The 72,089-nt window shown below is 37.9% G+C and overlaps 4 protein-coding genes and 1 pseudogene across 5 annotated transcripts; 4 read left to right on the top strand and 1 right to left on the bottom strand.

The window, feature by feature from the left end:
- The first annotated feature begins 14,049 nt into the window (after positions 1-14,049).
- On the top strand, positions 14,050-18,228 carry LOC114825459 (uncharacterized). Its single transcript, XM_070823209.1, has 5 exons — positions 14,050-15,009; positions 15,253-15,615; positions 15,748-16,030; positions 16,131-16,619; positions 16,841-18,228. The coding sequence occupies exons 1-5, from the start codon at positions 14,050-14,052 to the stop codon at positions 18,226-18,228; spliced, it is 3,483 nt and encodes a 1,160-aa protein (XP_070679310.1).
- A 1,861-nt stretch (positions 18,229-20,089) lies between these two features.
- Positions 20,090-22,643, top strand: LOC103424381 (myb-related protein 308-like). The gene is made up of 3 exons (XM_008362464.4): positions 20,090-20,394; positions 20,539-20,668; positions 21,564-22,643. Exons 1-3 carry the CDS (start codon positions 20,262-20,264, stop codon positions 22,357-22,359), a joined length of 1,059 nt encoding a protein of 352 aa, XP_008360686.2. The 5' UTR covers positions 20,090-20,261; the 3' UTR covers positions 22,360-22,643.
- Positions 22,644-37,751: 15,108 nt separating this feature from the next.
- Positions 37,752-39,844, top strand: LOC103417533 (small ribosomal subunit protein eS10z). The gene is made up of 5 exons (XM_008355711.4): positions 37,752-37,902; positions 38,032-38,080; positions 38,267-38,543; positions 39,029-39,161; positions 39,532-39,844. Exons 1-5 carry the CDS (start codon positions 37,900-37,902, stop codon positions 39,610-39,612), a joined length of 543 nt encoding a protein of 180 aa, XP_008353933.2. The 5' UTR covers positions 37,752-37,899; the 3' UTR covers positions 39,613-39,844.
- A 2,829-nt stretch (positions 39,845-42,673) lies between these two features.
- On the top strand, positions 42,674-46,928 carry LOC114825669 (mitogen-activated protein kinase 4). 2 transcript variants are annotated; one of them, XM_029104704.2, is made up of 6 exons: positions 42,674-43,215; positions 44,115-44,244; positions 44,618-44,755; positions 45,374-45,706; positions 46,131-46,314; positions 46,398-46,928. In XM_029104704.2, the coding sequence occupies exons 1-6, from the start codon at positions 43,040-43,042 to the stop codon at positions 46,568-46,570; spliced, it is 1,134 nt and encodes a 377-aa protein (XP_028960537.1). In that variant the 5' UTR covers positions 42,674-43,039; the 3' UTR covers positions 46,571-46,928. The 2 variants fall into 2 exon arrangements, with proteins under 2 accessions (XP_028960537.1, XP_070679632.1); XM_070823531.1 differs by lacking the exon at positions 42,674-43,215 and adding an exon at positions 43,557-43,688.
- Positions 46,929-47,446: 518 nt separating this feature from the next.
- Positions 47,447-61,117, bottom strand: LOC114825458 (probable polygalacturonase; annotated as a pseudogene).
- Positions 61,118-72,089: the final 10,972 nt, after the last annotated feature.

Genomic DNA, 72,089 nt, shown 5'->3' with positions numbered 1-72,089 from the left:
GGAGCAGGGAACCGGACCACTCAACGAAAGCCTAGCGAATACCCAGTTCCGGATCACTCAACGAAATCGAACATAAGACCAAGAAACATATCAATGGCTCGAAGAACAAAACATAAACCAAGTGCTCAATTTACAAAGGCTCAATGAAATGAAACAAAGCACAAGTATTAACTTTAGAACGGATAAACAAAATGAGAAATGAAACAATGAAACAAGATATGAAACAAGCTCTGAAGTAACAAACCCTCTAGCAATGGGTTAATGGTCCACTACTAGCCCTCACATTTCATCACATTATACCGATCATGCAAATCAAACCACATCTCAAATATGCACGTCAATCACATTTCATAAATATCATCAGTACACAAGTCAAATCACGTTTAATAACCATAAGTCAATGGTTAATTATATAAAAATCACATTTATAAAACCAATTCATATTCACAAATGATATCAATGTAAGAAATCAAGTCACTCTTTAACCAATGTAGGCCCGCTAGACTTCACTTAGTCTCCCGTTGTACTAATTTTAGTATTTAGAACGTTTCGAGACATGTTGATCAAAAGTCAACTCTCAGTCAACGGTGAGCTTTACAACCCAAAACAAATTGACCTGGAATGTCCGCCCATGAATTTCTGATCCGTAACTTCCCAAAAGTCTCATTAATCTTCTAGAACAATATCCTAAAATCTCATCACGATCCAACGGTCGGACCTTCGTCAATTTCTAGAATTAGGTGGCTGTCAACAATTAGTTTTATAAACTTAGAAATTCAATTCGGGAAGATACCATAAGTCAGATTCCCGATTCATCAGTTTCTAATGTCCTCAAATATTATGTTCTATAACGCATTAAAGTTTGGTGACAATCCAACGGTCGGATCATCAATTCGTATCATGATTAATTGATGTATCATAATGAAACTAGGTTCAAATAATCAAATCACATCATACGAATATCAAATATGAAATCAAGGCATCTAATTGGACTTGGAAAGACATCGTCAGTCCATTGGCCACGCTCCACCGCGGGTGGCAGTTTCTGACGAATGGAACCCAATTTTTCGACTAACTCTAAAAATTACCAAATTTTACAAGTAAGTATAGTTTCCGGCCACGCTCCACCTCGGGTGGCGGTTTCCTGGGCTGAAGTTCAATTTTGCCGGGAGGCACCTGAAATCGGCCTCGCACTGTCGAAAACCCTAGAAATGGGTGTTCTTGATTCAACGCCTCAACTGATGTTTGGGCTTTGTTCCTGGGGTTGAAGGGAGTCTATTGGTGGTAGGGATCGATGGTAATCGTTGCCGAAATCACCAAAAAAGGGAGAAAACTGCCAAGACAACTGTGGGTTTGTGGCTTCGATTTGTAAAATTGGATAAGAAATTTAGAAATCTAACACTACATGGACGTTGGGCTCGCCGAGAGCTTTCCATAGACATCAAAATCACCTCCAACAGACATCGGACGGAGGAGATAGAACTGGGTTGGCCGGTTTCCTTCTTCTCCCTTCCCTCATTTCCCTCCTTGCTTTCTTTTCTCATTTCTCCTTCCTTTCTCTCCTTTTCTTCCTCTCTCCCACTGCCATCTGGCAGATTCTAGTCTCTTCTTTCTTTCTTTCTTTCTTTTTTCTCTTTTTTTTTAATACTAATTATGAAAAACCAAACTTTGTAAATAAATAATTAAAATTCTAATATTAAAAAAAAGATAGTTAATAAAACCTAATAGATACAAATTATGTAAATTAAATAATGAAATTCCGAGGACGGGATTTCACAAAATCTATGCTATATTTCCCTTGCAATTTATGTTAGTATAGTATCTTGTATCCAGTGCAGGACAATGCATTCAACATCTTTTTCATTTTGTGTTGATTTCTCTACGTCCTTAGGTGGAACATTTACTTGTATAGGACAATGCATTCAATTTAGGACCATTTGCAATATATTTTAATGGGTTTTTTTTAAAAATTTTTTTTTATCACAAATGGTTCTTGAAATTGACCATCACCATCAAAATGGTCCTTGAAATTGAAAATCAATCAATGTTGCCCCTGAAAATAGGTGTTGCAAATCAATGTGGTTCTTCCGTCACATTTCTGTTAAAAAATCTATTAAGTGATGATGTGGCACATAAATGGGCCCCATAAATCATTTTTTCTCACAAATAGTCCTTGAAATTGACCTAATACATCAAAATGGTTCCTAAAATTGACCCGCGACGTCAAAATGGTTCCTGAAATTGAAAATTGATCAATGTAGCCCCACAAGTAAGTGTCTCAAATTAGTCATTCCGTCATAATTCTGTCAAAAATTCTGTAATGTACTAATGTGACACATAAATGGGTCACACAAGTCTAATTAAATTTTAAAAATTACAAATAGGCTTAATAATTTAATGGTTTATAAAAAAATTGTCAACCCAAAAACTCAGTCTTGCAATCACCTCTGATCCCAGTCCACATTTCTATACCTCATTTGCTCTCTATTCTCTAAAAAATAATCTCAATCCACCATCTTTACACACTTCGACATTCTTTACCGAATTGAACCTAGATCAAGATTACCTTTGGTGATGGCTTGGTCCATTGACAACGACTTTTGGGCTATCACCATTAACATTTACGCGATCAACATCCTCACAACCTTAATCTTGGAGAGCTTGTTCGACACTTCCCTGGTGATCTAGTGATGCAAAGAACAATGAGGTCTGCCTTGAGATAATAAGGTTATAACCGATGTGCGTCCATTGTTGGTTGAAAACTATTTCCACACCCCTTCTTAGGCCTTAGTTAAGCGTTGTGCCTTTGAGAATTTGTGGAATGGATCTCTCTTTGGGGTAGGCCATACTATAAGAAAAAAAAAAATTCATTGTGTGAAAAGGTATTTAGACAACTTTTTAAATTAATTATTAAACCCACATTAGCACATAACAATTTTTTTATAGAATTATGGCGGGAGGATCATATTTATTTGCGACACCTATTTTCAAGGACTACATTGATTGATTTTCAAATTCAGGGACCATATTGATGGTGTGGGTCAATTTCAAGGACCATTTGCGATAAAAACTCGTAAATCTTGTGGAGCCCATTTATATGTCACATCAGCCCTTAACGGATTTTTTAACAGAATTGTGATGAAAGGACAACATTATTTGCGATACCTATTTTTAGGGACTACATTGATTGATATTTAATATCAAGGACCATCTTGATGGTGAGGGTCAATTTATGGGACCATTTGTGATAAAAATCCTATTTTAATATATTTGAATGATTACTTAAATAAAAGTCAACAGGAATCCCAAAAGAAATCAAATATGGACTCTAACAAACAACCAATCAAAAAACTATAAGACCATGATTTTCTAGGGTCAGAGTAAGGTTGGTCTGAATACATTTACCTCAAAAATCCGATCATGGACTCACCAGCTCTAGGCAAAGCTGTATCAGACAGAATAACGATGCCACCATCACTCTACTCCAGGGCACTAGGCAAAGTCTTAGTAATTCCGTTGGATGACCATGCTTGTTCCACAAGACACTTATCTGATCCGGTTATGGACACAACTAGATACTATAGGCCTTGGAGTTCCTATAATCTAGGAATTGGCGTGCGCCGTAAGTAATCATAACTTATAAAATGATGCAATATCTACTTATAGATATCATCTAGGATTCTCCAGGCTTAGAACGATGATTCTATCCTAAAAAAGTATATTTCCCCATGATATAAATACACCCGTCTAAGGTTCATTTATGGTAACGCAATCTAAACACTTGAATTCTATTGCCCACTGCTTGAGTCTAAAATCATTCACTAGTTTGACCGTCGGAGAGCCCTTGGCGAGCACACATCCCTTTTTCGGTCTTAGGCTTGCTCATGGTTGTTTATTGTCTTGCAAGTTACTTCAGTTTGTGCTGAACCACCAGTCACATTAGTGCCCGAATTTGATTTCAACAATTGGTGCTTTCGTTGAGAGTATACCCATATTCATCCCAGCCAAATCACTATGCTAATTGATATGTCAGAAAGCTCAATTAATAACGACAGTCTTGTCGCCTCTTTAGGTAATATCCACCAGAAGCATAATAACGACAATTTGTTTGTCTCTAGAAGGTGTTCGACAAAGCCCATTAGCTAGAGAGAGGCACGCATCAAAGATCTCAAAAAAGCTGCTTCTTGTTTGAAGAATTGACTACCCGTATGACGGAAGTGATCAACCTAAAGTTCTAATATTCGAGAAGGCTTCTAGCTCTCCACCCTACCTGATGTTCAAGGGAAGAAGCATCTCTAGAGGTAAAATGTATCTACGATGAGCAAGAATATCTGGGAAACAACCGGAAAGAAAGAAAGGCAGCTTGCAAGAAACCAAAAATGGTGACCACCGTCAACAAGCCATTAGCAATTGATTCTAACATCTTGATGTTCTTTGACTGTGATTTTGAAAACATCCACTCGCTCACAACGATGCCTTCGTCGTTAAGGTCCAAATCTCCAACTCCCTGGTGAGTCGCGTCATGGTCGATAACGGCTCAGGAGTCAGTGTCTTATTAAAAGACGCAGCTAAAAAGATGTCGATTCTCGACATCATTAACAAAGGGAAAACAACCCTTCATACTTTCAACGAGGCACCCGTGCAATCTCTAGGAACAATGAAGTTAGCGGTCCAAGCAGTACCTTATAATCACCTAGAGACTTTCCAATTAATGCATTGCCCAACTCGTCACAATGCCATCCTTAGCCGAAACCAGTGACACAAAATGAAAGCCATTATGTCCAACTACCACCGGTTGCTTTGCTACCTAGCTTCAGGTGGAGTAAAAGAATTGAAAGGAGATCAATCAAAGGCGCGTTGCTGAACTGTTGAAAGAATGAACATGATTAGAAAAGAAAAATAAAGCTCCAACACCTGCATGGATTAATCAGCATGGCAATCCCAATCAAGGTAAACGAGTTACAAAGAATTTGACCTCAATCTTGACCCCAAAGATAACAGTACGTCGGAGTCAAATGCAAACAAAGACGTAGTGTACATCAACCTGAACGTAAAGCCAAAATAGCTCGAAACTAACTGACCAAGAAAAAAGAACTATTCACCAACTTCATGGGAGCTAACATGAATCTTTAAGAACTTTAACTTTGTTAAAGTTGACATTTTAATTTGGATTTTTGGAAAAATCGTACTTTTTATGTTGATATATCTTTGTATAACTGTTTTATTATCAAATTTGTGGTTCTTTTATTTGTTTAGATTAATTATATGTGGCATTGAATGAATGAAAATTAAAAGACATAATTTTTTTTTAAGTCCAATCCTATCGTTTACCAGACAATGGACTAGATTAAGGCCAACATAGTCTCATCCAACTTGGTGTTTCACCAAACAATGGACTGGGATAAAAGCCTAACCAATCCCTGCCAACTTAGTCTTATCCATCCCTAGGGTCAGTCTCATCCAGCCCACCAAACGAGCCCTAATGTTAGAACTGGATTTGATTGGACTGTTGGGCTGGATGGGATTGATAGGCATCTCGCACTAATAGTTTAAGCTTAAACTATTTTGTGTAATTTTGAATCCTTATTTGGCGGGCTGGATTTGTTTAAGAGGCATCTCCGTATTTTGTGTAGCTTGATAGTTTAAGCTTCTCGTACTAAATAAGGATTCAAAGCTACACAAAATACAGAGATGTCTTTTAAAACCTAAGATTTTTGTGAATGAGCTAGGATGAATGAATTTGTATGATCTTTTGATTTAATTTATATGCTTCAGGAGTGGTCAACTTAATTTTTTATTCTCATTTTTCCATGTCATACGTTATAGGTTTGATCAATCTCTACGACTAACTATCACTTGCTTATCCCCATTAAATCAATCCTATTTGTACTTGCTATATGTATTGATAAAACTTTTGAGTGCTTCTCTTAGGTGAAGGAATAATTTACTTAAATTTAGTTCAAACAAAGACGATGAATTACAAATTTATGGGTGAATAATATCCCACATTAGGCATATGATAAAATAACATACAGTTAACATATGAGAGATCCTACCTTTAAAATCTAGTAATATGTGATTAAGTTGAGACAATATCGATGAAGTAAGAAATGTACCATGTTGGGCCTATATAGTTTATCAAAAATTAGTAAGTATATTTGAATTTAACAAAGGTATAAAGGATTGAGGGTTACCTAATGATAAAGCCATTTCTTCCAACAATAAAAAAGCTTTCTACTCTCTACACTAACCTAATTGCTCAAGATTATAAAATAAGGAAAACTAATGAAAATGACTTGAAAACTTTGAGTTTTAACGATAAGGACAAAATAAAAGTTAAAGTGAATAGTAGCATGTTTGACTTTTTAGTGTAAAAATATGGTTTTTCGTTAAAATGAATAGTACCGTGGGTTTTTCGTTATAACTCCCTAAAAAATAGGGTATAGCATTGTATTGAGAACGATAAAATGTGAGAGAAGGACCCTCCTATAATTTGATACACAAAATAAAATTGCACCTAAACCCTTATTTACATTTTAATTAACTAATCACCCTTTTGGTCATTAAAAAGTGCATGTAGAAGTTTTAATTATCAACCTCTTATCTCCTTACCAAAAAAACAACCCTCAGATCTAGTAACTCCATAGCCGCTGGCTTTTTGTTTCGACTTGTGGTCAGTGGCAGCCGTTCTCGCCTCCCTACTAATCCATCTCGCTTTTCCTCTCTGCCATTCTCCCACCCGCTCACCTCCTGTTTTCTCCCTTATCTGCCCCTCCTCCACCTCTATCACCTCGTCACCCACTCTTCCCCTAACGATGTTCCTATCAATTCTCTTTAGTTTGGGTAGAGTTAGGTCAATAGTATTTTTAATAATAATGAGACAATTTTTTTGCTCGTAAATTATCAAAGGTGTTGGCCATTGCATGTTTCCAACAATATATTGGGCTTTTGTGGTTAATTGGTATACAGATATGCGGTTTCCTCTAGATGGCTTGCCCTTAGATGCTTTTGTTCGATCTGGTTATGGGTTCGTGGTGGTGGTGGGCTACAACGGCACGACGACACCAGTGGCTTTGGCTTGGCAACACATCTGTCATAGACACTTTCGTCCATGTCCTTGCTAAAGCTACAAGCTATGTGATTTTGAGGTCTCAAATAGCATTTTTGTCCATGGCCATCGGAAATCTTTGGCGGTGCTAACGAATCTTATGCAAACTCTATAAGTTTTGGTAGTGTTGTGTCGCCAGCGGTCAACGACAGTGACTCTGACCTGAAATCTCATCTGACAACCCTCTCTCTGTATTGCCCTTGCTCATGCTGGCCTACCCATGCCTCATGCCATCTCTGTCTGTGCGTCTTCTTTGTGAATACATCATCAGCCACATTATCGACTTTAGTTTAATTTTAATCTAGTTTTATGTTTTCTGTTTCTGCCACTAGACAAGTTAAATTGGTATATTTTGTGTCGCTACCGACATTGTTTGTGTCACTTTAGCGATTTGAGTGGCCTTGCTATTTGCTTTATTTGCGATGGACTTTGAGAGGGTATCAGTGTTGGGTTTATCTCATCTATCGTATTTGTGACAGATTTACTCTGAGACTCCTTGATTTGGGTCTAGTGGTCTCTTGTGGTGGCTGTATATTGGTTTAAAATAATTTACTTTTTGTGCAATTTCTCACCAAACCAAGAAATTGATCATTGGAAAATATGTACTCATCTGACATTTTTTTAACTTGATTGTTCTTGGTAATGAAACATTCTATTTTCTGTAAAAAATAAAATCAAATAAAATATTAGTTGCATTATGAATGGTTTTCTAGTTATCTTTTTTACTTGATTGTTGTTGGTAATGAAACACCCTATTGCTTCTGTGAAAAAAGAAAAAAAAAATTATTAGTTACATTATAAATGGTTTTTTAGTTGTTACTAGAGCCACCAAATTCTAGATTGAAGAACTAATTTGGGCTTTTATTTTAAGCCCAAACGAAAAATAGTGTATGTTCCCAGTTGTAATTAAATCATACATAATTCAACATTTATATTAATCGATCTGTCATCACTCATCTGTATTAGTTGAAAATTAGGCAAATTAACCTTATTATATTACATATTAATCCAGTTCTTCACATGTGTGAATAATGCCACAACTTTTTCAACCTAAAAATGTAACATCCCACATCGTCTAGGGGAATGGATCATCTATGCCTTATATGTATATTCCCACCTCCAATTAGCACGAGACCTTTTCGGAGCTCACTGGCTTCGAGTTCCATAGGAACTCCGAAGTTAAGTGAGTTTCTGTGAGAGCAATTTCATGATGGGTGACCTACTGGGAAGTTCTCGTGTGAGTTCTTAGAAACAAAACCGTGAGGGCGTGGTCAGGGCCTAAAGCGGACAATATTGTGTTACGGTGGAGTCAAGTCCGGAATATGGTGGGGGCTTGAGCCGAGATGTGACAAAAAAACCAGACATTCATGAAGAATTTCCATTGTTGGAAATAGGGGTCTAGGTATATCTATGGATTTAAATTGGGGTAAGGGCGGCTAATATTAACATATAAGGAAAGTAGCGCCCACACAAAGATTCATCATGTAGGGTACAAGTGATCAAAGTCATCATTATCTTTAATTAATAATATTAATTAACAAGAGAGAGTGGATGTTAAGAACAGTACATTTAAATAATCAAAAGAGATTATGGTAGAGACATTTCATCCATGACTTAATGAGTTAACCAACCAATGCTTATAAAGGCAAAGTCCCAATGTCTTTTCTCACTAATCACTACTCAAAATCCCCAAGGGTAGGCCCAAGTGCAACTCCTTTGCTCCTCCTTAAAGCTAAGAATAATAATCATTGCTCCTTTCCGATTCTTCTCCCAAAGATCCTTATTTAAAATATATGTATGATTTTTATGTAAATATATTACTTTCAAAGTTTAAGCTTGCGATCCATCCAAGCAAAAGTCACTTCTTAATCTTCACATCAAATGTGGTAGATGTTTTGCATCATCCTCTCACTTTCGACATTGGATCGCTGCATTTCGGTGATCCCTTTCCATTATTATATTTCAAACTACGTATAAAAACGTTTGGCATGCCATATAAAACTATATAAAGAAATACCTAAGTGTTCCACGTTCTAACTAATCGTTTGGATTCATCGCAACCAAGACAAGGACCTTGTCTCCCAAATACGCTTTTGCAAAAATATTTTAGCATCACCCTTAATCTATTAAGATTGATTATAATTAATGATCAACAGTTTAATTTTTTTTTATCAACCATGCATAATCTGTTTTGGCCATCAAGAAGTATATATTTTGGAAATTCACACCTGGTATGTGACAATATTGATACTACAACCTGGTATGTGTTGAGATAAAATTTCACACCGGCGTGTAGTATGTAAGATTTTGAGTCTTTCCGCTTATTACCAATTAGTTTTTGGTTTGATGCTCGATCTAATTCATGTGATCATCCATCAATATATAGTTCTCTAAATAGTTAACGTAACCGATGGTCAAGCAAAATTGATGCAATGCCAAAGAAAATTTCTTGTGTAAACCCCTAAAGTCAAAAAAATTACCTATGGACGAGTCCTAATCAAGGAGTTGTTGTAGGTATATCAACTAGATGTGTCAAACATGTTAATTGATTAATCATGTACGCATAGACGTTATTCATACACTATCTATATGTGATCTTAATTTGTTCATTTCTTGTAATTAAAGCAAAAAATTAAACAAGTCAATAGCAAATTAATACAGAGTATTGTATTGGATCACTGTGTATTTTTTTGTCGGATGATCTTAAATCATATAGCAACAAACTAGCTATAGATGTCCTTTTCAATGTCCAATGATTATTTTGGAAGCCATGAGGAACTAAACTAACCCAGAGTACAATTTGATTTAAATAACTCATGAGTTACATGATGCCACCGTCACCCAATGTATCTTACGTACCAAAATAATGGTACAACAATCATGTTGATCGAGATGACGTCATTCATCTTGAACACTTTGGTTAAAATGTCTTTAGAATAAATCCTTATTGAAAATAAGTATTTTTGAAATCAAAAAATATTTTCCTTAAAGCACTTTTAAACGACCCTTAAATGAAGAAAATATAATTAATCTCTATGCAAGCATTAAGGAATAGGGAAATCAGAGTTCACTATAGTCTCGTTTTCATGAGGTCTCCGTTGTCCCCCAACTAAACCAGAGAATAGCTGATAATTCGTAGCATTTTACGTTAAAGTACAACTTGGCAATGATTATCTGTACTCTTTTGTTATAACCTTTTTATTACGGGGATTCGAACTCCAACACATAGATTAGTCCCATTACATTCTTATTGTTAATTAATTTCTTTTAAGAAAAAACAGTCACAATAAATAACTTCAATGACATAATATGAATATCCAACTCAAAATCAATTATTATATATATGAAAACGGTGATATAATATGAATATGAATATCCAACTCAGAATCAATTAGTATATATATGAAAACGGTGACATAATATGAATATCCAATTCAATATCAATTAGTATATATATGGAAAGGCTCAATATGATACTCTCAAATTCCCATTTACGTGCATGACCGGTCTACAAATTTTTTGATCAGAGCTGACAACAAAACTAAGGCCCAAAATAATAATTCTCACACAAAAAGTTAAGGATTCTTTTGTCCAGTAGAAAAATTTACCAGAAAAACATTTTGAGTCATTTGAGAGATATCAAGTCAAACAATTTTAATTTCAGTCGATATTATGTGTAACAGTTTCACATTTTTTTAAGAAATGGTAAAATTTTGCCTCTTTAAAAGTAAATTAACTATACTCCTTAGATTTTTTAAATCATGTAAAACAAACATAGATAATCTAAATAGATTGATTTATTTAAACACACAAAATTGAAATTTTTATTCACAACACACCAGGTTAAATTCATGACATGCTTTTGGCTTAACTATTTTAAGATGACTACCCCTCATACATTTTTTTCTTTCTATTTTTTGTTCCAATTCCTTCATGGCAAGGGCTAACGCCTCAGACAGACAATTCATATTGGAAGAGGCACATAGTACACAAATGTTAGCCTAAACACGTGAAAAGGATTTACAGTAATGTTATGTACGATGAGCTAAGCGGTTCTTATGAATAGTACATTGCAGGGAATTGAAAAATTGTATTGCCAATTTACCATCGTGTTACAACACAATCTGAAAACCTGTGTTACAAGTACTGCAAAGATATACTATTCATTTTTTTGTTTTTGTCTTACAATCTATTCATAAAGTATTATGGAAATATACTTAAAACCTAAGTAATATGTATTACAGTTTTCTTTGCCGAAGTATTATAAGTTAGGCGTATATTATTGAGCAACTACTATCAAATTGCTAGTAAAGGTTGATTCATTTATTTAAAAAAAGTTTAATCTGGGAATTAATAATTATTAATTTATTTTATGATTCAAGTTAGTTTTTTCAATGTGTGGAGCTCAAAATAATCAATAGACTGGTTTGCAAAACATGATACAGCTGCATGCATTTTCTGTTTTGTGTGAGAGAGATATTTAGGGGTGTAGCATATTAAGATTATTTATACCGATTTTTGTTAAGTTTTTAAAGTGATAGACTTTCACAGGTTTAGTAGACTTTTTTACTGACTATATGTTATAAACTCTATAAATTTCACAGACTTTTAGTCATATATTTGTGTGGTAAAGAAAGAACAGTAATATGATCCATAAAATATGGTTTAAATTGATGGTTTCCCTAGCATTACCCTTGTTGAAATGGTAATCATTATCATGAAAAAGTGGTCTTATGAGGTGGTGATTGCAATGATGGTGGTGGAAGTGTCATGTGGTGATTATTGGCAAGATGGTGGTAGTAACGTTGGTGTCTTTCGTGATTATGGTGGCAGGGTGGTGTTGAGGTGATGGAGAAGTAGGGATGGGGGTGGTGGTGACGGGGTGGTGATGATGGTGGTTGAGGTGGCAATCATGGTGGTGGTCATAGTAGGAGCGACGATGATGCTCATGTAATAACGATGGTGGCGGCGATGGTGACAATAAGGTTCTAAAAGGCACTACTCAGGCGCCAGGTAGGAGTCGAGCACCTACTCGTCTAGGCGGGGCCTAGGTGGTTTTTTAGTATATTTACCAATGTTCTAAAAAACGGCCTAGGCGGTGGTGAGCCAAGGCGTTTTCTTGCAAATCAATTGGAAAAATCTTGGGTGCCTCGAAAGAAGGCGAAGTTTTGTCTAGGGTTTTGACCCATGGGATGCTTTCGGCGAGTTTTTGTCTTCCTCTTCCAAATCTGAGATCTGCGGTGGGGAAGGGTCTTACTAGTGCTGGCGGTGTCATTAAGAGCGGAGGATCGATGGATGAACGAGATCTGCAAGGAGACATGGAGGAGCTAGGTGTTAATCTAGGATCCAAACTCAAGTTAACTGAGAAAGAAAGGAAAGTTATTGTTATAGGGAGGAAGGAAGTCGAGGAGGCCCTGATTGGGTTTCACTTCTATGCTGTCGTCGAGGTGCTCACAAAGAAGAAGGTGCACAGGGATGTCTTCATCGACAGATTTACATCTCTGTGGAGAGGGAAGAACGGGGTTTCGATTAGAGACCTGAGGGGACAGCGTTTCCTTGCTCAATTTGTGTCTGAACAGGACCTAATCTATGTGATTGAGGTAGACCAGCCGTGGACCTTCAAGGACGACTTGGTTATGGTGGCGGACCGAACACACGCAGACAAGAACATATGGGCTCCACTGACCCATGGAGTTTTCTGGATGCAATTGCACAACATCCCTTATCTGAACATGATCGGGGCTGTTGCTCTCGCTATAGGTGGGCTGGTGGGCACGGTGTTGAAGGTGGATAGAAATGTGAGTAAGGAATGCATTGGGAGATTTCTGAGAGTCAAGGTTCGATTCAATGTCAAGGAACAACTTATGCGAAGGACATATGTGCTGTTTCCAGATGAAGGGAAAGTTTGGGTGGAATTCAAGTATGAGTATCTCCCAAATTATTGCCTCATATGTGGATTACTGGGGCACCCAACTAGAATCTGCAAAAAGAGAGAGTGGATGGTTCGGATATGGAAGCAGAAGGTGAGCCACTAGGAGATGACATTTACGCGTTTCGAAACCTTGAGGCCACATTTGACCTGAGAGGCTACCCGCTGCATTCTGGGATCCGAAATGGGTCGTTTTCAAGAGAAATCAGAGGTGGCAGAGGCTCCAGAAGGCAACAACAAAGTGGAGGAACAGTTACTACCAAAACGGGAAGCGGGGGGATGATTTCCAACACAAGTGGGAACCGGGGGAGTGTCCGCCACACGAAACTCTCTAATGAAGACGGCGGTAGCGGTACCGTGGAGAGGGAGAATTACGAAAATGGAGAAACTTTCGACACTGCTAGCTCGCCCCTAAAAATGAGGCTAAATTTTGGAACTGCTGACTACGATTAGTCGTTGGCGGAAAGGGTAAGGGCTAGAAAAGAAAAAGAGAAAGAAGAGAGGGAGGCAAGGGAAAAAGCTTTTGATGCCGGCCTGATCGGGCCAGGGGGCACGATGGCGGAGGGGGTAGAAAATGTTACTTTGATCAATTTAGATGAGAGGGAGGAGGGCTCTAAGGATGGGGTGAGTGTGGCGAGGGAGGACAAAATAGTGAAGGAACAAGGAGATCTGATTGATTTGAATGTTATGCCTAAGGAGAATGCCCCACTAGGCAACTGTGAGAGTGAATGCGGGGAATTGGCAGGGCAGACGTTAGGAATGCAGGGAATCACTTTCGAGAGGCAGGGGATGAGCTCGGAGATAAGCAATGTAACCAAGAATTTGATCCTTTCAACTTGGGACAAATTATTGAGGCTATCTCGAGGAAGATAAAAGCCAAGAATAGGGGATTGGCGGAAGTGGAGGAGTGAGCGGCCGGAATGCTGGCTATAAACATGAGAGTGAGACAGCGAGATACAAAGGTCATAAGTGAGGTGGAGGAGACCAGCCTTGAGGGGTCTCCCAATACCCCATGAAGCTTATCGTATGGAACTGTCAGGGTATTAGGGGTGACCTGATAGTTGACAACCTGTTGGAGCAAAATAGGCTTCACACCCCTGACATAGTGATTCTGCTTGAAACAAAGAACAAAAGCAGTCGTTATGGTTATCTTACGAAGAAACTCGAGATGGAATTTATGCACACTGTGGAACCAAAAGGTATTGGTGGTGGTTTATGCTTATTTTGGAGAGATGCCTCACAGATTCTCTTGGTGAAACATTTTGACTTCATGATTGAAGTCAAAGTTTGGGACGAGGAAAAAATGTATCATTGGCGGCTTTTTGGAATCTATGCTAGTACTGATGAGAAAATGAGGAGAGACCAATGGAGGGCACTTGGTAATCGTATAGTGAAGGAAAGTGATATCTGTCTCCTAATAGGGGATTTCAATGATATTTTGTGTAATGGTGAAAAAGAAGGTGGCAAACTGAAATCGGTGACTAGCATGCGGGACTTTAGGGAATTTATTGCTAATAATGAGCTTGTGGATCTAGGCTATGAAGGGTATCCTTTTACTTGGCGCAACAAGAGGGACTCCTTACCCATCCAACAGAGACTCGACCGGGGTCTTGCAAGCACGGGGTGGTTTAACCTTTACCCAGATACGAAAATCATACATGTTGTATTAGAAGGCTCTGACCATTCCTTGTTGCTCCTTACCACAAAGAAATCCGAAGAGTGGAGAGGAAATAGGTTTATGTATGATGCAAGATGGAGTAATCAGAAAGAGTGCAGGAACATCGTCACAAAAGACTGGGGATGGGAAGGTCGGGGATTTCACGCATTTCGATTCTACGAGAAGCTGAAACTTGTCAGAATGAGTCTTAAAGGGTGGTATCGAAAGAAAGGTAGAAATTCCAAAAAAACTATTGATAAGCTGAAAAGGGAATTAAGGAAGGCCTATCAGTCAAATAATTTTGCCTCGGCGGAGGTTCATTAAAAGGAAGAAGAACTAAAGGAGGCCAATAGGAAGGAAGATGAGTACTGGTGTGTCAAGTCGAGGGTCCAGTGGCTGAATAATGGGGACAAGAATACAAAATACTTCCATGCTCAAACAACGAAGTGGAGAAGCTCAAACAAGATAAAAGGCTTGGAGGATGCGCAGGGCGTCTAGCACTCGGATCCTGTTGGAATTTCTACACTGGCGGTGAACTACTTTGCTGATATCTTTAAGTCCAGTAAACCGAGTCAGTTTGAGGAAATCACGGGGTGTGTGCAAGCAAAAATTTTGCATGAGGACAACCTAATGTTGATAGCACCAGTTTCTAATAGTGAAATTCAGGTGGCTGCCTTCCAAATCCCTCACACGAGAGCTTCGGGGCCGGACGGCTTCTCCGGGAGTTTTTATCAGGACCACTGGGAGGTGGTGGGAAATGATGTGACTAAAACCATTAAAGCTTTCTGGCACTCTGGAAAACTGCTAAAAAAACTAAACCACACAAACTTGGTTCTCATACCAAAAGTCTCATGTCCCAAGAGTTTGTTGCAGTACCGGCCCATTGCCCTGTGTAATGTATGTTATAAGATCCTTGCTAAGGTAATCACTAATAGACTAAAAAAGGTGATGCCAAAGGTGATTAGTGATAACTAGTCAGCATTCGTGGCGGGAAAACATATTCAAGACAACATTCTAGTGGTCCATGAAATTCTGCACTCCTTGATGCACCAGACCGAAGAGGATCGGAGTGGCATGGCTTTAAAGCTGGACATGGCTAAAGCCTACGATCGTGTTGAGTGGGAGTTCCTCTTAGTTATGATGGCGAAACTGGGGTTTGATCCTATGTTCTGCAAAAGGATAAAAGAGTGCGTTTCTACTGCCTCCTATAGTATCCTGGTGAACGGGGCTCCTACGGGTTATATCCTGCCGCAGAGAGGATTGAGGCAAGGTGACCCTCTGTCCCTATTTTTATTTCTGCTGTGTACTGAAAGGTTCTCTGCCCTCATCAGGAATGGTATGGAAAATGGGTCCCTTCATGGGGTGCGGGTGAATCCTAGGGGACGCCGATATCACATCTATTTTTTGCTGACATCTATTTTTTGCTGACGACTCAGTGTTATTTTGTGAGGTGACTGTCGAGGATGAGAAAGGTGTGCGGGAAATCCTGAACTCCTATGTTGCAGGTTCGGGGCAGGAGATAAATATGACTAAAAGCTCTATTTTCTATGGAGCGAAGGTCAAGAAACGGGAAAAGAAATTAATTGAAAACACTTTGAACATTCAGAGTAGAATGGGGTTTGGGAAGTACCTGGGACTTCAAGCTGACTTTGGTGTTTCTAAAAAGGCTGTTTTTGTGGATGTCCGGGAGCGGATCGACGTGAAAATGGTGGGATGGGCTGAGCAGTTTTTAAGCCAAGCTGGAAATGAGGTTCTTATAAAAGTCGTTGCTATGGCTATGCCTAATCACGCAATGAGTTGCTTTAAGTTGCCAATCGATGTTTGCAAAGATATCGAAAAGGCAATTCGCAGCTACTGGTGGAGGGGGAGCATGAATCGCAAAGGGGTTCAGTGGGTTTCATGGGATAGACTCCAAAAGGAAAAAGGTCGGGGGGGGGGGGCTTGGGTTTCAAGGATATCCAATGCTTCAATTTGGCTTTCCTAGCTAAGATTGGGTGGCGTCTTATCCTAAACCCGGAATCCCTGTTTGCAAAGGTAATGAGGGAAAAATACTACCCTGGGAAAACCTTCAGGGAGGCGACTGGGGGAAAGAGGTCTTCCTGAGGATGGAAGGGTGTTTTCAATGCCCGTAAGGTGCTGGAAAAAGGTCTGCTATGGCGGGTTGGGGATGGTGCAAGTATCAGCATCAGGAATGACCCGTGGTATCCTGTGCCCTCTACGTTCCAAGTTAGGCCCAAGGAAAATCTGAACGCAACTTTGGTCTGTGATTTGATCGACCCGACCACTCGAACTTGGAAAGTGGACATTATTGAGGATGGATTCACCCATAAGGAGACGGATGTTATTCTCAGTATTCCCATCAGTAGAACAGGATCCACCGACAGACTTAGGTGGTTTCACACTGCGTGTGGGACTTACTCGGTGAAACGGGATACGGGGTTGCTATGGAGCTTATGGAAAATGGTGCACTCGGTAAGAAAAGGGCGGGGCTTGAATAGTGAGAAGACAAAACATAACCTTCTGTGGAAATCGATTTGGTGCCTAGATGTTCCTAGTAAGTTGAGATTTTTTATATGGAAATGCTGTAATCATGCCTTAGTGGTGAGAAGGAATCTCAAGCGACAGCATATGCGTGTTGACAACGTGTGTGGGGTGTGCGGGCAGTTTGATGAAACAGAGAATCACCTCTTCTTTCGTTGCGAGACCAGCCACAGATTCTGGTTCTGTTCGCCTCTTCAACTTAACTCCATCGAGTTAGAGGGCGTTGACTTCCTTCAAAGTTGGGCGAGTTTCTGCAACCGGGTTGACCAACTAGATAACAGGATGGAACTTCTTCAAGAATTTGTCTTTGGGCTTTGGCGACTATGGAAGAACAGAAACGATATAATTTTCAATCATAAAAACCATGAACCAGCTGAGATTTTGATGGACTGGAGAAGGAGTCTAGCCGAGTATAGAAACGCTGCGGAAAAGAGAGAGCAGAGTATGAAACCAGTTCTGACCAAGGTGGCCCACGATGGTGCTGGACAGAAACATTGGCATAAACCTGGATTTGGTACAATAAAAATCAACACGGATGCGGCCTGGAGCAAAGTGACGCAACAGGCTGGTCTGGGTTGGGTGGCTTGTGATTTTGCTGGTGTTCTCCAGGGTGCGGGGGGATCGGGATCCATAAGATTCCACTCCGCAGCTGCAGCAGAGGTAGCAGCAATCCGGGAGGCCCTCGAAGACTGTTTACTGAGGGGTTTTAGGAATGTAATTATAGAATCTGATGCTAAAACTATTGTTCAAATGATCAGAAATGAGCTAACCCAAGATTTCAGGCTTGAATGTCTACTTGGTGACATTGAGTTTCTAGCACGTAGGATGCAGGCTGTTGTTTTCATCTTTGTGTCTAGAGAGAGTAACAAAGCTGCTCACTTGGTGACCAAGTATGTTGGTGAGAAAGGAAGGGATTTCGTGTGGGATTGTATTGGGCCTGAATTTTTGTTTAATACCTTGGCCCAGGATATTAACCTTCCTTTGAGAATATAATATACTCTATCTTTGACAAAAAAAAAAAATTGGAAAAATCGAATGGGCTCTAGGCGGGCTAGGCAAGGCTAGGCGGTTTTTTTTTTTTAATGAAATTAAAAAATAAAATAAAAAATCCTATCTATGTCTAAGTGGTTTAAAATTGTGAACTTGTTATACATGTGTCATCCTACAATACTCCTCGCTATGGTCATATGGCATATATGCTTAATGTGTTTTTAAATTTTGGACTTGTTGGATACTCTTTTTGCATTTTATAATTTTTTTACCATCTTATCCTTGGATTTCATACAAGTATAATTTTTTTGTAAGGATCAATATGCACTTATTTACAAGATATACAAGAAATTTACCTAAATCCGCCTAGGTGGCCGCCTAGACCCCGCCTAGGTGGCCGCCTAGACCCCGCCTAGGTGGCCGCCTAGACCCCGCCTAGGTGGCCGCCTAGACCCCGCCTAGGCGCTAGGAAACAGCCAGCCACCCGACTAGCGTCTAGTGTTTTTTAGAACCTTGATATTTACCCGAAGCAAACTTCTTACATTTGGGATCACATTTTGCCTTCACATGCAAAGAATGCTTTTCTTTTTTATTGTATGGGAACGGTATCGTAGTTTTTCGCTTTAATAGAATTTTATTTTTCGAGTAAAAACTTAGACTAATAATTTTATGTTATATTAGAGGGAATCAAATGATGAATATATAGGGACGGATCCATGACACAACCTCTTCTACACAATTTTTTACACATGTTTTTGTGGGATCCATTTCGTAATGTATTTTAACAATTCAAACCGTCTATCTTTTATGTCTTCCCTCAATGATCATGTCTACCAAAAATCACCCAAATCTGAAATCATATGACCGTTGGTTAAGGATTTAGGGTTTCTTTGTAGAACTGTATTCATCTGTTTTCTTCACTACAAATAAATATCTTAATGGTTTTCGATTTGCATAATTATTTGCAAAGATGATCTATGAATGATGTTCTAAAAGGCAGATAGTTCGGATCGTTAAAATGCATTACGAAGTGGACCCCATAAAAACATGTGTCAAAATGTGTAAAAAAAAGTGGTGTCACAAATCCACCATATATATATATATATCCTATTTATAATTCATTAACTTATAATTTTGCACTCCTTCAACTAACCCATGGACTTTGAATTTCAATGAATGCTGATTCATGTGTTCCTATATGTAGTTTCAAAATTTCATGAATTATAATTTCCTAGGTTTTTTTTTTTCTAAGAATCGCAATATACAAAACCATTATGTTGATATAGTTATGAAAATGAAATAAAAAAGGATTTATAACAATTATTTTACAGGTTAGGAAAACACCAAATCCCTTGTCAGATAGCATGTAATATTTCTTTGATCAATAGGTTACATAAGCATATATCACACGTTACACCAGGGTGGCGCGTAATTTATTCATAAAATTACCCTTTTTGTCAAATTTTCAACACATAAATACATTCCTTCTTGAACAAAAAGTCAGACAAATACAGTGCCTTCTTTCTCCCAATCATTTCGGAGCATAAATCCTCACATGTAGGTTTTGTTGCTATACAGGACGTGGTACAAAGTGATTGGTTGACATGACCAATTGCTTGACAGTAGCAGAACAAGCAGCGAGGTGTGTGGAATCACCAGCACGACTTAGAGTACGTGAAGTTTGTTACACAATACACAAATATGTACGTAGAAAATAGTAACCAACAAAGGAATATAATATAATTAATTAAGAGAGAGAAAGAGGTAGCTGATGGAATGTCATTGTAAATCTGCTACCCTTTATGGACCCCATCACGTCGGCTCATAACCTCATAGCCTCCTACTGTAATTGTATTACTTTTAAAGGGAGGTAGAGAGAGACCTTGCAAAACACCAATTTGGTGTTGGTGATCACCATCATCACTATATCGAGTTTCATCAGTTCTGATATTCAAACGTTATCAGAATTGAGCAGAGTTTGGAGGGTTTAAGTTAATTAAAAACAGATTAGGAATTACAAATTAAGAAGATCGATAATGGGGCACCATTCTTGCTGCAACCAACAGAAGGTTAAGAGAGGGCTTTGGTCCCCTGAGGAAGATGAGAAACTGATCAGATACATCACAACTCATGGCTATGGCTGTTGGAGTGAAGTCCCAGAAAAAGCTGGTCATGGTCCTCTCTGTCTCTCTGTTTCTATCTATCTATATATCTGTCTATCTCTTCCCTTCTGTGTGTTCTTACTATTAATTATATCGTAATTTAATTAAATTCCTGATGATAAAAGGGGCTTAATTGTTGTGTAATTTTCAGGGCTTCAAAGGTGTGGTAAGAGCTGCCGCTTGAGATGGATTAATTATTTAAGGCCTGACATTAGAAGAGGGAGATTTACTCCAGAAGAAGAGAAATTGATTATTAGCCTCCATGGGGTTGTAGGCAACAGGTTTAATTTAACAAGCTGTATTATTAGCTAATTAATTTCATTAATCTATTTATTTCCTAATATTTTGTGATTGTGCATGCATCAAATCCAAATTAACCACCCATTGATTGATATAGTCTTTCGGCCCTCCAAATTTAAAGCCATTGCCACGTTCGAAAATGCTCAATGGGTTTTGGGAAGCTTATATTTTTCTCTTACACAATGTGATGAAGTTAATTTCTACCCCTTTTTTTTCTTGAAGAAGCGGCGCTTTTGAAAATTTAAATTCATTGCACCATTTTCAAATTATTTCAAGATTTTGGCGAGTCTGTTTTATCTTAGAACCTGTAAATTTGAAGCTGTTTTGTTGTGGTTGTACGTATGTAATTGGAAGAAGTGGTTTTGAAGTTTGAGTTCGTATGGTTTTAATTATATATAAAATCACGTACTGGTCACGTTTATTCTTTCCAATAATAATATAGACAAAAAAAAAACCCTCTTTCCAATAATATATAAATTAATTGGTTCCGGGCCTTTGAAAAGAAACTTAAGTGAAATGGACCTCTAACTGAATACAAACAAACTTTAAAAACAAGTTTTCGGAATCAAATATATGTGGGTGAGCTGCTGCGTCAGGTTTATGTTTTAAATTTACGTGTAGCTAGTCCAGAAGCTATCTTCATCACCTGTACTGTACAGTAAGAACCACATTCCACCTTATTTTTTTGCGAAAGACGTTAAGTAGTCAACTTCGGAAGTTGGCGTTGAACATCTCAGCTCATGAAATCAACGCAGATACACACAATCATATTGTTAATGTAAATTACAAATTAATTAATTGCTTATGGAAGTTAATTTATTTGCTCTTTATTATACTATACATGCATGACTATAACTGTAATTTACATATATGTAGATGGGCTCATATAGCAAGCCATCTGCCGGGAAGAACAGACAACGAGATTAAGAACTACTGGAATTCATGGATAAAAAAGAAGATACGAAAGCCTTCCACACCTTCAAGTGCTACCACAATAAGTCCACCACCTAGTGTTGATCATCAACATATAATTCCCCAACTGGGTAATTACAATAATCAACTAGATTTTGCACACCAAGATTTGAGTACGATCATAAAGCCTCAAGCTCAAGAAACCCTCTTTTCTTCAACATGCCCTATGTTCATGTTTGATACAAGTACTACTGCCAATATTGAAGCAGCTCCAGACAGTTACAATGCTCGTGGGGAGATTTTCCAAGACATGATTGTCGCGACTGGTTTGAACTCATCTGAGCCGTGGAATTTGAATCAGCATCAAGTCCAGGCTTTCCCACCTCCGGTGACAATGTCATTTAATACTACAAGTAGCAGTACTAATAATATTACCATGAATACAAACTATTTGCCACCGTTGATCGAGAACATGGACAACATGGCACCGAACGTTGATCATCACCACCATCACCATCATCATCAATCTTGTAACAATATTGATGAGGAGGGAAACCATGATCAGATAGCCTTGGAGTGCTTAATGCAAAGGCAGGAGTTGAATGAATGGGTTGTTACCCAACAACAATGTTCTAGCTTTCTATTTTGGGACAGTGTTGTTGATGATCAAGCGACAGTACTTGTTGGACAAGATCATGGTATTGCACATCCAACTTCATCAAACGCAGTACAACTCTCTTCTTTTCCTCCATCTCTATAAGATATTAATGGTGGTCTGAACAACGTACACTGCTGTCCCTCCTAACTTTACCATGCACCTGTGCACCTCTCTCTCTCTCTCTCTCTCTCTCTCTCTTTTCTGAAGTTCTTTTGAAAATGGTCCAGGCTTTTGAGTTCAGAGTTTGTTTTCTTTAATTTTGGGGTGAGATTGATCGATTGTGAAATTAAAGTGAGCTGTACAAAAGAAAATGCATGAATGTTTATTTAATTTGGATTTGGGAACAGAAGAGGAATGAATAATACATGCAACGCGACCTTTGATCATTTGTCTTGGTGTTGAACTATAAATAGTACGAAATGGTTTTTCCTTCCACATGCATGGCTTCTTAAATTCCAAGCTATGATACACTTGAACGATGAACAAAAATAACGAGTTTGGTTGCATGGATCCTTAATGAGAAAAAGTTCACGAAAAGTGAAAACTAACAATATTATGAAAATAGAGTAAAGAGGAAAAACTAGCAATTAAATATCTTATATTATAGAGGAATTAGCTAATTTTCTTCCGAATATGTAAGTTATTATCAATTTCTCTCTCAAACTTTAATTTTAATCAATTAATTCCCTGAACTTGTATTATTAATCAAATCACCCCCTTGTAGTTAAATTTTTCAATTTTCCACCCACTATTCGGTCCATCTCAGTATTTATGAGGGCATAAAAGTCATTTTGCACCTCAACAACACCCAATCCCTGTTCATGAGCAGGAGCAAAAGGCAGAGTGCAATTTTCTTCTTCTTTCTTCCACCAGTTGGATCCTATAGTTTCTGTTTAAATTACCCATGGAGCATAATCGATCTGAACAATGCGATGGAAGTGAGAAAGCGGCGTCGTCTTCAGCTTCTTTTGTATCCAACGCTCTGGGTCGTCGGCCTCGGTGTGCTTGGGTCTGTGGCAAACCAATGCGGGCTCGCTGATTTTTGCTGTTTTGGATTGAAGGCAATCAAAAGGGGTGGTGACGATTAGCTACTGAGCGAGTCGTTGTGCTGCACGATCTGCAAAGGGTAAAGAGTGAGTAAATTGTTTTGGGAAGATGGTGGAGAATCAAACATTTTGCAAAGCAACTTGAGTCGGTGCTTCTCTTCTTCATTTCGTTGGCATACATTAGAAATTGTCGCTTTAGTGAGACAATACATTCAACACCAGATCATCTGCACCTCCTTAGTTTCAAGCGGCAAATTCCAGGGCGGTCCAGAAGGTAGCCGAAGTAGGTAGGCGCCTTTCTAGGCCCCGAATTTTTTATTAAATATTATATATATATATATATACACACAGAGGAAACCTTTAAGGAAAGAGATTCTCAATTTTTTTTTTTTATAAAAATAGAGATTAGTTATAGGTTCGTATCATATCGAATTTTAACAATCTGAACCATCTATTTTTCAAGTTACACCTCATAGATCATCCTTGAAAAATATTAGCTAAATCAAAAATGTTTAAAACATCTAATTGAGTTCAAAGAAATTAACGAATACTTTGTTATATAAGAAACAATAAAATTTTATCTTGATAATTACATAGGCAAATGGATTCAGATTGAATTGAATTTTTGTAAGGATGATCTATAAATCAGGACTTACACAATAGATGGTGCGGATCGTTAAAGTTCGATATAGAGTGGACCCCACATCTAATTCCTATTTTTTGAAAAAAATGAGGATCCCTATGCATAAAGGGCATGTATATATAAATATATGTGTGTGTATATATATACACAATTTAAATTCAATAAAAAAAGAGCAAAAATATAATATTAGGCAATAATATAATTTTTCACAAAATGAATTTTACTGTTTTCTTTTGTCCCTCACCCAAATGTAAATTGTAACTATATTTTATTCTTCAAATCTAATTAAAATTTAAAAATCAAAATGTCAGTCTTTTTTCTTGGTACAACCCAATTGCTTTGTCTCTTTATTTTCGCAAAACTATCGCTCTTCTTTCTCGGTCTTCACATGATAAGTATTCTAATATTGATGGGAAAGACTTATTTCTAGAGCTAAGAGTCTTGAGAGAAACTTTACCGAATGAAATAAATTGGACAATAGAAGTGTTGAAAGGTTGTTTCCCGAATGCATGGGTTGCTTATAGAATTTTGTTAACTATACCAGTTACAATTGCCTCTGCAGAAAGATGTTTTTCAAAATTAAGTTGATCAAATCTTACTTTCGATCAATTATGTTACAAGAAACATTGAATGGATAAACATTTTCATCAATTGAAAAAAAAAATATTGGTTGAAAACTAGATTATGTAAACGTAATTAGTACATTTGCGTCTAAAAACTCAAGACGTATAATATTTAAGTAATGTTTGTATATCTTTATTCTTTTGATATTAATTTTTAATGCTATTTAATGTAGAAATAGACTGTTTCATGTATTTAGCGAATTTTTTTTTATACATATCAATGTGTTAAGAATCAAGGATCAAAGAACTCTAAAGCCCCACTTCAAAGGCTGGCCTAAAGCCCCCAAATTCTCAGGGCTGGCCTTGCAAAGTCCTGCATATTTACTTTTGATCATGTTGATAAAGATTGCTGCTTCAATAATGTATATGCTTACTCTTCTGTCAACGGGGAATCAAGGTTGGATTTTGAGAAGGGCAGGGAATTAGAGATGGAGTTTGAAGAGGGATAAAATGACATTGTTGCCCTCAACTTTTCCCACATGGGCAACACGTGACTAAGATGGATGGAATGGTGGAGGGAAAATTGAAAAATATAACTGCAGGGGGTAATTATTTGGCTAATTGTACAAGTTCAGGGGGTTAATTTGGCTAATTAAAATTAAAGTTCATGAGGGAAATTGACAAGGATTTACAAGTTCGGGAGGTAAATTGGCTAATACCTCTATATTTTATGAATACGTAAGAGATATATAGGTAAAGTTTACTTTGAACAAAAGATATATAGGTAAAGTTTTAATTATATTAAGTACACATATATTTACGAAACCGTTATTGACACTCTAAAAATATTATTTAATGTGCACACTTATATTTGTTTCCTTATATTTTACATTTTTTAAGTGCACGATGACATTTTTTAAGTGCTTATAATAACATCCAAGTACATATATAATTGGTCTCTTTTAAAAGAAATAATATTATTGGCAAAACGAATGCTTATGCAATATGTGAATTTGAAATCACATTTCAAATAAGAATGAAACTTGATCAATGATCTCGTTTCATATTAGGGTAATCCTAGGGAGACCAAATTTCTAAACCAAATTTTGTAAATCAAATGATGTGGATGTTGATGATTGGATTATTATTTCAATATTGATTAACATGCTTAATTCCTATTAGTGACACATCATTTAATTTGCAAATTTAGTTTAAAAAATTTGATCTCCTTAAAATTATCCCTCGTATTATAACAACATATATATCCACGCAGACATCACATGTGCGCGATCAAATACTTACAAATATTACTATTTTCGATATTGAACTTCTTTCTTATACTTGGCCATGCATGCACGCAAATAAGATGCTGAAGACACCGATAATTGTGATTTGAAATTATTAGTAGTAGTTAAATAATGCTAGCAATGATAAGGGTGGCCATTCCGGAAAAGGCATGCTAACAAGAATGTACTAACATCAGACTGTACACGATTAAGACATGTTATGTACTGAGATTAGACTGTACACGATTAAGACATGTTCACATATATACTAATAAAATGAAGAAGAAAACTTATTATGAATAATATGAGTTCTTCTAGTAATATATTATTATTTTTATATCAATTTGTGTGTTGATCAATTCGTAAGATCACATAAAAACGACATCAAGTAACCCGGTTACCACCCTTAAAATATATTAACACAAAGAGTTAATGATATAGATGTCAATCTGCGCCTTGATCGATTCGTAAGTTGACATAAACACGACACATATATAAATGATAAATAATCCAAACACAACCCGATTGCCACCTTTAAAATATTCTAAACAAAGAGCTAGGAATATGCATATGGCACCATATTAATAAATTGATGATGAAAAATCCGCTTCCTTCGTCAACCCTTTAAATGATAACTTTGGAAATTATTGATTCGTTAAAAGGACAAACCTTATCCTGGCTCCTTTGTTTTTAGTCCTTCCTTGCTTTGTTTTGTATCCTTGCAAGTCTATATCTATATAGCTAGGCTATCTCTCCATACTCCATTTCGGGAGAAATTATTTATTGTGACTGTAACACGAATGATACATCACGTGTTTTTATATAAGTGGTGAGAATTTTTATTTTTTAAGTTATTAGCTTTTTAACACATATATCACACTAATTGTATAGTGACACGTCGCGTACCACCCTGTGTTTCTGTCACATTGAAAAATCTCTCCCATTTCGGGGCCATGGTTTTATGAGTACTAGTTAATCAGTAGTATAGTGGAACATTCTCACGTACACGTTAATAAAGACAACCTACCTATCAAGGCTGCAACAACCATATAATATTTATTTCTCTGGCAACATTTTGTCTATCTAGAGAAACATTGGCTATCTTGAGTCCTTACACCCATAATTTTGAATTTGAATGCACTCCCAAGCATGATGGTGAATCTCGTCGACCAAATATGACAACTTACATAGTAAAATTGATTGATACATGCACTGGCGGATTAAGGGGTCATCTAGGTCCCAGGACCCGACAAAAGTAGACCTTATGCCCATCTTGTTTGGAACTTGAGAATGTCTAAAAATTGTTTGATGAAATGCTTTTTGGCCATAATTCAGCAGATTTTGGCAAGTCATGCTCAACACGCCTTGGGACAAACCTTGGTAGGTGATGCTCGACATCAAGCCTTGGAAGCTGTCGATAGAACTAGGAAGATATATAATTGTTTGGGCCCAAAATAATGCTTTGGGCCGAGCCTAGAGTTATTCTCGGTCCGGAAAGGGATACTGGGAATATTCTGTTATGGACTGAGCCTAGTGGAGTTCAGCCGAATCCTATCAGGAGATAGTTTTATCTGGATTGGTTAGGTGATCAAATCCCAATACAATAAGGATTCTCAAAAATTAAGGATGCTTTGAGTCAGAAAAATGCTGAAAATCAAGGGATGAATATGAGTGATTAAAGAGCTTGGTTCAGAGTCCTACATGGGTTAGGATTGGTCGAGACCTAATCAGATTGGGTTAAGGAATTCTAGTCCGAGTGAAATTCTACCTCGGCCATGGAGGAAATCACTACTATAAATAGAGAGGGGAGTGCATCATTCAAAGCCCTCCAATTCAACACACAGCTATCCTACGCAAACCTCTCAAACACCTTGAGATTTTTATTTTCTTTTTTTCGCCAACACATCTTCAGTTTGGATAAACAACACCGGAGCCATAGAATCAGCCGACTGATAAGGACCTTCAGTTTTGATAAACATCATTGCTTCGAGACTGACTGATTACTTATCCAAGTCTTGGCCAGCAAGATTTGGCATTCCATAAACGATTATCACAGATAATGGCATAATTTTCAAGGTCGATAAGTTTAAAGACTATACGGCGAGTTTGAAAATCTGGCTTGAATAGTCCACGCTGTATTACCCACATGCGAATGGGTAGGTCGAAGCATGCAACAAAGTTTTGATTGGTATTCTCGAAAAAATGGTGAAGGAAAGGCTTGGTATATGGCATTTAAAGTTAAATGAGGCATTATGGGCATATCGAACTTCACTTCGATTAGCGACAGGGACGACTCCATATGCCTTGACTTACGGATATGATGCAACATTACCAATCGAGTTGAGTATAAACTCATTGCGAATTATCAAACATAGTAGTTTGTTCAGCGCCGAATATAGTCAAGCAATGAGGCAAGACTTGGAGGATCTAAATGAGGCTTGACTCGATGCCTATAATTTGCTAGTAGCGCAGAAAAAGATCACCGAGCAAGCTTACAATCAACGAGTAAAGCAAAAGATGTTCGGCGAATGTGACTTGGTCTGGCCAACAGTGTTGCCAGTAAGGATCAACGATCCCAAATTTGGGAAATGGTCACCGAATTGGGAATGACCGTTTATTGTTCACAAAGTTCTTAGCAAGGGGCATACCATCTCAATGATTAAACTGGTTTCGTACATAAGTTGCTAATCAATGAGAAATTTTAAAAGAAGTATTATTCAGTTACTTGGGAGTTGCAGGAATAAAATGACATTTCATTTAAATCGACACAAGAAGTACAAACATAGGAATAATAAAAAAACCACCAACCTACAAGTCAACATTGGGAACATAATTTATGGGGTCGAATAAATGAAGGCTTCGAGTGTAGCTTTTAATTCCAACCACTTCACTTCGCCCATAGTGATCTCAGTCTGCTGAGCCATCTTGTCGGCTTTCAGAAATTGGATTCGCTTCACGCCAGCCGCACATGTTACCAACCGAGGTTTATTTGCCTCAAAATCTTTCTTAAGCTCAGAGGTAATGGTAGATATTTGGGATTGAAGCTCGATGATCTGATGGTCGAGATCTACCATATTCTATTTCTTTACCTTGATCGCTTATAACTCTGGTAAGATGTTTTCCTAAGCAGCCATTACAACTTTCAGATCCTCATCAGCTTGAAAAGCTTTCTTGAAAATATCAAAATATCACTGAGTTCGCTTTAATATGGTCCTCAAGTGAACAACGCTTTCATTGCTCACGAGACTGTCAGATGCAAGGCTGTTCAGGCACTCCCTAAAAGAATCAAGACTTTTCGTGTGAAGCACTTGCAGAGCCGAGAGAGATAGAATGTCTTACAATTTGTTTAAAGCATTAGACTCAACCAAAGCTGCAAAAGGGTTGACTTTTCCAGATGTGCTAGCAAAAAGGGCATCGAGTTCGACCTCCCATGAAGGCTGTACAGAAAAAAGAGTTAGACGAGAAAATTTAAAAGAAAAACGATGAAAGATAACGTTTTTAGACCTGTCGAGAAGAGACTTCGGCCATATCTTCTAGGCTGTTGAATAGACCCACATAGCTTAATGACCGAGCCTAATGTTTAAGATAGCTCTTCAATTCATACGGCCAATAAGGGTTGTCTACTTTCGATGGCCACTGAGGCAGCCACGAAATGTAGACAACACTCTTCGACGCATAGAATTTTCGATGAAATGAACGACTAGGCACCTGATAGTTAATGTTTTTATTTTGGTTTAGCGTTCTGAGACAAAAGTTAACTAGAATAGAAGAAAGAAACTTACAAAAGGTGAAATGACATCATGTGTAGGGATGTCGAGGTCTTGGTCCTGATGGTGAACTGGAGTTTCTGCCATGGCTTTTGGTTCAACAAAAATTGCTAGATCAATTACTAGACCCTCGACGACCACCTCAGGAGCACTATCACCGGTCTCCTCGACCAGTGGGTGGACATCATCCCAACTTGGACTGGGCATAGAAGATGAAACAACCTTGCTTTTATTCGGAGGCAGGGGAGACACACTTGGTTGCCCATTCGGTCGAAGGCATCTTACCAGAGGACTCGGCTCGTCGTCATCATCATATTAACAAAGAATATTTAGTAAAGTCAACTAAGATATATATGATGGATGTTAGGATTTTCTTATACCTCTCAATCCAAAATAAGTTGCGCAATGGTGGTCTTTGGATTTAATAAAGGAGCTGATGCGGCTGAGTTTGCGCTTGCCTCAATAGGAACGGCGCTAGGCTCTGTGCCAAAAACGGTTACGTCAGGTTGAGGATTGATCATAAGATGAACTACAGGTTCTTCGACCACTGGGTTTTATACCAACTAATTAACCAAGTAGGCAAGTTGTGTCATTGGTTGTGCAGTGACGAGTTGATTAGCATTGAGGCCAAAAAGTCTGGTAGCATTCTCATAGATGCCTCGACCACAGGAGGATGAACGAGTTCAAGAATAGTGGCTCTTGTGTCTTGGCTCGAGACTCTTCACCCGTTTTGAAGGTTGCGCTACGACGCCAGTTTCCTTGGTTGAAAGATGAGGTCGTTTGACTACTGTTGTTGACCTAGCAGCAGTGTCTGCTAGCCTTGGTGAAGTCAAAGCCACCTTGTGAGGAATGGTCGAGGTGGTAATGGCCTTCTCGGCGACAACGTCTGTGGGGGTTGGAAGGGCCGATGTTATCTGTGGAGAAGCGGCTGCGACATCAACAATTTTTTGTAGGGGAGGGACGAGTTTTCTCTTAGCCGCAACTATCGCAACCACTTCGGCCTGTTTTATTGAGCGACCAGCTGAAAAAACTGATCAAATGTTAATTAAAAAACGTTTGTTTAAATATGTATACTAGCAAGACAATAGAAATAAAGAGTACCTTAGGCTGTCTTTTTAGATTTTACAGCAGAGGTTTTCTTCAGTCGATCGTCAAAAATTTTATTTGTGATCTCTTCGATCAATTCATCAAAGAAATCTTTGGCGTAGATATCCTACTTGTTAACGAAGGTATTAGTGCCATGAGTTTCAAGAATATTCGGCTGAAAGCGGAATGTTTACACTGCTCCTGAAACTCTTCATCCGCATCTTCACATTCTCTTTCGGAGGAACCAGAGATTCGTTCTTGACTAAGGAAAAAGCGAGAAGTAAGCAAAGGCACTAGGCAGCCATAGAGATAACCGAGCTGTCAAGCCAAGAAGTAAGGTAGCAGGGGTGGTAGACCTCCCAACTGGCTAGCCAAGCATCGGAACCAAATGAGAGGTCGTGGGCCAGCATGAACGATCCACAGTTATATCGAATATTGGCATCTTTTGTTGCCTTCCATGTAGATGTGAGAAAGGTAGTCTATTCGATGACATATTAAGAATTCGGCCCATTACTTTAGAGGAATCAAAACTAAAACTCTCTGGCCTTAGACTGGCGAAGTAGAGTTACAGCCAGAATTGAAAGACCAAGAGTGGGTCGTTCTGGTGTGGGTTGATTTTTTCGACAGTAGCCTCAGCCAGATAATGCATGAGGTTGGCAAAGATGGCAGGACTAAGAGGCAAGCGATAACCGCTGGACAAGGCCTCGGCCATTAGCATATTCTCGGCGAGGCACTTGTTCAACTTGGACAAAAGATGAACTTATTGTACCAATAAAACAAGAAAGCCTCATGCTCTCCTTTCTTTTTCTCGATCGGCAAAATGATTGATAAGTGTGTTGTAATTAAAGAAATTTTTGTGCAACTTGTTCACTTCGTCTTTCTGTACTTCTTCTTGAGTGTTTTTCCTCAAAACCTCGATAGCGCGCTCTTCGAATATCATTTTTATGTCTAAGTTGAATTGATACTAAGAGAGGGCGATATCAACTAAAAGATCAGACAGATATATGCCGAGGATGACCGTTATATCAATGACGGTTGATCCAATAGGGCCGAGAGGAAGTACCATAGTGTTGGTAGTCAAACACCATAAGTTTAGAGTAGCTATTAGAAGTTATTAATCCATGCTAATTTTGATAGTCGAGAGCTTGATAACATCGAAGATGCTTAGTGATTTCTAGGTATCGTCGAAGTGAGGCTCTAGTCGGTTAACCCAAACGGCCCAAGCCACAAGGGTCGAGGGCCAGCCTCCTTGTGGTTTGGTCGACTCTTATTTCAACCAATCATGACCCTGGGCGAGAAGACTTAAGCAATGGGCCTTCAACATCTCAGTGATGATTTATGGAACCTCTTTTTTTGGTAGAGAGCCCATGATTTGGTGAGTGGCAACAACGTCTCATTCAAAGCATAATGGTTTGATGGCATTGTGGTCAATGAAATCGCGACACTTGTTGCATTCCTTAGTGAGCTTGGTGATAAAGGTATTAGCAACCATTGAAGCAAAAGTCTGGAGGTTTTTGTTTGGGTTTCAAAGGTTGGTCTTTTCTGGGCTACGAAAGCTCAGAGAAAAATGGCAAGAGTTTTTTAGCATTTTGGAAATGTAAAGTTGGAATGAGGCTGGAAGTGATATTTATAGGCAACTGGAGAAGAAAATCGATGGTTTCAAATTTGAAAGTTAAAGGGTAAATGCGGCAGAAATATTTTGCAATCATTACATAAATTTAAAAATCCAGGCAAAAAGGCCAAAAAGCATGCAAATTGAGGTTGCACAATTGCGTGTGACGGTAAACTTTAAGGCACAATCATTATGAAGAGATCTTTCGACGCCTATGCACCTCGGACGTGAGGCACGTGTGTTATTGAATCCAGACAGTCGCAATGAGAAGACACCGTGTGTCAAACATTTACAATTCTCAAGGATTGGCATACAGTGCAAGATCGTGCGTAATAATGCATTTGAGTGGATAGAGAATATTCATTTTTTGCAAGGATCTTTTGATCGACCACAAAGTGTAGGCCGAGGGTTTATTTCTCAGTTAACAATGGATCGCTTCTTCAAGGCCAAAGTTCAGCCAGTCAATGTAGGCTGAAGACCTCAGAAGCAAGGGGGTAACGTTTAGGCCCAAAATAACGCTTTAGGCTAAGCCTAGAGTTATTCTCGGTTCAAAAATGGATACTAAAAATATTCTGTTATGGGCCGAGCCCAGTGGAGTTTGGCTGAATCCTATCAAGAGATGGTTTTATTTGAATGGGTTAGGTGATCAAATCCCAGTACAATAAGGATTCTAAAAAATTAAAGATGCTTTGAGTAAGAAAAGATGCTGAAAATCAAGGGATGAATCTAAGTGATTAAAGAGCTTAGTTTAGAGTCCTATAGGGGTTAGGATTGGTCGAGACCTAATCAAATTGGATAGAGGAATTCAAGTCCGAGTGAAATTCTACCTCGACCATAGAGGAAATCACTACTATAAATAGAGATGAGAGTGCATCATTAAAAGCCATCTGATTCAACACACAACTACCCTGTGCAAACCTCTCAAATACCTTGAGATTTTTATTTTCTTTTTTCCGCCAACACATCTTCAATCTGGATAAACAACACTATGGAGGCAACCAGTAACATCTTAAGTTTGGATAAACAACACTGGAACAGTAGAATCAGCCGACCGATAAGGACCTTCAATTTGGATAAACAACACTACTTCGAGATCGACTGATTACCTATCCAAGTCTCGGCCAACAAGAATTTTCGAGTCCTTGTTAGAAGATCTCATATCATCAACCTTCTCGATGAAGTGAGGTATTACCAGGTTACCGGGCTTGGCACATTGAAAGCCGAGTTTATTTTATGATTGGATATTCACAAGTACATTTTAGAGTTTGGCATTCCGACGGCCGAACCACATTTACAATCAAGACACTTATCTTTTATGAGTATTTGTGTCCGTATATTCTAATACCAGTTTGGCATACTTATATTCTCACAAATATAATTACTGAGGCTAAACTCGGCGTCGACGATTCGTGAACTTTTGAAGAAACTAGCAACCTTGTCTTCAGACTCTAGAACCCACATGTTGAGACAAGTTCCTTTCTTGGCCGCAATCGCAAGACGCAGAAGTCAGCAAGGCTTCTAATGCCACATCAACATTCATTTTACTTCCTGGCCGAAGTCGGCGGACGAGTTGGCACGCCCCGCATTCGACCGAAAGATGTAGTTAGCTTATTAATTAATCGGCATGCGCGCCACGTAGGTTAGGTAGTTTTTAGGGTCAACAATAACTCCACTAAATACTCAACTAAATGCCTAAATAAAAAAATTGATTTTTTTTAACACTATACGCTTAGAATCTTTTACAATAGGACCTACGAAGTTAGAGTCTTGAATTCATCATTGATCATATCTACGTATAAAATTGCAAACTGCATGAACTGAAAACATGATTTGACCATTTATAGAGCATAAGAGTAACTTAACTGATTCGAGGTTTGAAATTAATATGATTAATCAATTAATTAGTATCATATCAAGGGCACATGACCTTGTTTCGCTCAAATTCAGAGATGGGCAAAATACCTATGGGTTTGGGTAACCACGGTTACCCATCTATTTAAAGTTCACGGTTACGGTTATGGGTAACCGTTTAAACGAACAAACGGTTATAGGTATAACCGTTTATCCGAGAAATTTAAACGGGCGGTTATGGGTATTACCCGCGGTTATAGCGGGCATCTATCAGTTATGAGTATTACCTGCGGTTATAACGGGTATCCATTTACCCATTTAATTTAATATATGTAAAATTTAAAAACTATTGAGCGAACTCTAAAATTAGTAGGACTATTGAGCGACACGCGTAATCATTGTGTTCTTCTTGAAAATCGTCGACTCCAGCTCCGCATATATCATGTTGAACATTCCCTTGCTCATCTGAAATATCTTTCGAAACTCCTCATCCGAAATGTCTTGGAGCTACAAAGAGGCTAGACTGCTTTGATACTGAAAACATCTCAGAGCGTGCTCTACGTAGCTAACTACAATGTTTGAAGTTACACATCCCACAATCGAAGAGAAAATTTTGGCTTAATTTGTTGCGGTGCCGATTAGGTTGGTGGAGTCCAAACATATATGTTAGTTTTCTGTCTTATAGCTGCCGCCCCGCGATAGTTACCAAATAATATTTCATCTTTTTGTGTTTGTTGGAAAACAATGTATTGAGCAAACTCTAAAATCTACCTATAACGGTGTTTAATTGTCAGAAAACAAAAATTATGACAAATTTTTCTTTTATAATTGTCAAGTTGTTAAAAAAAAAAACATGTAGACAGGTGAAAAAATGGGTAAATGGGTAAAAAAATGATAAATGGGTTCAAAAACGGGTAAATAATTATGGTTAAATGGGTAAACTGTTATGGTTAAATATGTACACGATTATGGATATGGTTAACCGTTTATATACGGTTATGGGTATGTGTATAACCGTTTATGCAATTACTCAACGGATAAACGGTTATGCGAGTATGAACATAAATGATTATAGATAAATAACCGCGGTTACTCGTCTGCCATAACCGTTATCCATCCTACTCAAATTTAAAAGTTAGATGGCCATGGAAAGAAAGAAAAAGTTAAGTCCAGTTCTTGAGAATTGATATATAGAATCATAGATGTTTCGACCCAAAACAAAAAGAATCATAGATGGACATTGTACAAATGGTCGGCCACTAAGACCATCTCCAACCATGACCTAAAACCTAAAAATATTTAGCCCATAAAATTTAGGTTTTAGCTCAGAAACAGCTTTTCTACTCCAACTCTTTTGGCCTAAAATTTTAGTCCCAAATTATCAAAAAATGAATTAAGGCTATTTTTTAAATTAACTTTTAAAAAAATTTTCTGTAGACTATCCTAAATTAATTTTATGAACATTTTAATCTAAAAATATTTTCCGATAAATTTTGAAAAATCACTCAATCAATACATGAAAATCATGATAAACCACATAAACTTAAAAAAAAAGACAATTAATAAACCACATAAACTTAATACAATCGAAAACTCATAGACTACATAAACTTAATAATGATATCCACCATCTTGACTTGGTGGTGGACTTGGGTGATAGTCTTGAGATGAATCATCATCTTAAAATATACTCTTTGTGGCATTCCTTCATAAAATTTCTTTTTGCTTACCACGTAAGTATCTCTTCCTCTCTGGAGTGTATTTGTCGAGGTCCTCCATTATCAAATTAGTTTCGTACCTTGCTTACTCTCTATCCCCTTCTTGCTTCATGGCTAAAAACATTTGGGCCGATTCTTCTTGCCGACGACACTGGTTTTCGTTCATTCTTGCCATTTTGCTAGCAAATTGTGCACGTATCGGATCTTGGGACTTCCCTTTTCTCTTTGCTTCCTTTTGCTTATCTCTACCCGAGGGCCTTGGCAAAGAAGAAGTTGGGCTCATTTGGTCGATACGTTCATTGTTGGCAAAATTCACACCTTTATTGACATCATTTGGGGGTGGGGCTTCATTATGAAATAATCTTCGACATTGTTGATTTGCATCGGTTCCCCACCTCGGACAATCCTTGAGGATGTTCCAAGCATGATGCAACTTTAAAGCTTGATTTTTTGGTGTAGTTCTTGTCTTGTAAATTGTCATTGCTTTGTCACCCTATGCAACAATTACATAAAAATAATTAGTTGCAAAATACTATTATGTACATGACAAGTAAAATATCAACAAAGAAATTCGCAATTTCTGAGGCGCCCCTTCCACTAGGCATGACAACCATGGCTCTCTCCAAGCTTCCCTTCCACAAAGTGCACACTTTGTTGATAATCTTCCACCGATCATAAACACCATCAACTTCCCTTTGATTGGCGTTGGAGTTTTCATGGAACTTATCAACGATTTTACCCCACAAATCCTTTCTATTTTGATTGGTGCCGACGGCACCATCTTCACTAACAGAAATCCATGCCAAACATAAAGCAATATCTTCATCAAATGTCTAATTACGACCTCTAACATGCTTTTTTGCTATCTTGAAAATTTTGGAAATGAGAAGAAATGGTAGAAAGAAAAATTGGAAGAATTGTAAGAGAAAAATGAGTTTTGTGTGGATGTTTGAACAAATACATAGGTATCTATAGAGTTTTTGGTTGATTTTAAGTTAAATATTTTTTTTTAAATTATTCTAGCCGTTGGATTTAAATTTGGACCGTTAGATCTTTTTTTTTTACCGTTAGATTTGATTATATTCGATGTAAGCTGTTGGATTCAATAAATATATAAATATAAAACAAAACAAAAAATTGAACCTAGACCGTTGGATTAACCAACGGCCCAATTAACACAACCACATGATGAAGAAAAGTAGCCGTTGGCTACATGACAAGGCTGACAAACCGGGGGACACACCCACGTGGGTGGGGTCCACCTCGATTGAATGCAGTTTGAACCCTGCATGTGCTGCGCGTGCTGGGCGTGGCAGATGGCAAGTGGGCTTCACAGCCCTGGTTTTAGTCTCAGACAGTGGGCCCCATTTTACTTTGTGGCCTAAAATTGGGCCGGAATTTGACCTTCATTTGGATTTTAGGTTTTAGGTTTATTTTAGGTTATGGGTTGGAGTGGGTTTTTGGGGGGGGGGGGGAGAGGGGAATTTTAGGTTATAAGTCATGGTTGGAGTTGGTCTAAGGAGAATAGGAATTGATGCTATATGTCTCACTGACATGACACCGGCCGATGATTCCTTAATCACTCAAAAGTGTATATACACATATAAATCATATATGAATTTTATGTGATTTCAATATTTCGGCATAGAGTTTTCTTTTAAGATCGTGCTATTCAGTATTCACACATACTTTTTTATTTTTCACACACATCTTTTAATTTTCAACCGTACTACAATGATGAGTCATATAGTCAGGTCGGAAGAGCAGGGTAAAAGAGAGAGAACGTAGAAAAATGAAAAGTAAAGTGTGTACATATTTTCTCAGGGCCAGACATAATATAACAGAAACTAAGCAAGCCCATGAGTAAGTAGCAAGAACGTAAGATTCTTAAAGCCCACTAGGGCACTAGATATCAAGGCCCATATCTTGCTACCGAAAAACCCACTACGTATCGGACACATCAGAGTTTTAGGTTTTACTCCACACAGCAGAGCAGACGATAAGAGTACCAGAGCACCCAGACCTTCGCTGCCGTGTCCCCCTTTTGCCGTCGTTAGCTCATCCGCAACCATGGTATTTTCTCAACCAAATTTATCTTATCCTCTGTTTGGTTCCTGAGAAACTGAAATGGTAGGAAAAGAACATGTTTAACTGTTTATTTCTCTGATTTGTTCGTTTGGTTCTGTTATTTTTCTATCGTAGATCATTTCAGAGAAGAACCGTCGTGAGATCTCCAAGTACCTCTTTCAAGGTACCCAAAAAGATTAGATTTTTGTTAACTTTTCTAATTAGAGTTGTTAATTTTTTTTTCAATTTTTTGTTTAATTTTGTTGAATTTAATTTGAGCAGAGGGATATTTCTGTTTAAAGCTATGCAAATTGCAAAGATTAGTTTTTTCAATTTTTTTGTTGAATTTCGTTAAATATAATTTGGGCAGAGGGAGTTTGTTATGCAAAGAAGGACTATAACTTGGCAAAGCACCCGGATATCGATGTGCCGAACCTGCAGGTGATTAAGCTGATGCAGAGCCTTAAGTCGAAGGAGTATGTGAGAGAAACTTTTGCTTGGATGCATTACTACTGGTACCTTACCAATGACGGTATCGAGTTTTTGAGGACCTACCTCAATCTCCCTTCTGAGATTGTACCTGCAACTTTGAAGAAGCAGGCCAAGCCTGCTGGCCGCCCAATGGGGCTGTCTGGTGACCGCCCACGGTAATCAATTTGTTTCCTGTTCTTTATTTTTGATTGCATTTGTTGATTTCCAAATTGGGTCTGATTGTCTTGGGATATTGTATTTGAAGGGGTTGTATGTTGTTTTCATTTTAGTTCTTAAATGTTCGTTTACGTGGCTGATAAGTTGTTATGTACATGTATTTTGTGTAGGAAGCTTGTTTGATTGATTAAATTTGATACCTTTTGACTAAAATTGTTTTGCTTTCTGAGTTCTGCAAAAATCTGCAGTAAGGGTTGGAGTAATTGTAACTTATTTCGGGCAGAATGGATTATTGAAATGTTTGTTAAATCTGTTGATCTTTTTTTATTTTGGTTTTACCAATAAGTTTTTTGGTAGATATAATGTTGGTCATGCAGGAAGAAATTGCTTTGTCTGATTCGCAACATTTTCCTGTTGTGCGAATTTATTTTGACATGATTGAAGTCGCTTTGGTTATAATTTGGATTGTTGATTATCTTTACAGTGGCCCATCTCGCTTTGATGGAGAACGTAGATTCGGTGGTGATAGGGATGGGTACCGTGGAGGACCCCGTGCACCTGGTGGTGACTTTGGTGATAAGGGTGGAGCTCCTGCTGATTTCAAGCCTTCTTTTGGGGTAATTTTTCTGTTGCCAATAATTTCTAATATTTTATTGTTTGTAAGGTAGGAAAGCAATCGGCTTTCTTTGGCTCACTATTTTTGGAAATTTTGATAGTTTATTATCGACAGCCATGGAGCTTTTTACTGATGCCTTCATAAACTTAAATTTTTACTGCCTATTTGTGTTGCGTGAGTACAATATTTACTCACTTTTGGAATATGATGCTATTCTAGCTTGAAACTGACTCATAGGACGAGCTGTAATTGTTCTCTTTTGGACTTTGACTCATCTTCCTTTCTTCTTACTTGCCATGTCTTTGTATATATTGCTGCGCATCGTCTGAAAACCTTTAAATTTATCTTTGCTTATTGCTTCTGTATCGCAGGGCCCTGGTGGAAGGCCTGGCTTCGGTCGTGGAGCTGGTGGTTTTGGTGCAGGCCCAGCTAGCAGCTCTAACCTTTCTTGAGGGGGTTGTTATTTGATCAGTGCTTGGTTTCCTGAAGTTGGATTTTGAGAACAAGATGGCATATTCTATATTAGGAGATTGTAGCAGTTTTGTTAAATCGTTAAGGTTTGAAATAGTCGAGGGATTGTATTAGATGTTAACTTTATAATACTCGGTCTTTGAATCGCACTTTGGAAAATTGTTTTCGGTTCATTATCTATCTATATAAGCCTTGGATCATTTTCTCTCTGAATGTTTGGTAACTTTTAGCTGCATCTGTCAATGCTGGCTCCACCTTAACTACATAGTTCGTACTTTGAGAAATTTGATCTTTTGGACTTTGCTACATGTACTCAATATATTCACCGTCTAACAGTCAGATATACAACTAAGAGTTGGAAATGTTATATATGATCATATGTACTCGGAATGTTATATATGTTCATATCTACTCGTTAGATGGTGTCTCGTTAACAAAAGATCATTAGTAAGCATTGGAAACAAAATATTACAAAATTTGGATACTGAATTAACATTAGACAGATCCGCGGAAGATCTTTATGCGTGCCCTACAAGAAACATGTATAAAAACACTAGTACTGTTTTAGACTTAAGATTATTACAAGCGTGTAAGTTTAATGAAGCTCAGTCGACTTCCTGCATCCGACTCTCCTCAATCTTATTCTCTTTCGACGTGCGGCATCATCCTCATCAATGTCCAGGCTCAATTTCAGCATCGAGTGAATTCTCCCGGCAAAGTTGTTGGGGTCATCAAGGCTGAAACCAGAGGACAGAAGACCAGTGTCATAGAGCAGCAGCACATGGTCCTTTCAGTGATTTGTCGTTCTAATCCGCGTCCGCACTCTTCCTTGGCTCCTTCACTATGCCGTGGTCAGGGTTAATCTCCATAATCTTCTTGCTGGCCACGTAACCGCTCATGGCGGTCAGCAAGCAGCAAGGCGAGTCCACGATTCTGTCAGACACCACCTTCTCTGTTCTCTCCCCTAGAATGTCCTTGATCGTCTTGACATGTTCTCGAACTACTGTTTCTTCTCCTTTTTCTGCTTCTCTTCCTCCAATTCATCCTCGAGCTTAATCCCTTCCTTGGTTGCGGACACGAGCTTCTTCCCATCATACTCCTCCACTGCCTTCCTGCTCTCACCGATGATGTAGTAAATGTCCTTTTGGCTCTCCCCCATCCTGGTGACATAATCCTTCCGGCTGTCCTTATGGATTCCCGACTTGAGATTCTTAGAGAAAGCCTCGTAAAACTTGACACAATCCTTTTGTTCTGTTCTCGACCAAAAACTTTTTAATCAGAATTGTTCGTTCTTTTTATCATCATTTAAAGATTCACGGTAAGATAATTCATTCAATTTAGAGATCATTAGTCATTCATTGTATCGAACAAACCTAAAATTATGATAACAAGTAGTATCTTCATGAAGAATTGTCAATTTTTATTCATATACATGAATCAAAATTCAAATACATGAAAAAACTGTGACAGTTCAGCAAAATCTTTTATCTGTGAGTTCAATGCATCATCAGAGTAGTAGTGACAGTAACCTCCAAGATTATTCTTGTCGATGTATGTAAAGAAAGTTTTGTCAAAATATTGCAGTTAATAAATAAATAAAAAAAAAAAAAAACCCAGCTCGCCCTCAAGCCTTGGCAAGTCGTATTTCCTTGTTGTCCTGTTTCCACCATGAAAAAGACACACAGAAGAGGTACGCCCAGTGCGCGAATGCAAGTATCATAGGTGGTTGGATGAGTATATAAAGTTTGAGTGGGACTAGAAAACCAATCATCTTCAAAGTTGGTAAATTGGAGTGGGAGTGATATTTGGCCCTAGAAATATTCAAAGGTTCTCTACTCTGAGCAACTATTAAAATTTGGAAAGATATGAATGTGAAAATGCATACCACTTCTTCGGAGCTGTTAGATATGAACATGATGAGTCCAATTATTCCCAAGTCTAAGAAATAAGGGCCCATTTGGTTATTTTAAGTGAATAACAATGCTAGTTTGGTTTGAGGACTAATTTTTAATAAGAAGCTGTTACGTTGACATGACAAGAGCAGAGCCAAATTAACTCGAAAAAACAGGGGGCTTGTGTGTTTTTGTGAGAGAAAGTGAGGCTAAAGAAAGGACTCAGTGTCCCAAAGTTTTTTCCTTGACCAATTTTCATAAAACATGACGACTTGGAATGAAACTCTGAATTTCATACTCTTTGACCATCCTTTATTTTCTCACTCCTTTGGATTTATGGAAATTAAATATAAGATATAAGTAAAAAAATACTATTAGACACCAGTATTAAGTCATTGAGGTAACCTACTGGTAAATGTAGTAGAGAAATGGGTAATAGCAAGGTTTTAAAAGACGCTAGACACTAGTTGGGTAGCGGACTGAGGCCTAGGGCCTAGGTGGATTTAAGTAAATTTATATATGTTAATGTTGTATAAATAAATGTCTATTTATACTTAAAAAAGCACCTAAAGATGGTTCAAATTTGAAAACATGGGGACAACCATATATAATGAGTGTTTATCCAAATATCTAACAAACCTCTTGCATTATATTGACAAAATAAAATGCAAAAGGAAAGTTATTGATTTTCTGTCTAAGTGAGAGTCGAGACCTAGGTAGGTGCCTAGACGGGTTTATGCAGGCTAAACGAACCCCTAAGCAGGTCTACGCGCATTTTCTCAATTTTCAAATGCCTATAAACCAATCGGGTTATGGCCGGCCGCCTAGCGCCTAGACGGGGTCTAAACGGTGTTAGACGGGGATGTTTAGAACAATAAGTAATAGTAGGCTAGATAAAGACAAAAGTTGACGATTCTTTTTTTTTTCTTTTGTAATTTCATTGTGAAAGGTTCATAACATGAGAAAAGTCAATTGTTCTCCAGCATATCCTATATTTCGGAATTCGAAGCGTTAGGATCTTTTCACCATTGTATGACCAGGTGGTCTTGGCCCAAATACGACGTGTCGTAAGCACTCAGTCGTGTCAGGTGGTCCATCTAGCTTCGGAAATTGTTGGGGTCAAAAGTAATAGATGCGTGTGCTTGAAGATGTATGCATCATGTGTGTAACGAAGACCCGGTTTTACTTTACTTTAATCTCACTTTTCCCAATTTTCGTGTTCAAAATTTTGGAAGAAAAGTCCCATTCAAAAGTCACGGATTTTGCAAACCATCCTCACGATCACCAAAAGCACTTCTTGTTAAAGCAAAAGCACGTGGCTTTTTGCATTGCATTGCTTTCACAGAAGAGTTTCACACAAAACCCATTATTTGTTATCCGAAAAATCTACCTACTAAGCTGATTCTCTGCCAGGCTGTGCTGATTCACGAGCGCCATTAAAGCCCCAAGCAACCCACTTGGGGGTTTTTGAACCCTATTTGAGAAAAGCACTTTTTTGGAAGTTGGAAGTTTGGAAATGGCTGCCAAGGAGTCGAGCTCTGCAGCTGCTTCGGCGGACGGAAAAATCAAAAGGGTGCTCACCCATGGCGGTAGATATGCGCAGTACAATGTGTTTGGGAACTTGTTCGAGGTCTCCAGCAAGTACGTGCCTCCCATTAGGCCTATTGGGAGAGGTGCTTATGGCATTGTCTGGTGAGCTTTCTGCTTTCAAAAGTCCTGATCTTTTGCTTCTTTGCTATCTGGGGTACTTTCGATTCGTTTTAAAGCTTTAATTTTTTATGTTTGGTTGGCTTTTTTTGGTCGAAGAATACAAGAACCCCAAGTCGAAAAACAAACAAAATTAAACATGTTTTGTTACTTATGTTGAGTGGTTCGATTCTAATTACTTTTTGTTTAAATTTGAAATGGAGGGGACCGGCGGTGGGCTCCCAGAGTGTGTGGGACCTTGTTGTGCTTAGGTGGTAACATGCAAGTTAGGGGAACAATATCGGTGTGCATAACAGTGGGTCGCTTGCCCGTGTTTTTGAAATCTTGACAGTTGTGCTAAACTTAGGAATTGGTTGTAGCTTTGTCAATATGAGTTTGGCCTATGGAAAAGTTTGAGTGCTATTCCTTTGTTCGAATGATGTTCAGGATTATTATGCAGAAAAAATGTTTGAAATACAGTAAGGAACCTTGTGTGTGACCGGTTTATTATTCGAGCCACTTTGTTGTGTAAATGATTTGATATCTTGGATTAGAGGTTTTATTGGTGCTGGTATTGAATATTATGCATTCTTTAGCATGAAACAAATTAGAGGAGGAATATTTTATTCCGAATTTCAGATAGTTGCGTGTTTCAATCAGTTCGGTTAACTGCTAACGTACAACGAAGCTGGTTTGTTGAATAGGATTAGGCATCTATTCTTTGCTGTTCATGAAGTTGGTAAGCGTGGTTTCATGCCATTGCTTCTGCTCATCATGTGTAGTGAAGAGCAGATTAGCCTAGAAGGCCGCTTATAATACTGCGAAAAGCTTTTCCATGTTGTTCGTTCTACAAGTATAATCTTTGGCTAACAGAGCAGTCAATAACACAACTTCTTGCTTTTCAGTGCGGCTGTTAATTCAGACACCCATGAGGAAGTTGCAATTAAGAAGATTGGTAACGCTTTTGACAATATAATAGATGCCAAAAGGACACTAAGAGAAATCAAGCTTCTTCGTCACATGGACCATGAAAATGTAAGTTTATTTCTAAGAGTTATACAACTTGAAAGCAAGTCTAAGACAGAATACATGCTGATATGGTACTACATCGCTAAAGACTCTGGATGATGCCTTACAGGCTACAGCATGTTGAATGTATGATGGGTTTAACATCTTATTTGTCTTGCGGGACTTTCTATGAGGAATGTTCTTCAGCAGTCCGATTCCTCTGTTTATCGTTAATGGCTATCCACTATCAAAAGATAATGTGATTTACACACAGCATGTCTGAATTTGATTGCCATATTGCATATCAGGACTCATTTCCATGTGCCTTTATCTGTTTATTTTCTGTTGGACTACATATATCACTCTTTCAGAATTACATCTCAGCTAATTCCCTTTACAGGTTATTTCTATCAAGGACATTGTACGACCACCCAAAAAAGAGACTTTCAATGACGTCTACGTTGTTTATGAATTGATGGACACTGATCTTCATCAGATCATTCGTTCTGACCAACCATTGACAGATGATCATTGTCAGGTTTGGAATCAGTAATATCACTGTGACTTCATCCATTGTCGTTGCAATCAAATAGTTCACATTCTTAATATATTATTGGTTCGTTGCAAATTTATTGCATATTTTGATTGCATAGGGGATTTAACAGTCTTTTACTTTTCTTTATCTGTTCCTAGAGGTTTCTAAGTGGCAGTTTCTATATTTCTGATGCTCGATGAATATGGACTTCTAATTTTAATAGAAAAATGCAGATGGAAACTTAGACACAAACACCTTGGATGTAATGATCAAATGGGAAAGAGATAGATGTTGATTAAAGAGAATTCATGCACTATTAAATATTTGTGATTGCTGTTAATAATACAGGAAAAAGCTCAGTTAAATAAATTATTGATTTGTTACTAAGAAATATTTTTTGTTGCTATTGAACTGTTAAAAGTTAGTAACATCTTATCAGAATGTTTTTGCTATTGTAAATATTTTCTCAGTTTTATTTTTTTTTTATAAAAAGAAATATCAAACATGGCTGATGTTTCGGACATTGTTTAGAATTCATAATATGGTATTGTGATCTGGTTTGTTTGGTTTTTTTGGGTTCAAAGTCACGCAGGGTATTAACATTTTTTGAATCCGATGCAGTACTTTCTGTATCAGCTGTTACGAGGACTAAAATATGTGCACTCAGCCAATGTCTTGCACCGTGATTTGAAGCCAAGTAATCTGCTTCTAAATGCTAACTGTGACCTTAAAATTGGAGATTTTGGACTAGCAAGAACAACATCTGAGACAGATTTCATGACCGAGTATGTTGTCACTCGTTGGTACCGAGCACCAGAGTTGCTACTTAATTGTTCAGAGTACACAGCTGCAATTGATATCTGGTCTGTTGGTTGCATACTTGGTGAAATCATGACGAGAGAACCTTTGTTTCCTGGGAAAGATTATGTCCATCAGCTGAGGCTTATTACGGAGGTACTACTTGGGGAACTTCCAAATGAACTTAAAAATCTAGTTAAGCATGCTTTCTAGTTTTGATCTGCGGTTGAAGTTTGTTAGATTAGCTGGATATAAAAGGAAAAAGATAGGTTGTTGATATGTTCTAAATAGGGTGTGGGAGGTAAAAATTAACAGCCACCGTGGACAAAAATTAACAGGGGTGTAGGAGGTAAAAATGGGTGTGTGAATAGCACTACCCTCTAAATATTATCGTGCAAATTGTTAAATTGATAGTAAAAATATGGCATGGTTTTGGATTTCGTATCATTCTTCTATCCTATCATTTTATTGGGAATAATGCTTCGTTCTCCTTTTTTATTTTAAACTCGAAAGTCTTTATATGTTCGTGCTTATGAGATGTACGTTGAGCCTAGTGTGTTGCTATTGTTTCTGTTTACAGTTGATAGGTTCACCTGATGATGCGAGCCTCGGATTTCTTCGAAGTGATAATGCCCGTAGATATGCAAAACAGCTTCCACAATTCCGGAGGCAACAATTCGCTGCTAGATTCCCTAATATGTCTCCTGGGGCTGTGGATTTGCTGGAGAAAATGCTTGTGTTCGATCCTAGTAGACGCATTACTGGTATGAGAAATGAGTCCAAATTTTCGAAGGGATTTCATTTAGTCCATGCTTTTCCCGACTTATACTTTTATATCTGTCTGCAGTCGACGAGGCACTTTGTCACCCATACTTGTTGTCCCTTCATGATAACAATGATGAGCCCATCTGCGCAAGGCCTTTCCATTTTGATTTTGAGCAACCTTCGTGCACCGAAGAGCACATCAAAGAGCTCATCTGGAGAGAAGCAGTGAAGTTCAATCCAGACCCAACCCATTAAACGAAAATGCTCTGTTAGGGCTGTATATATATGTATTATGAAGAACTTTCCATCTTTTAACAATGTATAATCAATCACCGTACCCCGTAAGGGAACTAGCTCTAGAGAACTTTCGCTTGTAACTCACGGTCAAGTTATGTGCAAGGAGCTTAAATACTTGAGGGAATTAGTGTCCTACGAACATCGGTGAAGCCCCCTAGTGAATGCTTGCAAAGGCTCCAAAGCAGTATATTGAAGTGAGGATGGGGGGAAATGATTTCGAGCTTTGTTCAAAGATCATAAATGTTGTATTGATTTGGAATTGGGATATGGATTTTCTTTCTTTTTACTAATCATATAAAATCGAAAGATTTGAAGAGCTTTTTTCGTGTTTTTACTTGGTCAGATCTTGCACATTGCAGATTATTGCTTCTTTCCTGGATTTGTTATTCTGTTCATTGTGATGATGTCTCGATTGCATCTTGTTTTGAGAACCTGACGCAGGTACAGTTATGCATTGGCATTGCCCGTTACAACTTACAAACTCCTCGCTTCCTGTAGCTTCAATGCGTAGATTGATACGGTAAACTTACATTAAGATTAATTGGATCGGCATTCCCCCTATAGTTGTCCCCTAATTCTCTTTTGATTTATTCAATCAAAAGGCTAAAGAAGAAAGCAGCGCAAGAAAGCGAGTTTTAAAATCACTTCCCAAAGGTTCGTCTGCTCGTTTAAATAATCACTTTGTGGTTAGGGCTCCTAAAGTATATACCATGTCTTGCACACCAAGTAACCGATCCAACTTTTCGATTAAAACGTTTAATGTAATTTTGTAATATATCTATCATTCTTCATAAGAAACAGATTCCCTGGTAGGGAATATGATACTTCAATTTATCACCAGTGCTTCCTCCTGTAAAAGCACACCTGGACTTGAACATTATCAATTGGCAGGCTCTCTTCTGGAAAATTGCATGCTGCAACACTGCCTGGACCCTGGTCGGCCAGAGCCTCACACGGCTGAGGAACAACGCGGCTTGAAATCCCGGCACCATCAGTGCAGTTCCACGGTAATTTCTTCACATTCTTTGCCAGTGTAATCGTAACATTCGATATGCAAATCCCTGTAAACGGATCACCAGGGATCCCCTCCAACTCAGCTGCCATTGTCACATTCTCAGCAACCATGTCATGATAATTTATGTTCTGGATCACAGGAAGAGCATTTGGATTGTAGCCGTTATCTGCATGGGATCCGTAGTTTCCTGTCATCCAAAATGCCCATTTCATAGTTTTCATAGTCATTCCTCTCACGTATATGTCTTCCACAAATCCTCCTCTTCCCACAGCAGTCTTGATTCGAACTCCCGACTCCAAGTTGATGGCAACAATGTCCGCTGTCCTCTCATCTTGGATTCCACCTGACATCTCACTTCCAAGTGCAATCACCGCACTGCATGGAGAAATGCACGTCAGCCGTCTAATCACAAGCTGTTTCGTGGGCATCCTGAAAGCAATTCCATACTCGTCCCAACCGCTTTTTACTGCTATACAATCGTCCCCAGAGACAATGTAGCAGTCCTCGATTCGGGTATTAGTGCAAGAATCTGCACAAAAACAAACCGTTATCAGCCTTTGTTATCGGCATGATATTGATGGCAAGTTCAGAAGCACTTATACTAGCAATAAAAAACTTTTAAGAAAAGTGCTTACCGGGGTTGATCCCATCTGTGTTTGGAGATGTCACTGGGGCAAGGATTGTAATGCTTTGAACAAGAACATTGCTGCATTTTAAACATCTTTGATTAGAAAAGTGCTTATTACCTCTTTCACCAGTTCTTACAACATAAAACATAAAAAAAAAAAAACATAAAAAAATTTGGAGAAATAGGGAAAGAAACCAGCTGTAAATAGGATGAACATTCCATGATGGAGAATTAACCAAAGTGAGATTGGAAATCTGGATGTTTTCGGAGTACATAATTTCAATCAGGTACGGTCGGGTGTAATTTAACTGTCCCTTTTTGAATTTCTGCCACCATACTTCACCTTGGCCATCAATGGTGCCATTGTCACCTGGTATAAAAATGTACCTTTCTGTTATACTCGGCAAATTTCAACAACTTTCTGTATAGTATAAATATAATTCATAATTTGATTCAATTTCGTGGTTGTTTTACCTGTTATTACAACATCAGTGAGATTGGTTCCAAATATCAGACTGATGAATCTTGCACCATCTGTGTTGTCCCTTCCTCAGACCGTAAGACGGAATCAATCACCGGCCATTCACTCTCATCCTATGACAATTGTGAAGATACAAGAAATGAAACCCAGAAAAAACGTTATCATTGTCAAATTCTGAAAGCCTTAGAATATGTGACACAAAAATGATGATACACAAACTGAAATGTGTCCTCACTTCCAGAATCTCACTTTGCACATTTTTCTTGAGTTGGTTTAAAAGAAAATGACTTTCGTACCATTTTTTTCTAACTACGCATTCAGCATTCTCGTCCTTTTCATAGGCTTAAAATTGAATAAATCAAACGGCAAAAATGAAAGTATGAGTGCAAAAGGATATAATGGTTGTGCGAAATAAAATCACTACCCTATGACAATAAAATATTGTGCTTAAAATGCTGGACAACAAAATAAAAGTGTAAATAGCACGACAAACTCAGAAAGTGCGAATAAGAGTTGCCTAAAGTCTGCACAAGATCTAAAAATCAACTTCAGTTTGAAGGTCATTTTGGGCTTTGACTCTCTTCCTCTCTCACCACATTCGTCCTGCATGCTGTCACGGATTTACTCTGTTCTTCTTTGTTCCTTTTGTCCTTTTTCCCGCAAACCAACTAATAGATGTAAAAAGAATTTACAGAACTACAATGGAATGTGAGTAACAACAAGAATGCCTTTTGGATTTAGTTTAATTGACAATACTCCATTTTAATTATATTTACAACACGCTTGCTTACTTGAAATAAGAGAAGTTATAAATCAAAACATTGTAATAAGAGAGTGAAGAAATGAGAATGAGATCAACTGCTCTTTTATCAATACAATTCCTAATATTTATACATTGAGCTACATATGCTTTTTTTCTATTTATTTTGTATGCGTTAGTAAACGCAGTTAAGATTGCATCCCAAATCCAAGAGAACTTCATTCCAAATGAAAAAGTCAAGCACTTCTCGAATTGACATTTGAGTCTTTCTACACACAAAAACTAATATAATGAACATAAGGACACTCTTTGACAGCCAGCAATGCTGACACCAACAAATGTTCATAGCAACATGATTTTTTTGCACAACACTAACAAGGCTACTAGAAACAGCGAAGTAAACTCAAGAGAAGTGATAATACGCCGGCACAAAATTAAAATACTCAAACTCGTAAGTAAATAGACCATTGAGACATTTACTGACGAAAATACTAAAACAAAATGTAGATCTGCAACAATCCATGAAAAGAGGATGGGGGAAAGCGAGAAGAGGAAGAGGGGCTGCTACCAGCCTCAAGCCAGATTAAGGGGTTGCTGGCTATGAATTCCAAAGATCTAGGGTTTTGATAGGGGAAGGAGTGAGCAGCTAGGGTCCAGTATTATGATTAATGAATATGCAACTTACACAATAATCAAAATTGTTCATTTTTTATTACGATTCAAGATCATACATGTTAAAAAATGATCAAATTAAGATCGTTTATTCATCTATATATGTATCAAATAAATAGACAATTTTAATGTCGTGATTTCATATATATTTTTTGCTAGTATACATAGAATATGAGTGTGCTACGTTTTAGATTGTTTGAGGCCATCATTGTTCTCATGGTCGGTTTCCATCCATATAGAAAAAAGTTAAAGCACATTTGTGTTACAGAATTCTAAAAATGGAAGTTGAAGCAAGGCCAATATGGAGGTCTAAAAGATATGAATATGATAACCTAATAATGGGGGTATAAACAGAACGCACAGTGCGCACATATAGAAAGCATTCCAATTTTTTCGTTGTTATTTATGGCTGAGATTCATCCTCTTCTCTCCCTTCCTATCGAGAAAGTTGGTTCACTTCATCCCCCACCTTGTTTATAGACCTGAGAATGGACAGAACCCTAAAACACTGGCGGTATTATAATTGTACATGGTAGTAAGTAGTGCACTACTTCCTCCATTTGCTTGAAAAATGCTAAGGGTATTTCTCATACGTAAGTGCATGACTCATATACGTTGTGAGCTTCTAATCAAATGTATGCAAGCTTGGAAGTCGCCTACTTGCGCATGAATGATTGATCGAAGCACAATTTCTATTTGATTATGCCAGTGATTGCTAAAACTACGCATTTGATACATTGTATATATTTAGTCAATGTTCTTTTCAAATATTGATTTTGAGATTATAGAATATCAACAATAGTATTTGACAAAAAAGATTAATAAAATATCTCTAAAAAAAAAAAAAAAAAAAAAGAAAAAATTGATAACGTGCCAAATTTTATAAATTATTTTGTCAAATAATGTATATTAATATTTCAATATCATAATTCCTTGTATACATACCATGTAAAGTGAAAATTCTATATTATACAATATATAGGATGCAACATTACGCTGTGTGACTGAATTTTAACAGTCTCAATCTAACAGTTCAAACACGGTTGCATTGCATCTTAAGATTGAATGTGAGAGATAGGGAATCCCAAAATGAAAGTGGTAGTGCTTGGTGGGGCACAAAAACAAATGGGATTGTTACCCTTACATGAGACCCACTGTGCTTTAAGACCATCTCCAATGGTTGGGCTAAAAGCCAAATATTTTAGCCCGAAAAATTTAGCTTTTAGCCTAGAAATGGTTTTTCTGCTCTAACCGTTCTAGCTTAAAATTTTAGCCCGAGATTATTAAAGAATGAACTTAGACTATTTTTTTGTTAAATTATTTAAAAATAAATAAATATGTAGATTATCGTAAATTAATTTTATGAATATTTTAATCTAAAAAAAATTTAAATTCCGATAAATATTGAAAAATTTAAATTCTCTTTCTGGGATAAATTTTGGGGGGAATCTGGCATTGGTTTAGCATTTAGCCCAAATTTTCCCCTTGGGTTGGAGTGGGTTTGGAGGGAAATTTTGGGGGATAATTTAGCTTTTAGCTCACCATTGGAGTTGGTCTAAGGCCACCAATTAGAAAACTAAAAAGAAAAGAACTTGATCATGGGGATCGTTGGTTGATTTTGACGTGTTTGATTGGGATCCATAATTTTATATACATAGTACCTTGTGCTACAAAAAAAAAAAGTCTCGTCTCGTTCCACGCATAAATATTGTACCAAACAACAGACGGAACATGGTTATTTAGTCATTTTAATCTTTTGGTTCCGTTTCATCCATGCGCTACCAAACGCAGAACAAAACAACCATCCCGTTCCCTCCTGCGCATACCAAACATAACACGGAACATCCGTCCCGTCCCATCTCGTCTACGTACCAAACGGTACATGTCAGAACTTGTATTGTCAGTATATGCATGCATAATCTACCCGTGACTTGATCAATGGCCAGCCCTTCACGGGCACTGCTTAAGTAGTGGTGGGAAGCAAAACTTAGCCAATCCCTCTTTTATGTAATCATAAATTATCAGCATATGCACCAACTTTTCTCTGTTCCTGGGCTTGATTGTAGCCAAAATCTTATCACCATTTTATTTTCTGAAACTCAAAATTCATTCTGGAATTCAATTTTGATCACAGTTTGCCATCTGAAACTTGAAAATCGTCTCTATAAAACTCAAAATTCTCTCAACATTGCCTTAGTTGTGTTAGTTTCTTATGTGGGTTTAATTTGCATGAGCCAGACTAATCAATTTCGTTTTACCTTTTTCATCTCTTCAATTTCTTTTAAATGAAATATTCTCTGATTATTGAATGTTGACGCATAATGAAGATTTATAATCAAATTTATTGTATATGTGGCATAGTTTTATTGGGTATTGAGTCTCATATATGTTTTAGGAGGCGACCTATAAGTTTCAGGGAGAAGAGAGTCCACAAGTCAAAGTGGAACGAATTTTGAGTTTCAAAGAGTAAAGTGGTGACTATTAAGTTACAGGGGCAAAGTGAAATTAAAATAGAGTTTGAGGGGGCGTAACTGAAAATAAGCCTTTTATTTATGGGGTACTATGATCTAATCAATGGCAGATCTAGAATTAACATTGGGTAGTCCCAATATAATTTTCTAAAATATTTAGTCGAAAATAACATAGAAAAATTAAGCGAAACTATAATCTATTCATTAATAATTATGGTACAAACAACATTACAGACAACAATATCTGTCCATGACGAGGTTTCATATATTTTGAATGAAAAATCTTGATTTGCAGATCTAAAAGGTTTCATCAGTATACATAAGGCTGGTTCGGTATGGGATACCGAACCGAAACTCTTATCCCGATTCCCAAACCGAAGTTTTCAGGAATCCTAATTTCAAGACCGATCCCAAACCAAATTTTCGAGAATCCCAAATTTCGGGATTTCGAGACAAATCGGGAATCCCGAATAAAATTCACACAAAATTGCTGGCAGACTGCTACAATTGTATCTGATATGCATCTGTAAAACTTAAGACACCCAAATTCCCAATCCAATTTAATCTGCAGAAACTAATTGCATCTGCATAATTTAATCATCTCAAAAGAAACTAAAGCATGAAACTTGCAACAATCATAACAAATCATCATAAAACATTGCAGCCAACCAAGATGCTAACTTCTTTGAGAATAAAAATATAGCCCATCCAAACATCCAAGTAAATGAAATTAAGATATAAACCACGTAATTTCACATAAATTTTCTTTGCAAAAACATCCACTAAAATCTGTTCATCACAATTCGAGCCCTGATGCGAAAATTATCTTAACACACAAATTTAACTCTCTTTTGACAATTGTAGTACAAGTATAAGTAGGGATCGTTCTGGACCGGGGATTAGGAGGGCTTGCTAATAACCTCTAAACTGACTCAAAAACATAAAACTAAACTTAAAAATACTTAACAAGACTCACAAGACTCAAAGCAAACTTAAAATACTCAAAACAGCTTAGAACAACTAAATAAACTTAAACTAGACACTAGGAATGACTTTGGACAAAAATTGACTTTTACTTGAATCAAAACATTTAAAAACATAAATTAAAACAGATTCTAACTAATTAGACACACTAAAGTAAAGGGGGATTGAGTTTTGGACGAAGTTGAAACAAACAAACAAGTATGAAAAACTAGACAGATTGTAAAACAAATTTGAGAAATAAGATGATGGATGGGATAGCTAGAGGCTTTTTCTCCACACATGACATGTATGCAAATAACTCGATTTCCAGTTACTACTTCATTGAATTATGAACGACAATACTCCAAATTAACCGTGACATCACTAGTTAACTCTCAGATTTTCCTTGTTTTATTGGATTGGATGACATCATTCGACAACCCAAAACATTTTTCTAAAGTTCCCTACATGACATCATAATAGAGATACAATCAAAGATCATTACGTTTAATGAAAATCATAAGCATTGACAAGGCACTTGCAACTATGACATCATGTCACTCATGCTAGGAATTGAACTTAACGCGATCGTTTATAAGCGACCTTCACTACATGTGAATATAAGTTTGTAACGATTATGTGAAACTTCCTTATATTCTAGCAACATTTTTATGCATGCCAATTAAGTGTCAACCCTTAATTAACAAATACAAATAAGTTATCAATCAAATAGTTAAGCCAATTACATTCACAATTCAAGAGTTCATAGTTGGAATTTATCAAATTATATTACACACATAATCATGGCTTTGAAATCACCCCTAGCCAAGAGGGGTTTAGCCACTCATATTTACAACAAAACGAAAGGAAATGAATTTAAACATTAGAAACAAAAGAAAGAAAACACCTAAACGCTCCAACGATCCAAGTTGGACAGCAAGCACGTCCAAACACTTTCCTTCCCTTCCTTTGCTACGACATAAGGTGTTGGTGAGTGTTTGAAGGTTTGTTTGTATGGAGGAATGGATGTGAAGATGAATGGATGTGTTTGGATGAAGGTTGTGTTGAAATGGGAGTGAATGATCTAACCAAGTATGAACTAAATTTATGTTACACACACTTCCTTTTATAGAGGAAGTGCATGGCAATGGAGGGGAACATGGAGTGGTGTAGCAATTGAGTGCAATGATGCATGAAATATGAAATGATGGAGGGAACAAGGAATGGTGTAGCAATTAAGTGCAATGATTCAATGTAATGATGCATAAAATCTGAAATAATGGAGGGAACAAGGAATGGTGTAGCAATTGAGTGCAATGATTCAATGTAATGATGCATGAATCTAAAATGATGGAGGGAACAAGGAATGGTGTAGCAATTGAGTGCAATGAGTTGTGTTTGAAATGATTCAAAGGTGAAAGTGAAGTGATGATGCAAAGCATAGGGGGTAAAATGGAGTGGTGTTGCAGCTAGGGAACATGAATGATTGTGCACATGGTAGAGAAAGGAAAGGGAGGTGGAATGATGCAACAAATGAGTCAATGGAGGGAGCATGGATGATGATGCACGGCATAGGAATCCAAAGGGAGTGCAATGGTGGTGCACGACAATGATGAAAAGGTGAATGGTGGAGTGACACCCCTTTGTGGCTGAGCTATTTGTTGTTTTTACATTAATTCTTCTTTCTCTTTAACACATTCCTAGCCTCTTTAGTCTTCAATTTCGTCCATCCACCTTGCTCCATGCATGTGCTATTCATTCCAAGCCTAAAACTGCTCCAAAATGCACCAAAATGCATCTTATTGCTTCATAAGGCATATGGACCTACAAACACACGAAAATAGTTTAAAATACATAATTAACTAAGAAATAACAACATAAATGCATGGGAACAAGCTAACTCAGTCGCATAAATATGAGCTCAAATTCCCCCACACTTAGCTTTTGTTAATCCTCGAGCAAAACAAAACAAAAGAAACAAACAAAACACAACCTAGATCTTCCAACATTTGCCTCAGAGATTTTTAATGAAACATGACATGTTAAAAATCATCATTCCCACAGATTTTGGTCATCTTTACACTTGAGCACATACTTAATCATAGTCACCACTTTCTAGTTCACAATTAACCAATTAAAACAATGTTTTGAATGTAGTAACATGCCTTAGAGAATTTTCTCAATTCCTTACAAGATACTCTCTATTTTCACACACATTTTCTGACTACACACCCTACATTAGTATATGTGAGAAGATTGATGTAAACATGAAAGACTATGACTCACATATGTTATAATAAAGAAAGCAATTTTCTGGAGTTATTAAGCATGTTTAGATATGATCTCATGAATGGAATGCTACTACTTAGATGCGAGAACCAGTGACACCATATGCTCATACCAATTTCGAACTCCACAAATTGAAGCACACAACACTCAAGATTAAAGTCAAGGGTTGTAACAGGGCTTGGGGGTAATGGCTAACAAAGAAAGGATAGGGATAACAAACGTTCTTAAAGTGATAGCAAGCAAAGCAATGAAATAGACACTTGGAAATCACTTTGGAATGCAGAATCAACTTTTAAATGCAAAGGGAAGATTCATGCAACACTTAGGGCCGAATTCAATGCTTTGGACCTTTTTTTTTTAACAAACAACAGTTTAGAGCTCTTTTTCATACTCTTTTCAATTCTTTTTTTCTTTTCACTCTTTTTTTTTCTTTGCTACCCGTGCCTTATTAAGGACTTTGGCACACACATACACAAGAATCACTTCCTCCACACTTGCTTTCTGCAATACATTGATAAAAAAAAGGAGTTCATTTTAAGTCATGCTTTATTATGCTTCAAGAATAAGGGTATGGATGGTCCTAAAACTAGGCTAGGTAAGGATAGTGTGGGTTAACAAAGAATATAGGCTTAACAAGGTTCAACGGGGTTAAACTTAAACACATAATGAAATAGGGGCACGGCAATTTGGCTTTGGTGGTCACTACACAACTTCATCTTGAATATGTGTTATACAAATCAATAGCATGCTTTGAATGAAATAGGCATGAGTTATAGCATTTGGAACTAAATGATGAAACGCCTTCTAAGTAGCAACCAAGCAAAGAATAATGAGACCATGCAACGACTTTAGAAAACAATGGTGCACAGATTATTAACTCTCCAAATAAATGTTTAGGCTCAAGTATCACAAGGTTGTACCGTTCATTTGAGTTCCTTCATTCAAGCATGTTACAAAAACTGATTTTTCCTTTATGATTGCATGTGAATTCATAAATTATAACCACAACCAAGCATACACCAAAGAGTAAATCAAATTTTCATCCATGTTTATAACTCTCTTTAACAGTCATGTAATTAAAAACCAAATCCTCATCATTGTGTTGGAAGGTACCCTAAGACACAAATAAACACACAAAAACAACTCTTTTTGGGTTTTTCAAAACAATTTTTCAAATTTTTATGAGATTTTCGGATTTTTATGTCAAAACACACTAAAACACTTCAAAACAGCTTAAAAATACTTACAAACAGCAAGGAACAACACTAGAAGTAATGGGTGATAAACTTCTATGAATTTTATGCAAAACAACTTGGTTATCCCCCCACACTTAAATCAAACATTGTCCTCAATGTTTCAAGCATAAACTCACACAAAAACAAGCAAACAAACAAACAACGAATAAACATGACAAGTATAGCAAAGTAAACACCAGACAGAGTAGAGTTTAAGAATGCAAATCTGGTTTTGGAGATAGATGATCTTGTTGACTTTCCACATCTTTGATCTCGAACTGGTTTGGAATTCTGAGTGAGGAATATTAGAGTTCCTTGGTTGTGCAGTTTGCATTCTTCTCTGCTTGTTTCTTCTGCATGGCAGGTAGGCACGAGGTAGAGGTGATGGTCTGTTTCTTTCTTCAATCTTTCCAAGTGCCGACCATTTGCTTTCTTTTTCCTTGTCCCTAGCTGAGGATGAATTAGCACATTGTCTCCACATGCTTCGAGGTATCATTTTCACTTCCATTATCTGTTCCCCAGGCAGATGTGGTAGACGAAGAGGAAGCATATGATGTTGAAGATGAGTACTCGAGAGCAAGGCTAGGTAAGCAATCATGAAAGGGTTCCAGGCAGTTGGTTCCAGATCGGAAGATTGATACCAAGTGCTGGCTGATTGCTTTCTTTCTCCTTGTCCCGCAGATGAAAACAACGACAAGGAGAAGGACATGGAGAAAGCATGATATGACATACTTTTGCTTTCAACCTTCATGATATGAAATACTTTTTCTTTGGATGAGTTGTTTGCAGAGGTACCCCAAGGAATAAGGAACACTGAGTGACTCGAGAGACTTCGTTGGGAAGGCATTCTCGGAGATGAAGAAATGTTATGTATGTCTGCCTTGCAATGGAGGGTGAATGTTGACATTTATAGGAATTAATAACCGGTACTATTCTTTCACTCTTGTCGGCAACCGTTGGATGATTTAATAGTAAACTTCACGTGCCTTCTACTTCACAAGAAATCTTCGACAGATTACCCGTAATTTTCGTAAGGCTGAGTGTGCATGTGACAGGCGCTGACACGTCTGGAAAAGCAAGTGCCTCTTCGATATCTGGAATCGGCGCTTCGACAAACTGCCTGTGATTTCCGTAAAGCTGAGTGTGCATGTGACAGATGCTGACATGTCTGGAAAAGCAGATGCCTCTCCGATTTTTGAGCTTGCCTCTTCGAGTTCTGAGCTCGCCTCTTCGAGTTCTGAGCTCCGTTGAGTGCAGAGGTTACATGTGACAAGTGCGGACAAATCTGGAAAAGAAGATTGGCCTGTGGTTTCTGAGCAAGCCCAACTTTTGAGAAAGCTAGCGCCTCTTCGATTTTTGAATTAGCCTCTTCGATTTCTGAGCTTACCTCTTCGATCTCTGAAATCCCGTCGAGTGCTGGTTTTTATAGAGGCGCGCAGTACGTTTCAAAGCACACTTGAATTTCTGCCTGTAGAAACTCCTTTCTTGCACTTCTACGATCTTGACTTGTCCAACCTCCTCTTTCTTCAACACCTTTGAAAATGTCTGGCCCCTTCGACCGTCGTTTTGACTTGAACCTTGGTGAAGAAGCAGCCATGCCTTCTTCAGACAACATATGGCGCCCATCCTTCATATCCCCTACTGGTCCTCTTACCGTTAGGGATTCGGTGATGAAGAATGATATGACCGCTGCGGTGGTGGCCCGAAACCTTGTTACTCCCAAAGATAACAGACTGCTTTCCAAACGGTCTGATGAGTTGGCTGTTAAGGATTTTCTGGCTCTCAGTGTGCAGTGTGCAGGTTCTGTGTCTAATATGGCCCAACGCCTATTTGCTTGAGCCCGTCAAGTTGAATCATTGGCGGCTGAAGTGATGAGTCTCAAACAGGAGATTAGAGGGCTTAAGCATGAGAATAAACAGTTGCACAAGCTCGCACATAATTATGCTACAAACATGAAGATGAAGATTGACCAGATAGAGGAATCTGATGGTCAGATTTTACTTGATCATTAGAGGTTTGTGGGTTTGTTCCAACAGCATTTGCCTTCGTCTTCTGGGGCTGTACCGTGTAATAAAGCTCCAAATGATCAACCTCCGATGCCTCCTCCTTCTAGGGCTTCGTCGACTACTGAGACTTCTTTTAAGCAGCCTTTGTGAAGGCTTCCTTTTGTATTTTCTGCTTAATGTTCCTTTTTTTTTCATGAAAATGAATGTAAAAATACCTTGCATATCTGTCAATGTTTCAAAAATAAACCCACACCAAAAATAATTAAACAAGCAACAAATAAAAATGACAATCATGGCAAAATAAAATTGCAGAAAAGGGAAGGTTTTTAGGAAAGCAAAACCAATCGTGGAGCAATTAAAAAATCTTCCTTATTTGAGTACATGGGTTGCCTCCCAAGAAGCGCTTGCTTTAACGTCTTCCAGCCGGACGATACCTCCATTTAAGCTTGAATAGGGTCCACGGCATGGAGGGGTATGTCCTCTACGGCATACTCCTCAAAATACTCATACATTGGCTCTATGAATGGAAGGGGATAGTAATCCTTCCCGATTGGGGCGTTGAGCATCCTTAAGTCAATGTAATCATTCCCACCAGCTTGGATTTGATTGGGGACCTGCACCATACAAGGTAACAACCTATTAGTTGAAATGGGAATCGAAATTGGAATAGGTGGTTTACCAATGTGTTGCAATGAAATGGCAGCACTGTTAACAGATTTTCCAAATGTGCTTTCGGCCAGATTATGCATTTGGAGGTTAGTGGTGTGTTCTTTGTGCTCCACTCCAATTTCCTCTTCGTTGGTGGTTGGAAATTCATCCTTCTTGGTTGGTGCTGAAGGTTCTTATCCTATGTTTTCAACTACATCAATGGCAAAACAAGAACAAACATTAGTAAGATTCACATTAGATTCAAGAATTTTAAAGTGAATCATATCACCACCAAATGCCATTGTTAATGCTCCCTTGGCCACATCAATCTTAGTTTAAGCTATTTTCATGAAAGGTCGTCCAAGTAAGATTAATGGTGGTGGAGAGTGGGCTGCATCCTCCATGTCAAGCACATAGAAATCTACAGGAAAAATCAAATGGTCTACCTGCACCAAAACATCCTCCAAAACTCCTTTCGGGTAGGCATTAGATCAATTGGCTAGTTGAATAACAACACCATCATGTTTAAGCTCTCCTAGATTCATAGATGCATAAACAGAATATGGCATGACATTAATTAATGCACCTAGATCTAGCATATCATGTTCAAACCTCGTATTTCCAATAACACAAGGGATAGTGAAACTACCTGGATCTTTGCATTTGGGTGGCAGCTTCCTTTGCAACATTGCAGAGACATTCACATTCACATGTACCACCTCTTTCTCCCAAATCCGGTTCCTTGTTGTGCAAAGCTTCTTTAAAAACTTAGCGTACTTCGGGATTTGTTTAATGGCATCTAAGAGTGGAATATTGACTTGTACTTTTCTGAATGTTTCAAGGATGTATTTTTCACTTTCTTCATTCTGTGTTTGCATGAATCTGCGAGGGAAAGGTGCATTTGGTGGAATAACGTTAGAATTAACCGAATTGGAACCTTTCTTACCTGTGGTGGACAAGTTGGATGGATTAGGGAGTGTAGGAGTGCAAGGCAAGGTTGTTTCCTTCCTTGCCGTGGGTGCGTGTTGGACATCCTCATCTTGTTGCAGCTTCTCGTCCTCCGTTTGGGCAGATTTTGATGGTTGGGGGTCCGTTCCAACTTCTTTTCCACTTCTCAAGGTAATGGCCTTTACGGATTCAAATCCTCCCCTTGAATTCACAATGGTTGTGCTAGGCAGTTTGCCTTGCTCTTTGATTTGCCCCATGAACTTCGCCATTTGGCCCATTTGTTTCTTCAATTCATCCACCTCCTTAGCTTGATTGAGCATTGTTTTATTTTGATTTTGCTGCCCCTGCACTAAGGAAGTTAGTAATTGAACAATTTGATCATTATCCATGGATGTACCTAAATTGGTTTGGGTAGATTGTGGTTAGACTTGAGTTGGTACATATGGCCTTTGATACATCCCAGGGGTTTGTGGCCGAAATCCTCCTTGTTGGGCAGATTGTTGTGGTTCTCTCCACTTAAAATTTGGATGATCTCTCCACCCTGGATTGTAAGTGTTGGAGTAGGGGTCATTATGTTGCTGATTGTGGCCTTGAAAACCCACGACATTAGATTCCCACCCTTCATTCTCAATCAATTGAGGGCACTTATCCGTGAGATGTCCTTGCATTAAGCACACGCCACAAGTAGCTACACTTTGTACCGTTGGTATTTCAACCACCTGTGAAAGAAGTGTAGTAGGATTAGCCATTTGATTTTTAAGTTCGGAAATAACACTTATCTCATTAACATGTTGCTGCCGTGGGATGTCTATTTGACCAACGCCTTCATATTGTTGAGCATTCAATGCTGGTTAGCAATTAAGGTCTTGGCAGCCATGGGTGTTTTGTCCACCAAAGCTCTTCCCGCTGAGGCGTCTAGCATTTGGCGTTCAATTGGTAGAAGCTCTTCGTAGAAATATTGAAGAAAAAGCTCTTCCTTCATTTGATGCTGTGGACATGAAGCAATAAAGGTTTTAAAACGTTCATAGTAAGTGGGAAATGATTCACCTTGGTTTTGCTGAATGCCACTAATCCTTTTGCGTAGTAGAATGACTCGAGAAGTTGGGAAAAACTTCTCAAAAAATGCCCGTTTCATACTCTCCCATGATGTGACAGTTCTGGGGCTAGTTCATACAACCAATCTTTAGCCTTTTCCAAGAGAGAAAAGGGAAAAGCCTTCATTTTCAGAATGCTCCCATCAACATTCACAGGGGTCATGCTCGAACAAACAACCTCGAACTCCTTCAAATGTTTATTAGGATCTTCCATGGACAACCCATGGAACTTAGGAATATGGTGCAATAAACTGGACTTTAATTCGAACTCATCGGTCTTTCCTTGGGCAGCCACGGGGTATTGAATGCAAAGTGGTGCGACATTGTCCAATCCCGAAGTAGAAAGCTCCTTGATTGATCGATTGTCTGCTGCCATGTCTTGTACTTTTAAAAAATCTGAGCCGGTTGAGATGGTTGGGGTTCTTGTTGATTCCTTGCTCGTCTCAAAGTTCGTTCAAAATCGATGTCAAAGTCAAGGATGTGCTTATGAACAGGTTGATAACTTCGAGCCATAAACCACCTAAAATAAGAAAACAAGTAAAGTCATCAACTAGGAACAAAAACACATGAAAATAAACAAAAAGAAATAACAAGGGATTAGCAAAGTTGCTAATCCCCGGCAACGGCGCCAAAAACTTGATGCGAAAATTATCTTAACACACAAATTTAACCCTCTTTTGACAATTGTAGTACAAGTATAAGTAGGGATCGTTCTGGACCGGGGATTATGAGGGCTTGCTAATAACCTCTAAACTGACTCAAAAACATAAAACTAAACTTAAAAATACTTAACAAGACTCACAAGACTCAAAGCAAACTTAAAATACTCAAAACAGCTTAGAACAACTAAATAAACTTAAACTAGACACTAGGAATGACTTTGGACGAAAATTGACTTTTACTTGAATCAAAACATTTAAAAACATAAATTAAAACAGATTCTAACTAATTAGACACACTAAAGTAAAACAGGATTGAGTTTTGGATGAAGTTGAAACAAACAAACAAGTATGAAAAACCAGACAGATTGTAAAACAAATTTGAGAAATAAGATGATGGATGAGATAGCTAGAGGCTTTTTTTCCGCACATGACATGTATGCAAATAACTCGATTTCCAGTTACTACTTCATTGAATTATGAACGACACTGCTCCAAATTAACCGTGACATCACTAGTTAACTCTCAGATTTTCCTTGTTTTATTGGATTGGATGACATCATTCGACAACCCAAAACATTCTTCTAAAGTTCCCTACATGACATCATAATAGAGATACAATCAAAGATCATTACGTTTAATGAAAATCATAAGCATTGACAAAGCACTTGCAACTATGACACCATGTCACTCATGCTAGGAATTGAACTTAATGCGATCGTTTATAAGCGACCTTCACTACATGTGAATATAAGTTTGTAAAGATTATGTGAAATTTCCTTATATTCTAGCAACGGATTTATGCATGCCAATTAAATGTCGACCCTTAATTAACAAATACAAATAAGTTATCAATCAAATAGTTAAGCCAATTGCATTCACGATTCAAGAGTTCATAGCTGGAATTTATCAAATTATATTGCACACATAATCATGGCTTTGAAATCACCCCTAGCCAAGAAGGGTTTTAGCCACTCATATTTACAACAAAATGAAAGGAAATGAATTTAAACATTAGAAACAAAAGAAAGAAAACACCTAAACGTTCCAACGATCCAAGTTGGACAGCAAGCACGTCCAAGCACTTTCCTTCCCTTCCTTTGCTATGACACAAGGTGTTGGTGAGTGTTTGAAGGTTTGTTTGTATGGAGGAATGGATGTGAAGATGAATGAATGTGTTTGGATGAAGGTTATGTTGAAATGAGAGTGAATGATCTAACCAAGTATGAACTAAATTTATGTTACACACACTTCCTTTTATAGAGGAAGGGCATGGCAATGGTGCGGAACATGGAGTGGTGTAGCAATTGAGTGCGATGATGCATGAAATGATGCATGAATCTGAAATGATGGAAGGAACAAGGAATGGTGTAGAAATTGAGTGCAATGATTCAATGTAATGATGCATGAAATCTGAAATGATGGAGGGAACAAGGAATGGTGTAGCAATTGAGTGCAATGAGTGGTGTTTGAAATGATTCAAAGGTGAAAGTGAAGTGATGATGCAAAGCATAGGGGTAAAATGGAGTGGTGTTGCAGCTATGGAACATGAATGATTGTGCACATGGTAGAGAAAGGAAAGGGAGGTGGAATGATACAACAAATGAGTCAATGGAGGGAACATGGATGATGATGCACGTCATAGGAATCCAAAGGGAGTGCAATGGTGGTGCACGACAATGATGGAAAGGTGAATGGTGGAGTGACACCCCTTTGTGGCTGAGCTCTTTGTCCTTTTTACATTAATTCTTCTTTCTCTTTAACACATTCCTAGCCTCTTTAGTCTTCAATTTCGTCCATCCACCTTGATCCATGCATGTGCTATTCATTCCAAGCCCAAAGCTGCTCCAAAATGCACCAAAATGCATCTTATTGCTTCATAAGGCCTATGGACCTACAAACACACAAAAATAGCTTAAAATACATAATTAACTAAGAAATAACAACATAAATGCATGAGAACAAGCTAACTCAGTCGCATAAATATGCTTCTATCAAGCCCCCAATTTGAAACCCTAACCTTAGTCGAAACCCGAGCCTCTAATTCAAGACCCTAAGCCCTAATTCGAAACCTTAACCTTATTCGAAACCCACATAAAGAATTGGAAGTGTGGATGAAGCCGTGAGGTGTGGTGGTGGCCGGAGCGGAGAGAGTTCGTTAAAGTGAGACACTGAGGGTGGTGGCTATTGAGCTTCGAATTCAAGGAGAGACAGAGAGAATCTGAGACTGAGTGAAGGGACAAAGATGAGAAATGAGAGAGAGAGAGAGAGAGAGAGTAGGGATATGTCGGCTCTAGTTTGAATTGAGTTGAAGGAAGGTGGCTTCTGCCTTTGTGGGTTGCAGATAGAGATAATTCGAGAGAGAGAGAGTGAATGTTGAATTATGTAGATAGCAATATAGCACCCATGTGCTTTGATAATAGGCCATATACATATTCCAACGTATATTATATCGGGTTTAAACTTTAAAGTTCGGTTTGGGATTATAATACCGAAATATTTTAAAGTTTGAGACCGATCCCATACCGAACAATTCGGGATCGGTTTGGTTTCGGTACAAAACAATTTCAGGATTTTTTATTTAGGTTTTTTTCGGTTCGGTTTCGGTATGGTTTGGGATTTTCGGTTTTTTTTTTCCACCCCTAAGCATACATCTCATCTCAAATATTAGGAGGATAATCTTTCATCAGATTGGAACTATATAAGATTGGAGTGAAACTATCCAGAATAGAATTGTCCAAACTAATCGACAATGATTTTTGTTTCTAATATTGTTCCATATTTCTAATTTCTACATATCAATTAAATATATATATATATATATATATATATCAATGAAGTTAAAAAAATTATATATGAACTAACCAAGATATGATCAAATCAATATAAAAAAAAAAATCAGAAATTACATCCCAATAACCATAGCATTAATTATAATCTAATTTAAATTCAAAATTTCTATAAAAGAACACATCAATTTTAATTTGGGAATTGAAGATTAAGTAGTTGTGGAGATAGGTGTACCAGGTGGTGGTGGTGAAGAGGAGTGAGGTGGACCAGTGGTGGTGGTTTGGTGGGGATCCATGGGGGTTAGGAGTAAGTAAATAGTTGAAATTTGGGAATTAGGGGCCTGTAAAGAACAATTTGGAATGAGTGATATTAAGTCTCGTGTAGAGAAAGAGACAGGAGAGCCTTACGTGGAGCTTGGTAAATAGTTTGTTTTTATGTTTTTTACTGACTTGGCTCAAAACAATATCGTTTGGTCAAGTCATTTTAAAAAACAATATCATGGATGATCAGTAGAATTGCATGTGAAGAATAAGAATAAGAATGCTGAAATAGCATGTTTTTTACCGAATTAGCAAGCTCCATGTAAGGCTCCTCCTCCTACTCCTCATAGGCAATTCTTATTCTTCATTAAAAAACATGCTAAATTAGCCTACATGCCGCTACTCCCTCCACCATCTAACTTGCTGCCCAAACCGTTGGGTAGTCCTCCGAGGTCTTCACATGCAATTCTTCGAGTTGAAAGGTCCCGAGTCCTTGAATGGATCCTCCCTTAGATCTAAGCCCAAAACTTTGAATTGTTGGATTTAGTCCAGTTATCCCGTTTTCAACTTTAATTAAATTTCTTGATTTTTGCACTTTTACTCAAATTTTAATTGAATATTTAAATATGAAAATCTGACCAATTTCATGAAAAATAAGAAAATTTATATGTCATCATATGATACTTATATCATAGGTTGATAAAATACATTTAACGTGTGATACATGTATCTATGAAAATAAATAATATTCTACCAATCATCCATGAAAATAGTACAAAAAATGGCATCTCCCATACATTTATAAATCCATATCTCCCACACATTTATAAATTCATAGATTAGGTAGCACAGTTAACCTCGTGAGATAGAAGAAAAAATTGAGATACGAATTAGGAGGAAGAAAAAAGAGAAATAATATTTAGGGCAAAAGACTGTTTACTATCTTCATGTTTCGTGGTTTTCAACATTTAGTACATTAAGTTTTTTTCGTCTCAGAGTCGTACCTAAACTGTAAATTTTGGGACAGTCTCATACATCCGTTAGTCAAACTGTTAAGTCTTCCATTAACTGTGATGTGGCGCCTATGTGGACAATGACTGAGCGTCATGTGTCATCCACGTGGAAATTAAAATATATATATTTATTTATTTAAAAAAAAAAAAAAAACTTTCACCTTCCCCAAATCCCACCCGTGCCCACCCTCCCATCACCCACCTCTTCGTCTTCAACAAATCCCACCCTCCTATCACCATCTTTGGCTCCACGCTTAAGAAGAAGAAGAAGAAGAAGAAGAAGGAAGAACAAAAAAAACAAAAAGAAAACCCAGAAGAAGAAGAAGAAGAAGAAGAAGAAGAAGAAGGAAGAGAAAGAAGAGAGAGAGAAAAAAAAGAAGAGGGAACCCAGTTCGTTGCCCCAAGGAAGAAGAAGAAGAAGGAGGAGGAAGAAGAATGAAATAAAAAAATAAAAAATAAAAAAAAACAAGAAAACCAAACCCAGTTCGTCCACCCCCCCTAAAAAAAAACCCAACCCCCTGCAACCCAGAAGAACCAGAAGAAGAAGAAGAAGAAAAAGGAGGAGGAAGAAGAAAAAAAATAGAAAACCGAACCCAACTCGTCCACCCCCCAAAACCCAACCCCCTGCAACCCAGAAGAAGAAGAAGAAAGAGGAGGAGGAGGAAGAAGAAGGAAAAAAAAAAAAAACGAACCCAGTTCGTCCACCCTTCCAAAACCTAACCCCCTGCAACCCAAAAGAATGAGAAGAAGGAGGAGGAAGAAAAAAAAAACAAAAAAAAAAAAGGGAACCAGTTCGTCCCCTTAAGGAAGAAGAAGAAGGAAAAGTTTTTTCAAAAAGTTTTGGCCGGAAAAAAATTGTATGTACATGTTTGTGGGAAAAAACATTTGGGCGGGAAAGTTTTTTTTTGAATTTTTTTTTTCACTGAAATCCCTTCTCTAAAAGAAAAAAAAAATCCATATGGACCCACGTGGCGCCCATTCATTGTCCCGCCACGTCACAATTAACGGGAGACTTAACAATTTGACTAACGGATGTATGAGACTGTTCCAAAATTTACACTTTAGGTACGACTTTGAGACGAAAAAAAACTTGATGCACTAAATGTTGAAAACCACAAAACTTCAGGGTAGTAAACAGAGTTTAACCCTAATATTTAATTTTAACATTTAATTCTAAAATTGAGTAAGAGATATAATTGTTATAAACTTCTTATTTAAGTGTGATTGTGTAAATCCTAGATTAGATTTGATACTATTTATTCTTCCCTATTAGGACTTGTATTCTTTGGAGGAGAAGGATTTTTCCCTCCCTTATTACTAAAAATAAAGGCACTGCGTAGGGGGAATAACACATTCTCTACACAACCCTACAAACACATCTTTCTCTCTATTCTTTCTCTATGCTGCCGGCCCCTCTCTTTTTGTCAGATAAAACAAGCCACAACACGTTATCAGCACGCTCATATTGCAGCACTTAGGAATATGACGTGGAAGTTTTCTGCATCAAGCCAGTTCATCAATATCATCACACAATCAGATTTTTTCAATACAACGATTTTTATCTTGATATTTTTGATGCCCTGATAGCATCAACATTCACCATAATGCATGACCCAACTTTACGTTTTTTTTTCAAATTTTAGATTCTATATAAATTGTGTATACATTATATCCATAATTGTTGAATTATGTAAATTTGATATTGCTATAAATTGCATCAAATATATGTCCATGCATTGAATTATTTGATTGAATATGCATGCAATTGAATTAAATTTATAATATGGAATTAAGAAAACAATTAAAATAAGGGTTTCTCACAAAACCCATCCCGTCACATTGTGAGCCGTTGGTTTTCAAGTCGCACCACGTCAAGCCGCCATCACCAGTCCTACAGCCTACGTGATTGGCCGAGCTGCAAGTTACAAAGCCGAGAGCCAGCAGCTTTCTCTCTCTTTGAAAACCAAAACGACGTCGTCCATGGCGTCATCTCCAAACCCACACTTGCCCAAAACGCCCAAAACGCCAAAAACGCCAAAACGCCAACATAGGCATGGTAGGGGCGGCTAGAAGCCACCTTATCAAGGTCAACAGAGCCAAGGCCCATCCAAGGGAGGAAATTGAGCCTAGAAGCGCCCTAACCTAGCTCCCAAGGCCCTAAACTTCAAGAATAAAGGCAAAGCACCTGAAACTATGGATGTAGACATGTGCTACTGTTGTGGTTCTAAGGACCATTGGTTCGGTGTTTGCCGTGCTCCCCAGAAGGTTGTAGATGTATATCATTCTCGTCTTAAGAAGTTTGAATCAAACTTTATGCAAGTGGATAAACCAAAGAGTACTAAGATGGAGGTTTCTGACTTTCAAGAGGCTATTACCCCTATGGAAGATTAGAATCTTAGACATAAACAATTTAATTAAATTTTAGGACAATGGGGTTGAATTACACATAGTGGCAGAACCCCCCTTGTTTTTGGTTTAAGTTTGAACAGTTTCCCTTTATGTTTGGATTATTTGTTGGTGATTTGTTTTTGGATATTAAGTTTTTTTAATTACCATCCTTGAATACTTAAATTATTTTGAATGGATATTTGTTATTAGAACTTTTATGCATAGATTCAAATTAATTTTTATTTCTAGGTATGACTAGTGGGAAAGTTAGTTGTTTGGTAGATAGTGCAACCACACACACTGTTTTACGTGAACGCATCCATTTCAGTAACTTCATACCTAAGAATGCACCTCTGACAACCCTCTTAGGCCCAACCTGATCGAAGGATACGGTAAGACACGTATAATGTTGTCTAATGGTACAATCTTGACCATTGCTGAGGCATTTTATTCCCCACGTTCTGGAAGAACGTTGTAGAGTTTCAAGCACATTAGAGATAATAATTATCACGTTGAAACCTATGTAGAAAATGGAGTTGAATTTCTGTGCATCACTTCCTACGAATATGGCCAGAAGTGTATTATAGAGAAGATGGAGCTTATCCCGAGTGGTCTGTATACTACGATCATGCGCCCTATAGAAAGCCACTATATGGCCGGCATACCTCTGGCACCGTGCACAAAATTACTCTTTGGCATGATCGTTTGGGACACCCTAGATGAATAGTGATGCACCGTATTCTCAAATCATCACACGGACATCCATTAACCCGAAGTTTAGGTTCGATTCAAGGAATCGCATGTCAAACCTGCTCCATAAGAAAGCTTATTATTAAGCCTTCTCATGACAAGATTTGGTCGAATCCTCATACTTTTCTACAAAGGATTCAGATGGGACATTTATGGACCAATTCACCTTCCCTGCAGACCATTTAGATATTTTATGGTTTTGGTTGATGCTTCCACACGTTGGTCACACGTGTGCTTGTTATCCACAAGGAATGATGCATTATCCAATCTGTTGGCTCAAGTTATCAAGCTCATGGCTCACCACCCTGATTATCCAATTAGATCTATTTGATTTGATAATGCAGGAGAATTCACATCTAAAACTTTTGATGACTATTGCATGTTGGTTGGGGTTGAAGTTGAACATCCAGTGCCTCATGTTCAAACCCAGAACTGCTTGGCAGAGATATTCATCTAGTGCTTACAAATGATTGCTCGATCATTGATCATACATACCAAGCTCCCGATCATTGCTTAGGGCCATGCAATATTGCACGCAACCATGTTGGTCCGCCTGAGGCCTGTTGCGACCTAACCATATAGCGCCCTTCAGTTGGTTAGTGGATACGAACCTGACATATCGCATCTGCATATTTTTTGTTGTGCAATTTATGTGCCGATTTCGCCACCATACATACAAAAATAGGGCCTCACTGAAGGATGAGAATCTTTGTCGGATATGATTTTCCTTCAATCATTCATTACTTAGAACCTTTGATAGACGATCTGTTTACCACTCGTTTCGCGAATTATCACTTCTATGAGACAGTATTCCCGTTGTTAGGAGGAGATAAGAACATCAACGTTTCTGAAGAACAACACAAATTATCGTGGACGAATCCCACTTTGTCTTATTTAGATCCTTGCGTTGCTCAGTCTGAAACTGAAGTGCAACGCATATTAGATCTTCGGAATGTAGCTCAAAGCATGCCAGATGCTTTCACCGATCTAGCACGGTGACAAGATCGCATATTCCAGTTGCGTATGTGCCTGCAAAGATGAATGCACCAAATGTATGACAGACTTCATTCCTGGAGGCCTGGGACACCACTTTGGTCGATCCACGTACATTAGCAACTAGCCTCTGCCCCTACGCAAAAGCGTGGTAGACCACTTGGTTCAAAGGATTCATACATCTAGAAGAGGAAACCCACGACACAGGCTCCTCCTGAGCCTACCGTGAGTCCAACTGTTGCCTACTCATTCTATCAAACTCATGTGGAAATTCTAGATTACAGAAATATCCTTGAAGAGACAAATCCACCTCCCAAGAATCGTGAGATTTTGGTCTATTATGCTAGCTTAGATGATGTTTGGTGTAGAAATAAGGTGATCATTGACGATGCATTATCAAATGTAGTAGCTACTGAGATCATGTTGAGTAATGACATTTAACCCCCTTCCGCTAATAAATGTTGACGTAGAACTGATTGGTCAAACTAGAAACAAACAATCTAAGTTGAACTTGATTTGCTTGCGAAACGTAAAGTGTTTGGACTTATAGCTCCTACTCCTTCACATGTGAAACTTGTTGGCTACAAGTAGGTTTTCGTTCAGAAGCGTAATGAGAAGAATGAAATTATGCGTTACAAAGGTCGTCCTATTACGCAAGGCTTCTCATAACTCCCCAGGATTGACTACGACGAAATGTAACGCCTCGCCCCGAAACATTTGTTTATTAATATAATTTTTGTGATAGGCCAAATTAAACTCTTGTTTATTTAACTACCATTAATCACAATTCTTTATTTAAATTTATTAATCACTAACCAAATCTATAACCAAAATTTAATTACCAAAACATAAGATTTAATTTTACAATTAATCACCAAATTTCTTTCCTTTATTCAAATTCCCAACAAAAGATTAATCTCAATTATTTAAGGCTGCATCTAACCCTATTAGATTGTCTACGTACCTTTGAGTGGGATCAAGCCTTTCGTAGTTCACCATTCAACCTTTTATCCATTTCCAAAAATACTCTAATAATAGAAATATTTAACATTAGTTTTCACAATCGAATCACATAGAATGGGTACCAATTACGGATTTAAAATATCAAAATCTACATGAAAAGTCAGCGTCAGCCCACTGGCCATGTGCTGCCGCGGGTGGCAGTCGACCACCCCGACTCACCGGAAAATTAAACTATTTCAAGAAATTACCAAATTTTTCAAGAATGTACAACTCAAGGAGAGGAACATTTTTCATACCTAGGCTGAGGTCCAATTCAGCCGAGAAAAGCCCCAATTTCACTCAAACATGCTGGAAGCCCTAGAAATGGGTGGCTTCGATCCGTCACCTCCGATGCTCCGCAGCCCAGCCAATGCCTAGGCTTTGTTCCTAATGTTGAGGGGAGTTCATTGAT

The sequence above is a fragment of the Malus domestica genome, chromosome 06, assembly GCF_042453785.1.
Source record: "Malus domestica chromosome 06, GDT2T_hap1".
NCBI classification, from domain to species: Eukaryota; Viridiplantae; Streptophyta; class Magnoliopsida; order Rosales; family Rosaceae; genus Malus; species Malus domestica.
Note: the sequence above shows the minus strand (reverse complement) of the source record. Positions and strands in the feature narration are given on the sequence as shown.

What these genes read in the sequence shown, in the direction of transcription:
- LOC114825669 (XM_029104704.2), top strand. Translation starts at nt 43,040, where the DNA reads ATGGCTGCCAAGGAGTCGAGCTCTGCAGCTGCTTCGGCGGACGGAAAA. An exon ending in GTCACATGGACCATGAAAAT is followed by an intron (nt 44,245 to 44,617) that starts GTAAGTTTATTT and finishes TTCCCTTTACAG; the next exon opens with GTTATTTCTATCAAGGACAT. An exon ending in AGCTGAGGCTTATTACGGAG is followed by an intron (nt 45,707 to 46,130) that starts GTACTACTTGGG and finishes TTCTGTTTACAG; the next exon opens with TTGATAGGTTCACCTGATGA.
- LOC114825459 (XM_070823209.1), top strand. Translation starts at nt 14,050, where the DNA reads ATGAAGCTTATCGTATGGAACTGTCAGGGTATTAGGGGTGACCTGATA. An exon ending in CTCTGCCCTCATCAGGAATG is followed by an intron (nt 16,031 to 16,130) that starts GTATGGAAAATG and finishes CTGACGACTCAG; the next exon opens with TGTTATTTTGTGAGGTGACT. An exon ending in TAGACTCCAAAAGGAAAAAG is followed by an intron (nt 16,620 to 16,840) that starts GTCGGGGGGGGG and finishes TGCTGGAAAAAG; the next exon opens with GTCTGCTATGGCGGGTTGGG.
- LOC103417533 (XM_008355711.4), top strand. An exon ending in CTCCAAGTACCTCTTTCAAG is followed by an intron (nt 38,081 to 38,266) that starts GTACCCAAAAAG and finishes TAATTTGGGCAG; the next exon opens with AGGGAGTTTGTTATGCAAAG. An exon ending in ATTTCAAGCCTTCTTTTGGG is followed by an intron (nt 39,162 to 39,531) that starts GTAATTTTTCTG and finishes TCTGTATCGCAG; the next exon opens with GGCCCTGGTGGAAGGCCTGG.
- LOC103424381 (XM_008362464.4), top strand. Translation starts at nt 20,262, where the DNA reads ATGGGGCACCATTCTTGCTGCAACCAACAGAAGGTTAAGAGAGGGCTT. An exon ending in TGAAGTCCCAGAAAAAGCTG is followed by an intron (nt 20,395 to 20,538) that starts GTCATGGTCCTC and finishes TGTAATTTTCAG; the next exon opens with GGCTTCAAAGGTGTGGTAAG. An exon ending in CATGGGGTTGTAGGCAACAG is followed by an intron (nt 20,669 to 21,563) that starts GTTTAATTTAAC and finishes ACATATATGTAG; the next exon opens with ATGGGCTCATATAGCAAGCC.